The following is a 72,089-nucleotide window of genomic DNA, read 5'->3' on the forward strand; positions in this document are numbered from 1 at the left end:
GGCGGTGTCCTGCGACGCTTTGTGCAACTATACAATACGTCTGAGACATTTCTGTGTTGCACATGTTCTCTCGTTGAAGAAAAATTGCTAAAAGATTGCACGTTAGTGAGTGTATCAACAAAGAATCCCTTACGCCAGCAGCTAACTAGAACATGGAAATTCACTGCTGTTTTACGTCATCTACGTGTACACCAGGGGTCTCAAACTCAGCTTATAGCCGGCGGGCCGCAGTCGCGAAATTTAGCTTCAAGGGCCGGGACAGTGAAGATGTCGGAGATAGTTTAAACAAAATGACGTTGCCATTTGAAAGGAAGCCTCTCCCATATCTCATATACAGGTAATTTTAGGAGCTAGCTCGCCAGGTTCTTAAGCTGGGGCAATGTCCCGCGTCATAAGCGTAACCTTAGTTCCATAGGCGATCGCTACAGGCGCAGCTCTCGCGAAGGAGAAGTCTTCTTCCTCTTCTTCTTCGAGCGCCTTGATGATGATATTAACATAGGCAAAACCAGATTTCCTCGATTTCCTCGACCACACGTTCGGCCACAACTGCAAGGTCTGCGACCGCTTGTGGTTCGACAACAACCTGACCACAATCGCTACTATAAAAACGTGTGACGTCTTTATATGACAGTAGAGTAATTGTATGGAGCATTCATGGTTCACCCGATTATCTCCGAGCCAGCTCCTCAATCATCATTCACTTCGTGGATATGGCGTGATTTTTTTCTGAAGGGGATTTGGAGTCAGGATTCGAGAAACGTCGATGCCGATGTATATAACGAGTGAAATCTGGACGCGGATTGAAATATAGAGTTTTTGTTCCATGGTTATGTTTCAGCACATGGTGACCACATATTCCTCACGAAAGAAATGCTTGAGACCACTCATGTCTGTGTAGCTCACGAACATACTTATTTAGAAAATAAAAACAAATGGGATGGAGACGGTCATATGTGCCGGCCGGGCCCCTAGCGAACGGTCTCAAACCCCGTATACGCCATGCGCCCCCCCCCCCCCCCCATCTAAAAAAAAAGGTCTACCAGCGTTGTTGCTGCTGTACACCTGTCCGGATATACGGTATTGTGCAAACAAGGTAAAAGTCCACACCGGTTTTTGCGCCGTCGTACGAAGGCTTCTTATTGACGTTATTGTGATTATATGGCAACCCGCTAGCTGGTCGGCAAGTTGAGTAGCGACTCCCATCAATTGCAAAAATGACAAGCAAGAACCGCTATCAGCGAAGTGTATAAAGAGTTGTCCTGTGAAGAAGCTAAAACAAGACCCAATAAGTTGTTTTGGAAGGCAACTAATGTACTTCGAGCAAGAAGGACAAGAGAGAGAGCGAGAGGTTTATTTATAGAAAGGCAGAGAGGTCGGCCTGAGCGATAGTATGCTCTAGCCTCCTACTCTACACCGGGGGTGGGGAAAGGGGAGAAAAAAGAATGATGGATGACGATGGTAAGTAAGGGAGGTGAGCATGTACAGTCCCGTCAAGGTGGTGCAGTGCTATAGCCGCGCATCCAGTCCAGTGGCTTGTAGGAAAGCTGCGACCGCTCTTATGACCACAGTTGTGCTGTTGGCGTCAGGCCAAGGACCCAGTTTGATATACTAACAGACATTTCATTCATGTGAAACAAAATAGGTCACAGTTAAGAAATTTTCAACAAGACATTTTTGTGTATAGGAGTTTGCTGCTACATTATATGGATCTATAATAACAAATTTGAGAATGTATCGAAGTATCTTAAAGGGGCCCTGCAACATTTTTTGAGCAGGGTCAAAAAGCGCTGCCAATCGGTAGTCGAGGCGCCCGAGAACACGCGAGCCAAATATTATAGCGAAGCACGCGGCCTGGAATTTACAATAAATTCTCAAAGTCAGCTGAAAATCGCTCCCTCTTCTCTCGACAAATGATGTATTAGTCCGCAATATATGACGCGATTGTCGGCAGTTCCACCATTGGCTGATGTTATAATCACGATGACAACCTCATTATTACCTTCGTTGTTAATTTTGAGTTCAATCAGTAGATAATATGTATGTTTATATTGTGTTATGCCGTTAAAACACCGAACGAACATTAATAGTAGCACTTCCGGTCTCACCGACAGCTCATCTGCTCGTAGTTGCGTGGTTGCGTTTTCTTCACCATGCGCAGTGCCGAAATCGTGAATATTTCTGTGCTTTTGACCATCTCCGGTTGCTGTTGAGAGTGGCAGCCGTTCGAGTGTTGACTCGTCAGCTGGAAACTGCGTCGTCGGCACGTTCTCACGACCGACCGAGGTAGGGGTGCAGCAATTCTCCGATAACAATGCTGGCGCCGGCTAGTTTAGGATACCTGTGTTCGCTGTATGGCGAGAGTCCCGTTCGCTGTCTGTTCAGTATGTCATCGAGCCGTACCTCGGCGTATCCTCCCCGTAGTCTCACGTTCCCGAGAAACCGCGACACAGCAACCAAGCAGACTCGCATTTTCACGGTAGCTGCAGACAGCCGGGGGATGGGTCCGCGCCGGCCCGATGCCCCACGATCCTTTCTTCTAGTCTTTAGTTCTTTCTTGTCAGCCCGCACTCGCTGTGCGCCCGCATTCGAAGAGCAAACAGCATCAAAGTACCGCCACTGGGAGAAGGGTGCACGCAGCTTTGCCGTGTTGAATAAGATTCAAGCGCGAGCAGTGCGACGAGGCGGTGTATCGGAGTGTGGGTCGAAACCCATCTCAGCTGTCATTCTTTCCAAACGCGCACGCAGGTTTGCGTCCATGGTTGGCAGAGCGATGTAAATACTACGGCAGTTCGAGGTGAACACCCAACATTACCAAACCGACTCGCAGTTTTCAAGCACGCGCGATACGTGGTGCGATCGGCTCCGCTCGACGACGACCACGCAAGCCGACCGGAAGTGGCGCCACAGACCACGTGGTTGCGCCCAGACGCCATAGATAAAAAAATGAAGAAAAAAAATGCCGCCGGCGCTGACGTAACTCTTCGGCGCCTCCTCGCAGCTCCGCGCTCCTTCCCTCCACGCCCCGCGCAGCTTTCCGCGCGCTGCCGGCGTTGAGCAGAGGGAGAAAGCTGCGGAACGTGATTTCTATAATTTGGTAACACCACTTAGACTTGACGGATTCGAAAAATTTTTGCGGCATATGACTCGTGAAGAGTCATACGTCAATAATGAGACTATTCCAATATAACTCAGAAAGGTGTTGCAGGGCCCCTTTAAAATACATTTGCCAAGTATCGTATCGGATACAATTATTGTGGCAGTATCTTGTATCTGTATCTCCAATACTTCTTGCCTGAGTATCTTGTATCCGTATTGCGATACAATTTCAAAGTATCTTTGCCCAGCCCTGTTACACAACAAAGATTACACACCCGCAAACAAGCATTGTCTAGATAGGCAGCTTCCCTTCCGCTCAAAAGAATAGACGGGGCGGTGACGCAATTAGCACCTTCATTTGCTGTCAAGTTCGCCTCAACAATTTGCGTTTTTGTTGCACCCTTTTTACACCCTTTTAATTTGCCTTGTGTCCTTATCGATGTTTCATGCATGACGGCTCAATCCTTAAGCAGTGGTCCACATCCGCAATCGTCACAATGCACTGCCACATGATAACCTCGATAGTAGTATTTTGATTACAGTTCAGTTTCTGCTTATGTTCGCTTAATCTGTCATTAAGACATCTGCCGGTCTGCCCTATGTTAGCTTTGCCGCACAAGAATGGAAAGCGACACACAACACCTTGCGCGCAGGGCACAAAAGGAGACTGGTGCTTTTTCACGCATTCTAGGCAACGAGGCTTTCGAAGTGGGTCACTAGCCTGGCAAATGCTTGAGAACTTATATAGAGCTAATACTATCGCGCTTTCTTCCACCTTGCTAGCAACTTTATTCAAACCATATGAAATCTCATGCATTTACGGCACATCTGCCTTCTTTCTACGTACCTGAATGGGCTCGCACGAGCCACCCGGTCCCCTTAGCTTTCTACTGCAATTTCCGCCAGTGACACCAGCACGTGGACAGGGTTTACGTGCTGGTGACCCGCAGCCGCTCTTTTTTCTGGAAAAGCTCACAGGCGATGAGGGCAAGACTTGCGCATCCCGTTCAAGAAGCAGAGGTTAGCGATTGCTCGCTTAACCAATTTAGAATGCGACGAAGTATGCGGGAGATTCATATTTTTCTTTTCTCGAGGATGATATTCCCAACAGTAACGATTGGCGATCAAAATTGCTTTGATATCCAAAATATGCCGGTACCCCCCACAGATTGCGGCAATTGATTGCGTACGAAGCAGTCGGTGAGTGCCAGATTTTTTCGCTTTGAGTCAAGCGTTATGAAGTGGATCGACGTCTTAAATTTGGTAGTTGGGGGCATGTTCTGCCAGCAGACCATGTTCTGCCTAACTTATCGTATGTGGTGACTGGTATTTTCAGCAGTTGTCCACTGGCTTGCGCAGTTATATGTGTGATGGCTTTTAGACGCTTGTCCAGGTAGCCAAAAGAAGAGGTCGCTAAAGGCCGGGTCTAGGGAAGATCCAATGCAAATCCCTGCTTTCTGAAGTTAATGAGCCCGTCACATTCAGAATGGGTTTAACTTCAGGGAAAAAAACATGCCTGATCCTTCCGTCATAGGAATCGGTAAAACACGAAAGTAAAACGCGTTCACAGAAGTAGTGCTTATTGTGCAGTGATATATGAAAACTTGTACAATGTCTATTCGTGTTTGGCAGCTATAGCACTGCTTGACGTGGACGTTGACGCCTAATGGCATGTCTGTTGACGCCCATTGTTGACGCCTAATGGCATGTCTCCATCACGACGACTAACGCCCATGATTATGATTAAACCCTTGTGGTAACTGAAGTTCTGAACATATATTTGGACACAGCGAATTGTGAATCCCGAGTAAAGATGACATCAACAAGCTCATATTCAACACTGGTACCCGATATGCACTTCTTCAAAACGTCGTCACTTAAGGAAAGAAACGGCACGGCGTGCGCTTTCTAGTAATGGGAACCGACGTTTGTGCTCATGCATACACTACCGCACTGCGCTTCAGCAACACGGGAGGCCGAGGTTTGTAGCTTGAGCCGCAAACGCGTGCGTCCCGCTAGCCTCTGTCTCGCTCCACCAAGGCACGACATTCGCCCGTCGAAATCGTGTCCTTTCTGCAACTCGTATTGCAGCAGTTTTGTTAGTCGGCGGCGGAGAAATCCCGTTGGTGCATGTGGAAGCTGCACTACTCCGATGAGCCGGCGCACGCTAACACGAAGCGAAAGGCAAAGAACGTAACTGCGTCAAGGGTGCCTCGGCGACGCCAGCGCGGCCAGTGTACCTCGCTGATATCGAGACGCTTTAACCATGACCTCCGATATCGTGCGCAATCTCGGGGTAAACGCTAGTAAGTGTCTTCTTTTCACCTCTCACAGACGGCGGCACCACCCCGCTCCGCCCTGCCTATACCTACACCACCAACAGGGAGTACCGTGCGAGAGAGAATGTGTGAAAGATGTAAAGCACGTTCGTGAAGTGATAAGCACTGCCAAGGTAGCTTAGTCGGTTGAGCGTCTGGCGCTTACCGTCGCGGCCGCAAGGTCGTGGGTTCGATTCCCAGCGGGGGGATGTTTTTCTTTTGGTTTTCTCTTTCTCACCTGTTGGCGTCCATTTTATCAACGTCATATCCGTAACGGATGTACTTGGTGGACCCCGGCATAAAACACTTTCGAGTTAAAAGCCGGAAGCCCAAAGAACGCATCCGCCGTGGGTCTAATGGTTATGGTGCTTGACTGCTGACCCGGAGGTTACGGGATCGAATCGCGGCTGTGGCGGCCGCATTTCGATGGAGGCAATATGCTAGAGGCCCGTATGCTTAGATTTAAGTGCACGTTAAAGAACAGCAGGTACACCAAGAAAACACCAACAATTATTTTATATCTACGAACGCACTGGCTGAAATGCCTGTCTGAGTTTGAAATGCGATTACACCATAGATGCAGTCTTCAATACGTCGCATGGCAGCATCTTAAGGCAACGAATAATACAAACCTATGAAGGATTCTTGAACCACATTTCCAAGCCATCATCGAATGCCCTCAGCAGCGGTGTTTATCGCCCCACGAATGGACTGCCTTGAAAATTCCTAGAATCCGTCAAGAACGGGCGGGTTTATAGGGATTTGCCGCTAGCTTTAGGGGCTTATTCTCTTCTCTCGTCTTGACGAGCGTAGCGCGCTAGAAGCTAAGCAGGGAGCAATGGCAAGGGGGGAAAAAGTTACGTCAGCGCGCGTCATTACCTTGAGAGCGCGTTATGAAACGCGATCTCTCTCTCCCGATTTTTGTGCGCGAGTGTGGCTCATGGTGTAATGTCGGCAGGCTATGGAGCGTGGAGCCGGCACGCAGCGGCACCCCGTGGCAAGAAACGCATCTGATCAAACACTGCTTTTGATTGATGTCGGCTATTGGTCAATAGCATAATACTGTTAGACGTCCAACAGCGGGCGCCGGCGACTCCGAAGCGAGTGAGGTCGGGCCTCTGTATGGAAAGAGGGCGCCTGAGAAAATGGCAACTTCGCGCTCCGCTTGTAAGCTCTCCTTACAGCGCGTCACTGCAAGACTTGGTTGAAATGTTCACAGCAGTGTCTGCTATCCGCAGGGTCTGTTTTCTCATCTAGCCCGAGAGGTAGTTCATGACCCCTTTAATATTCATAGAGTAGGCTGACAATCCTTTGTCTTGATTTGTACTTAGACACTCTATTAGTTCGTTTGAACAATGGACTTGGAAAATGTCGTCAGTAGGGAACAAACTAAGGTTATCGTGCAGAAAACATGCAAGACCATTATGCAAAGTACCTTTTTCGGACACAATTACTCTGAGTGGCCATCCTGATTTGTGAGTCTTCGCAGAAAACATGTTAAATGTCCTCGGCAGTTCTCGGCAGTTGCCGCATGAGAGCGGCAACTGCCGAAACAACACGAGCGCAAATTCAGAACTGGTATATTAGAAACAAGAACGACACTTAAATACATCATCGTCGTAAGAACACTTGTACGAACTCAGTACCAACTCGCCCAGCTGTCAGTTCTTTTAATTACCACTACACCTGACCTAGCATCGTCCATAACTCATTTACCGGAAATCAGCGCCCCATCTATACTGTATATTCCACTTCACTTTAAGGGTACTAGTTTTCATCGAGGGAAAAACTAGAGTTATCCAACAGTATAGCAAGGCAGACTTTGCTGGAATGAATAAGGAATGACTGGCATTTGTATATTTTTTTTTTGCTAGTTTTGTGCAGCGATGCGTTGAACAGAACTGTTTAGAGTATAAAAATTAAAGCCAGTTTCACGTCTGTGAAATCTGAGTGAACCGCGGTGCTAAATTAAAGTCACTTTAGCGGAGCAGTGAAGCAAGCGCCACCACCTGGCGAAAGCAGATTTTCTTTCTTTCTTCATCTTTCGTCATCATCATCTTCTTTCTTGCATCTTTCTACATCCTTTCCTTCTTCTTTTCGCTTTCTTTCATGTTTCTTTCTTTGTCTCATTCTACACCTTTTTCTGCTTATTCTTCTATAATCTTTCTGCCCCTTCGTATTTCCTGCACATTTCTTTGTCTCTTTCTATATCGACATCCTCTTTTACTTCCCCTTCAGATTCACATCACTCCTCCTCACCTGCACTTCTCTTTCCCACCCCTTGCTACACTTTATTGCGCAAGGCTATGCCATGGTATACCCTCTCCCCCACCCCTTTCCCTCCTCCTCACACTCACATCACTCCTCGCCCGCATTTTCCTTTCCCACCACCTTGCTGTACTGTACTATACTGTACTATACTATACACGGCTATGCCATGCTTCACTCTATTCCCTCCTCCTCACCCTCCTTCGCTATGCTGCGCACGATGCTGCGCCCGTTTGAGCTCGGCTTTAACAGCCCCGCCGTAAAGAAAGTAGTACTTCGTCAGGCACGCACGCACCAAGCTTCGCTTGCCCCTCTTTTCCCGATAGGGCAAGGGCTTCTCAATTGTTGTACTTCGGTGCTGGTGCGAAGTGCTGGGTTGCAGTCAAATAGTTTTTAGTCCAATAAAATTTGTTGCTGGGCTAGTTGGCGCATAGTTAAAATATAGGACGGTGGCGCAAAACGGGACGAGGCGCTTGTATACGTCTCTTCTTCTTGTATTCGTCCTTGTCCCGTTTTGCGCTACCGTCTTATGTTTTAAATATTTTTTAGTTCCTGTAGGGAGAGAGAGAGGAAATAAGGGAAAGAAGTGAAGGTCCTCCAGACGAGCGCCAGGTTTGCTACCCCACCCCTGCTGCCTGTGTTTTTACCGCACTACGTTTAAAAGTAGAAACATTTTTTTTTTCATTATTAGTAAGTTCGCATGTCTTATGTGAATCAATATGCACAATCCCCAAAGAGGGTCTTTATGAACTTAAAAACGCCCAGTGGAACATACGTAAACAGTCTACACATGACTTCGTTTGCTTCTTGGTTTGCCTGTTCGTTTGCTTCCTTCATAAAGCTGTGTGATTTGTGTTCGTGTTAGGAGGGGAAGGAGTGTTGTCAAAAATGAATAAAAACGGATCGCTGACGATGAATGAAATCTTTATTTAGCACTCTACTATTTACTGCTTGAGCATCACTACTTCCTGCGGCATTTGCATTTGGTCGAATATAATCAAATCAAAATAATAGGCGCGAAGCTTTTGTGCGAAACACGAAGGCAAGACAAGCTTTACCTTTTGTTATCTGTCGCGCTTGTCCGTAAAAAAATTGCGCTCTTTCTTTAAAAGCCCACTAAAAGCTCTTCGACGGGCTTCGATCGACGTTTTGCTTGATAGTGTCAATGGCAACGTTGTGTAGGAAATCCGTTGCCCTGTACCCGAGTACGAAGTCCAAGTGACGCAGGGTCCTTTGTGGAACCACCCGATGCAGGATCACTCTTGGTCCAAGTCTAGCAACCAGGTCTCCGACGACACGTGGATTGGCAAGTTGGTCGCCCTCTGACGAGAAGATTGCCCATCGAGCTGTGATGCATTCCAATGGATAGGCCGGAGGTTTGGTCTGCGCATGTGCATGCAAAACAAACAAGCTGTGAAATTGAGAAGAGCTATAAAGTGGGCTAGTTGGTGTTGATTCATCTTCAAAGGTGCGCTTAGTGAACACAAACGACACAAACGAAAAAGTACAGGACATAAGGCAACGAGCGCAAACTAACAACTGGTTTACACCCCCCCCCCCTGCTCATTATCGCCCTGCCCCGTTTTCCTTCTTATGAGCATCTGCGCATGCTCGTTTGACACACCCCTTTCTTGGGGCTACGTTTTTTCAGACAATAAACCAGTTGGTAGTTTGCGCTCGTTGCCTTATGTCCTGTACTTTTTCGTTTGTGTCGTTTGTGTTCACTAAGCGCACCTTTGAAGATGAAGCTGTGAAAACATACGAGCGTGAGTGCTTGAGTATACCGACAGTCAAACTGGTGCATCTAGAGCAACCTCTGTAGAACGACTACTGAGTACACCAAAGTGCTGCATACAAAAGTGATTTAAAGGCTTCTGATATATTGAAATCTCCCGGATGTGCACATTTAGTACGCAAGATTCGCTAAAATTTCCCGGATGTGCACATTTAGTACGCAAGATTCGCAAGATTTGCTAAATACATGTTTTGGGTATAAATGTCACCCGTGAATATTAATAGGTTTCTGAACCCGAGTCCATGCTCTCCCAATTATGATGCAAGACTATATGTCTGTGCAATAGAAACGGTAACTCGGGTCACAACGCCAAAAGCAAAAAAAAAAAAACTATAACAGATGTCCAGGTAGCCACAAGGTCCCGACCAAAGTTATGGGCCTAGGCGCTATATATTTGCCTAGTACCAACAGCTGGTGCTAATATCCATCGGTTGTGTTGTATACTTGTAATACAATTCCGTAGCGCCTTTGATGCTGGCGGTGTTGCTGTTTCTGAAAATGTCTCCTACCAACACACAAGACAAGAACAGTAAACTGAAAATGTGGACTTGCTGCAAAGCGCATTTGATCACGAAATACGATAAGTGTAGCAATAGTTTGGGTTATCTATTCTAGGTTTTGCCTGAATGAACACATAAGCGCTATTCTAGGAAGTCCATAATAGCATCTCTGTAGAGGAAAGGATTAAAACGAACATTGCATTCACGAAGTGTCTCTATCCTGTCGGCATATTTCACACAGATTTTATAGATAACAATGCGTATCTATGAATGTCTGGCTGCCACTGCTCTGTGACCACAATTACATCACGCGAGTTATCTGTAGTCTAACTTTCAAGGCTTCCTTTTATTTCATGACCTATCTGGTGGCATAAAATAGTCTAACCTTCGAAAATTTGTAACTACGAGTTTATTCAGACGGTCAATCTTTAATTCAATCAACAATCCTGACTCTCGTAGAGGATGTGCTACAGTAGCAGAAAGAGCTGGACAGGCGCACGCAGCGTCGCAGTAAACACAGGCTAGGCAGCTCCAGCTCGTGCTTCGCGCAGGGCTGATGATGTGGCTGCAGCGCTCGGCATTCTCCGTCACTACACCTTCCGCTTCTTAACTACTCGCTCTGACACTCTGCTGTTTGTTCAACCTGATAATTTACTAAAGTCTTGCGCTGGCATTGCATTTCATTATATCGAATAGCGTACACTGCCTGTATGTGTAAAAGTCCTAATTCGGTTTTATTTATTTAAGTAAGCAATTACTCTTCTGCATAGGTCGGCAAAAAGAAAAAATTGGAGCTCACTCAGATTCACTCAAGAAATATATTTTGCTCTGAGGGTTCGCTCGGACTCAGACTGACCAAACTTCTTCTCAGCTGGGCTCTCTAGGACTCCAACTCACTAAACCTTTTCTCAACCGGACTCACTCGGATTCAAACTCACCAACATATTAATCTCCCCAACATAAACGAAAATGTTTGAGGCCCGTGTACTTAGATTTAGGTGCAGGTTAAAGAACCCCAGGTGGTCAAAATTTCCGGAGCCCTCCACTACGGCGTCTCTCAAAATCAAATCGTGGCTTTAGGACGTTAAACCTCAGATATTATTATTATTATTATTATTATTATTATTATTATTATTATTATTATTATTATTATTATTATTATTATTATTATTATTATTATTATTATTATTAAGAGGAATAAAAGTGGGCGAAGAGAACTTGCCGCCGGTAGGGACATGACCTGCAACCTTCGGATAACGCGTCCGATGCTCTACTTTTTGAGCTACCGTCCACTTTATTGGGTATTTATTCTGAAAGACTGGGCGTGCAAACACGGACACAAGAAGGAAGTCAAAATACCACAAGCGCCGACTAACAACTGCAAAGGCGCACAAGGGCGGAAGAGAAAGAAGGTACGAAAACTTATCGGAGGCATGCCCAGGCAATAGGTGAACCTATCACTCCGGCACGCGTGGAGGTATATGTGAAAGATAACTGTTAAGACATTTGATTTCTTCTTTATCTAAGTTAAGCGACCGTTGGCTCACGCATGCGCTCCCACTATTATCGACATGCCATGCCTCAATCATTAGACGCGTTTCTTCATTCCCGTGCCAGTACACAACTGCGCACTCATCGAATTTTGGCGTCCACTTGCACTGTCGACAATGTAAAGATAGATTGGCAGGTGAGCCTCCGGTTAGCGATATATTACGTTCCAATAATCTCTAGTTAACACAGCGGCCCGTCTGTCCTAGGTAGAAGCGGTCGCAGCTAAAAGGAACCTTATGCACCATACCTGTACGGCAATCAGTGAATTGATTGGTGTATTTTACAAAACAACTGTCAGTCCCAGGGGCGTACCAACTCGTTCGCGAGTGGGGGGGCTGGCGTCGCTCACTCTGTCCGCCACATATATATATATATCATGTGATCAGCGCTATGAATATAAGAATATATATATATATATATATATATATATATATATATATATATATATATATATATATATATATATATATATATATATATTCTTTATATTCATAGCGCTGATCACATGATTTGCTTTTCAAAACTGTTTGTTTTAAATCAAGGAACAACCTGCACAAACAGATCGTACACAGCAGTGTTTAATAGCATTTTGGAAATATTACCGAGAAGTTTACAAAGTACATCCAAATTTAACCTGATCATCTGAGCACTGCATCAGCAAACTTCCCAGTCTTAGTTTGACGTTGTAGATACGATGAGTATGAAGAACCTTCTATGGATTCTAGTACCTTAAATTCTCGCCTATTAAACAAAACATGTGGCTGACAAAGCAATGTACTTTGCAGAAGTCTTCAGGATAAGCCGAGTGCCAATTTCTTTACTGTTAGAGCCCTCTAATATAAAGTCTTTCTTAAGAAGAAGACCAAGCTCAGTCGATTAATACTTCAGCAAACCACATTGAGCTGATTGTGCATAGTTATGAGATTATAAGTGACTACGAATTTACGTACTAGGTGGCTTTCCTTGCCCTCCTACTTTTCCCAGCTTGGGTGGGGGGTGGACGGAAAAGCAGTGACGTGGCCCTTTACTCCTCCCCTCCGGTTCCTCCAAGAAAATAGCCTACGTAAACTGTGTAAGCTCGAATTTTCCTTGAAAAAAACGTTGGCGATTATAACGTTAAGCTACCCCGCATTGTTTCTTTACGTATAGTTCGTTAGCTGTTAATGAATGGTCGAGATTTTCTGGGTCATGCTCACAGCACCTGCTCGTAAAACAGCGCAACAAATGACGCGTAAGTGATCCACCGCGTAAATAGTACGTAAAAAATAATAATAATCAACTATTTTCACTACGGCGTATTGTTTGTCATTGGTTCTTCGCTATTCGTCAAAAATATTCAATGTGCCATAAAATCGCATTCTTGTTAGGCGACGTCACAAGTGTGCGAAAACTCGCGGCGTTAAAATGAAGTGTGCACAACAAGCAGCACATTACTGTGCTGAACAATAACTTATTTTTTTCGGAATAGCAAGACAGTGTCTCTTTCTGAACGTAATTTAAGAAGGCTGCCCGCCAATCACATTGGCAGCGGCTGCTTATAGCAGCGGGCGAGATGGATTCCTATGTGTATGATAGGTACTTTCAGTTGTAGTATAACAATGTTGAGCTGTTTTTGCGTGTACAACTCTCTGTGAGCTCATCATTGATGACAAAGAGGTAGAGAGAGAGAAATAAACATTATTAGGAACAGACACAATCCTTTGCAGGTAGGTAGCCTTCTTAGTCCAGGAATCCGTGGACGCTGATCATCTCCCTGGTGAGGTAGATCAAGTAACGGGCAAACTTGAAAGCTGAACTTCTCAATGGGCTCGAGTCCACTGCCTTGTTACAAGCCGCCACGATCGCTGCAGGCTACCATATGATAAGTCAAGTGAAGCAGGCTGATCGGAGACTAAATTGGGAATCTATTTTAGCTGTCCTGGCTAGGCACAACTAAAATACTGGACACTTCTGCACACTCATCAACTGACAGCAGCTTGGATAGGGAGCAGCGGCGATGCTATTCTTTTTGAAAGAAACTGAATTTCCTGAAAAAGGAGAGTGTTCGATCGGGCTGTAAAACGTTTACTGGTTCCCGCCCATATTTGCGTCGCGGATTACTTAAATTTGAGGCCAGGCAGGACAAAATAAAATCATGACAGATTGCTGTAATGTTATAGAGCCCCTGCTGAGCGACAGCCTCCACTGCAATGCTCGAGCGCAAGACGCACAAGCGTGGAACAGGCAGCCCGCACCGCAGAGAGCCTACAGTGCGTGGTCATGACACACGGACGACAGTCGACACAGCACAATCGTAGGCCAAATTTTATTACAAAATTACGTTATTGCTGCGTTCAAGTAAAAGTTTACCTGACTTGTTAGTTTCCCAGTCTGCAGCCGACAATAACCACTGTCGAAAGTGGGGGGGCTAGCGCCCCCCTTGCCCCCCCCGGTAGATACGCCTATGGTCAGTCCGCCTCTTGTCTATTACTCGCTCATCCTTTCTCTGCACAGCTGCACATAATCTTCCTAGTTTTGGAATGAATAATTATCAACTGTAACTCAACTCTTTGTAATTCTAAGCTTTATTGAGAACGTTCTTTGTATTGTGCTCGGAGTTTACAGAATTGTAATGTATGTGCTATTACTGTGTTACAGAGTTCAGAATTGTGTTTTTTTTCTCATCTTTGCATTACTATTGAGTAGCTCGTTGTTGTCGTCATCAACAAAAGTTACCTTCAGTCACTTGTGTTTTCATTCAAATTCCCCAAACACGTCAAACTGGATGCAGTACATGGCTGGCGGGAAATAAGTACTTACCTTTTCGACCGTGTTTAGATTGTGGTCGTCGCTGCAAAGGTTCGTCCTAACGCAAGTGTTAGAAAAATACGCATGCAGCACTTTCAAACTGAATCATTTAGAATGCACTTCATATGGTAAACGACAAAATAAGAACAGTACTCAGTGACCGTCTCAAGCAATAAGCGAAAACGCTAGCCGGATCACTTACCTGACCGTACCGCTTGCGGTTCTCCTTGGCGCCGTGGTCATACATGACAAAGTCTTTGGCACGGTATATCTGTAAAAGATCGAGCGACGCGGTGATCTTTCGGTAAATACAAAATGCCAGAAAAATTTCGGAAGATTACGCCTGGCATTTATCTCGTTTCCGTTACTTCCGAAGAATTGACGTTTGGGTGAGTTCGTGCTGGTTAAACACCTTGATGGGGCACCGCAAACGACGAAGACACAAGGTAGGAAATAACAGGAGAACGCTGGTCATTTAATGTGTAAACTATCTTAGTCTATTAGCTCCGGAAATTTGTCCACCGGCCTGTTTCTAACGTAACACGATTCCTATATGAATACACAGGACTCCATAAGAAGTACATGGGAATCATATAGTGGCATATAGGGAATAATGACTCTAGCCAACGACTTGCCAAGTGTGTCAGAGCTCGAAGAACTGTCGTACCCTTGACCTCCGAACCATACAGGAACCAGTAGCAACGAAGCCTGTAATATGGAACCCTCTACCCAACCCAGAGCCTTTTGAAGTGTGTATCGAGCGCTCAGTCTCCGAAGTAACAGGGACTGGAACCACGAAGCTTCCAAGCATTTAGGGAATAAAAGACGACGGAGATGAGCACGTGGCACAATGCTCCCGCATGCTTACGGAGCCCCAGTGGTGTTTCTTCCGCATGTCTTGCTAGTTGAAATAAAATAGCCCGATGTGATGGAAGTGTAATGCAGAACATGAATTTTTATACAGCCGAAATTGGCACCTTGACCACATAGCCTACGATCAATGGTGGTGGTTCTCTCCTTTCCGTCCTGCCTCGCCGTTGCGTAATTGTTTTGCTGCCCATGGTTATGCAGAAAATAAGCAGTTATATATAGAAATCACTCAGGCGCTTAGCCTCATGGAGTCTCTAATATGTGCGCTGCATCTCCCTTTGTCAAAACCTTCCGTACCAACGCCTTAAAGGTAACATCGCAGACGTTTGCTCCTGTACGTATACTTCTGTGGTTCATCTGAACCACCGACGTCGATCTTCGCGCGTGCATGCGTGCGTACGAGCATGTGTGCGTGTGCGCGTGCACGCACTTACCTCGCTACGCAATTTGAGCCGACGCCCAGAAATACTAGCCAATTTCTCTAGTGCTGCAGACGAATCTCGGTTACAATTCGCAATTCTATAATTTTATTACAAAATGTATTAATTTGCTTGCGTCTCAACAGTCAAGACCAAGCTCTGCTTATAACGCACATGTTTGTCGGAAGATCGCCCATCAATTTTGTACAAGCCACCTGGAATTACTTAACTGGGATCAATATCCAGTTTTCCTAACGTACGCGAAATATTAATGGTGAGTACTAGCGTCTAAATATTGTTGGTAAATCGCTGATACTTCCTTTTCTTCTAGACAGCTAATATTTCTTGCTCGCATAGCCTCCTATACGTTATGACCTCATCCCACAAGGGCCTTTATAGATATTTTTAATAAATAACGATCACCTATTTACTGTTGCCTTTATTTAGTTCCGACAGATCATTATATTACCTGCCGCACTGCTACGAAGCGTGAGCGCGTCGCTGCTTGCACAGTGCAGGTAGAGTCACTGTATATGCTACCTTTAGGTAGCAGAGTTACGCATAGGTCCGGCTAGCAACCACAGCCATGCGATAAAGTCGCACTTCGTTTTTGCAAGCGACATGCCTACCATGACGCCGATTAACCTGTCTGGCGTGTTGAAGACCCGCGATAAACATTGGCTGTCGATGGTTGGTGTTAATTCAGTTTGCTGCAGCGGCGGCGTCTAGAAATAAAAAAAAATTGGCCCAAGCGGCAACTTCTCCGCAATGCATGGTTGCTAGCGGCGTTGGAAGACAGATGCGCAACTCTGCTACCTAAAGGTAGCATATACAGTAGCTCTCAGGGCAGGTTTGGCAACCATCGAAGTGCTGCGCAAACGCGTTACGGGTCCTCTGAACATGGTGAAGCGTTGTTGTATTGTTTTTGTTTTCTTGATACATCTATGATACAATAAGGTCTACCGGAAAAGCAGCTGCTGCCAACAGCGTAATGCGTGTTTAAAAACGAGAGGGCTCTCCACAAGTTCCGTGTTTTGTAACAGCTTTTTGAGCCCCTGACTTGCGCTGTTCGAACGCAGGTGTTATGTTGCTGGGGTGGACTGCCTTGAGCAATGCTCAGGCAATCGTGCGATGACAAATGGCGCGAAACGACAGAATGAAGGTTTGACTCGTGTGCTCGCCTTTTGTTGTTTTCCTCGTTCCCCGCGAATGTTTCAAAACACGGCCAATGTAATAAGACGTGCTGCACTGAGTTGGTTACACAAGTAAGCCTGCGCTAGCTTCTTAGTTCAGGCAGGAGAAGGAGTAGAGGACACTCCTAGCATCAAATCTCGAATACTCGCTTAAATCAATCTAATATTATATGAAACGCAGCAAGTCGCGTGGATTCGTCATTTCTGAAATGTTTTGTAGAAGACAAGAGATTATACAAGGAAGTGAATATAGAAGCACTCGGACAACTTAAAAAAAAAAAAAACTCAACAAAAGCTTCAAGCCCCAGAATTGACTTTCACAGCTCACTGAACATACGTTCACTGAATCTGAGTGAAAACTTGGCAATGGCGAGAGAGGAAACTTTCAGATTACAGAAAGCGGAAAAACGCAAGGTTACCGCAATACCCACTGGCTTGGTGGTCCACTTTAAGACGACTTACCTGATAGTAATGATTCATATTCTGAAGTGTTGATCCCACGGGCACGTGGCCGACGTACACAGGCAGTCGTGTCTGATGAAAATAACGATAAATATCAGTCAATTTAGCAGGCACAAATTTGCCATCTGCGCGGTTGAATGAAACGTGAACAAAAGAATACGTTTCTTATTTCACGCCGACCCTTGGTTTTAGCAGTGACGGCTGTCGCGATGTAAGAGTTCGAAAGAGCGGCGTGTTTTAGAAAGCAACTGCCCCATGTTTTACGACTATCAGTCATGCGTTACTTCTATTCTGGCCTGCTCTTCTGCTGCAAGCAACATGACATAGGTCTACACTACCGGCGTCTAGTCGTCGTACAACCTAAGTAATGCTGTTGATTGAATTGTGGTATGTTGTCTAAGATAAGGTGTTTTTTTTAATTCGATAGTTTGTCCTACGCCATAATACGCTTTACACAAAATTGTGCAAATGTGTTTCCTTCATAAACTCCAGAAGGGACCCATGAAGCGGACCATCAATCCACTGCTGTACGTCAGGCGGCCGTGCTGAAGTCCCGCATGCCGCAGCTGGCGTCGATGAGCCGCCTGTAGACCGGACATGTCCGTGAATATGGTTCAGGTCAGTTTCCCGCACTAGCGCAGGACCAAGTGGGAAGTTCGAAGCTGTTTTGTCGTATCCCCCCTTCTCGCGGACTGAAGGCGTCAAGGTCACAGCGATATCTCCTCTTGCCTTGTCGAGTGAGTCCGCACGGGAAGTGACGACCACGCGGAGGTGTGAGAGCTCGTGTGGAGGACCGAAGATTTTCTTTGTGAGTGTCCACGGTGTCATAAGAACAGACCCCTGTGGCAAGCCACGTTGCGTGTTGAATTGACCGTAGCTCTCGAGGAAATGAGCTGACCAATGCAAGGACACAGCCAGGCAAGCGAATTCATTGAAGAATATCCAGGATTGCTTCGTGGCTGACATTGTGATCGGCTAGATGTATGTCTATTGCAGTCAATGTTCGCACACAGTGTGTGTGACCACCGATGAGTATCGCAGAGCAGAGGTATTCTAGGCCATCATCGGTTGCATGTTGAGGCCGAAGTCCGATCTGGGCGGGGGGATACCATAGCGAGTGTTCTAGCCACCATGTAAGGCGTGCAGCCACCATTCGATCCAGGAGTTATAGTAAGCGCGATTTGTCGCAGGTTCCCGAGAATGCCAGGTGGTTTGTCCTGTTCTGGGATGGCTGCAAGAACAGCATGTTTCCATGACGCTGGAAATTTTCTCGATATCCAAACAACATTATTGGTATCGAGAAGACACACAAGTGTCGTTCCTTCCATGTTTTTCTGGACTTCATATGGTGTCCCATGAACGCCTGGAGCTATCAGAGGTTTGCCTTGTCGATTGCCGCCAACAGTTCGGCCACAGTAAATGATGACTCCATGCCTTCCAGATCTCCATTGCTTGGGGCTGCTCCCGCCTTGTTCGGAATGAAGAATGGGCGTGGAAAAGTGCTGGGCGCACTGTCGAAGTTTGGATACCAGGATCGTGCGACCTCTTGTGCAAATAGAGCAGAATATTTCCCAGACGCCAGGCACGCACTGAATACCGAATCGGGTACTCGTGCACATCGCTTCTTTTTTATCCCATGATTTTGGGCACTCTACTAAAGACAAATTTAATGCAGTAACCACGGTTTTTAGATTCACATTTTAAGTTTAGCTCGCAGATGTAGCAAATTTCGTCCAGCTATTCTTAGTACTTGCTTTACGTTAGGTCTTCACGTTTCATGTGTTTGGACTAGAGATGAGGCAAGTGTCGCCATTATTAAAGCTCCCTTTCAAGCGGCACAGAAAACGCAGGTTCCTGGTCTGACAGCAGCGAATGGGACATGTAATTATCCATGAAGACAAACAATACACAATGGCAGTGCTTCATAAATAGGGAGTTTTCCAATAGGGGCCCTAAATCGCTTTGCGTGTGCTGCCTTTGGGTCAAGCAAGATAAGAGTTTTCGAATAGGGTACTACGCTCAGCATTTGCGTCTTGCGCTTGCAGCTTCACGACGGTCAGAAAGGAAAAAATACGATGAGTAATAATTAAAAACCTTCAGAGCAAATCACCTTTGGTAAACGTATTCTTAAAAATTTTAATTTGCAAGGTGCAGTGGCAATGAATTCGCTGGTAAACTCCATCGATTCTGTGAGCCGACATCCTTGGCGTTATCAGCCGAGAGGATCAAACTTCTAGCCACCTTGGCTTCGATAAGGCTGAGAGCTCTTAAGTCGACAACTGCTCTTAAAAACACGGACTATTTTTCGGCGAATATTTGTTGTATGCGTGAGATATGAGAAAGCGATAGTCTATGCCAGTACATTTTAATTCATAATGTCATCCATTGCTCAGAAATCAGGTCAGTCTGGTCTTGGCTGATGAGAGCCGTGGCTTCAGTGGGTGCCGCTATGTTTTTTTGACGGAAAGCTTCTAAGGCAGGCTTAGCGCTCTCGCTAAATTCGAGAAACAGTGTCACCAACGAAAATCCCAAACTTTGGGTATCGCGCATGCACAGTGGCCTCGACGCTATTTCCATGGGGCCCCTATTCGTAAACTCCCTGATGTCACTGGCCCCGAATATGTACAGATCGCGGGCCTTACAGAACACATGGAAGGTATAATAACGTGTAAACTATAAATTGTAAAAAAATGTATTACGCTTCCAAGAATACTGCAAAAAGATGACACAGTGACTTGCACACAATACTACTAAACAATAGATTTTGAGGCAACTAACTACTCGGTGCACATTTATGCAAAGAAATGCTTGCAGATTGTGAATGCGAATAGTTTTTCAAATATAGAGGTCTGGAATTTCACGGATGATTGTCATATGCGCATGTGATATCAAGCTCAGTTACTACCGTACCACAGATCTATGAGCAGGCGTAATGGAGTGGTCCTGATGTGGATAACTAGACGTGGGAGAGCAAAGACGAATGTGGCTTCTTTCGAAAATCGCTACGAATGCACATATATCACCATAAATGTCCCGCTTACCGCGTTCAACTGATACGGGCTGGCATATAGAGTTGTCAAGAAGCCCAAAGCGCATGCTTTGCCGTTGAAAATCTTGCAAAGTTCCGCGAGAAGCTCCGAAAGGCCATCAGACGTTCCCACGTAGCCAGCCTTCGAGAAGGGGTACACAAATGCCTGTGAGAAATACAAGAGTGGTTGTGATTGTATCAAGATGACAGCAATGTGTGAAGAGACGCACGTGCAAGGACATGGTGCTTCAAGAAGTAGGTCCGAAAGCTAAGGGAAATGCGATATTTGCTCGCTGCCATCATAATTACTTATTCTGTACCGGCAGTGATCTTAAGATGAATAGAGATGTCAATTAAGACAGTAATGAAAAAAAAACATTAAATAAAATTTCGATTAGGGGAGACAGGCGGTCAGGTCAAACGGAAGAATTGGAGCCCTTCCTGCGAAGAGCCCGTTGCCGCTTTGAGATTTTCAAGAAACGGCCACTGGTAATTTTTGCAGAGTGATCAAATCCAACCAATTTCGCCGGTGAAACCGAAACCGGAACGCGGAAGAGCGCAACTGCCATACTCTTCCGAGACGTCCAGAACGAGCTAGCATCGTTATATGAACCATCGGGCTACTTCGTTTCGTGGGTGTGCGGGCTGCGTTTGCGGTCGAATGCAGAACTACCACTGCAATCGTTGTCGAAACAATGACGTCATTCTGGTAGTCGGCTAGCTATGCTTATCGCCGCTTCGGTTTCGGTTTTGCCGTGAGCTTGGTCGAAAATCATCTCTTCGCAGAAATTACCTGCTGCCGCTTTTGGGAAATGTTAAGCGGCAATGGGTTCTGCACACCAGGGACTACAATTCTCCCATATGATCCGGTTGCGTGCCTACTGTAATTAAGAACTTACTTATTTTAATTTATGTTCATAGTGCAATAGCGCAAAAAACACAGGGACACAGGTTTTTGCTGTCGGACGGAGTCACTGCGCATGACCAATTCTTTGTTTGTATGTATATATGTGTGTTTCTGAAAAAATAAACGTCAGTTGAAAGTTAGCGCCTGTATCGTCTCTCTTGCCTGTGTCCCTGTGTTTTTTGCGTTATTGCACTATGAATTCATACCAACCAGCTCGGCTTTCCGTACTACTGCAATTAATTTATGTGTTATAATTATTGGCCCCTGCTATCTTAAGGTGTCTGTAGCCACAAAAAATCTAATCGGCATATATATATATATATATATATATATAATATATATATATATATATATATATATATATATATATATATATATATATATATATATATATGGCCGAATGCAGAAATCACAACTACGCTAAATTTCACAGGAACGTGAAGCATGCCGTAGTATCTTTCACTTTTAGAACACTTGTAATCAAAATGAGGCAATTCCTGATTATAATGTGAACTTTAAAAAGCAGTCTTTAATAAAAATTGAGTCAAATCCTGCACCTGTTTAAGTCAAACTGAGCCGGATACATGAAGACAGCAGTGCGTCAACAATCGCGACCAAAACAACCAACGTGGCCGCATCCAATCTGTTTCATTTATGTCATAACTGCTTTCCCATCATCGTGCTTTCCTTCCTTAATCAGTCTTTTTGGGAGCGAGTTGGCACTTACTGGAAGACATGATGTAGTAGGACAAAACTAGAAATACAAAGATTAAGACGCCGATTTTCCGGCTTCTTTCGGCCTTTTAGTGTTTCTTTTCGAGTTTAGCGCTACAGTATCACGCCCTTCCTTCGACGGTATACTTGAAATAGAAGACAACTATAGTGAGGATATTGGACACCGATCTATATTCCTTGAAGAAGAAGAAGTGATCCGAAACGGCGTGGCATATAAGGAGCTAAGAAGACGAAGAGCTGAGGCATTTTTTGAAGGCCTTCTACATATGCCAGGAACAAGAAAACGCTACCGACAGTCTAGAATGGTGCGCTTTTTGCCTGGAAGGACCACTCGTTCTGCAAGTCTAGTCATCCCCATTACGCCCATGCAACAAAGGAAGGCACTGACGGAAGCCCAAGGATGGCGTTAATTTTGTCGCAAAATATTGCTATGTCGTTCATTCACTGCGATGTAGACTTCTTTTGCCAGCTAATCCAAGCCCACATGAAGTGTTCCAATTCATAAGAGTGAAGTACAAATTTTGCTCCTCAATATCGACGATATTGGGCTACATATATCTTTAGCAACTACGTTTTCTTTCTCTCTCTCTCTCTCTCTCTCACACACACACACACACACACACACACACACACACACACACACACACACACACACACACACACACACACACACACACACACACACACACACACACACACACACACACACACACACACACACACACACGCACGCACGCACGCACGCACGCACGCACGCACACACACACACACACACACACACACACACACAGAGTAGGGTTCAATTGTTGAACAGCCTAAGAGCTAATAGGATATAAATGGTAATTCTCAGCTTTGTTTGCCCAAGAGTTTCGATGGGTGGGCACACACAAAAATAACTGAAGTCTATGCTGCTGTGTTAAATTACAGGATATCGGAAATTTTATCAATGGGTCAAGAAAGTTGCGCAACGCTTTTGTTCACATGTAGGCACCAATATAAAAGGTGTATAAGCTATCAGTAAGCCTGATAATTTTCCGATAGGACTTTCTCTTTTGCTTTCGCATCAGCTGATCATTTGTACGACTGCAACCTCTACTTCCTGAAAGAAATGTTGTCGTTGGATGTGCATACGTGAAATAGGGAAGGCACATTGACGACAGCACTTGACGCTGTTTTTATTTATTTATTTCACCTCATTATGAATAAAAACATGTGCATTGGTTCTCTAAGATTGTTTAAGAAAGTCATATCCTTTTCGCCACTGCTCGTTCTAGCTCAGATTGCGTATGCAAGAACAGATTGGACGATTCTGTGGCTCCGTTAACACACAAAGTAATTCATTTTTATCGCTAACAAATTCAGAAGACCCTAGCCTACGCCGTCAAAATGTAGGAAATTAGGCGTGTTATTGCAGGAACATCGAGCGGTGGCGTGGCCAGCTGTGCTTTATGCTTGGGCATTTTCAAGCTTACCAAGCAGCTTTTTGCGGCAGCAAGTGTGGCTTTTGGCACTGTCAAAAGGCACGCAGATACAAGAAATAATTATACAAGAAAAATCACTCATCTCTTCACTGTCCCTCTAACGGTGAGACATCTTTAGCACGGTGACTAATTGATATTCGATGCAGGTTCAGCCCGTGCGGTGATCATGCTTCACACGTAAAAGTACTCACGGTAATTAATGGAGTAAAGGGCATTACGAGGGACATCGGAGGCCCCATGCGGGAAGTGTTGCCTCCAGGACCGTAGGCAACGACAAGGTCGACCTGCAATGGCGACAAATAGTGCTCACTATTTCGAAGTATTCTATGGGAAGTAAACGGGACCTTTCAATACGTACTCACGAAACGGAATAGACGCTGGTGTTCACCTTTAGACAGGTGCACGTTTTTGTAATATAACGAGGCGCAATTAAAATTAAGGCTAATACAATGTTTAAGATGACATATGGGGGCACTATAACGAACCACACGAGAACGGTGTGGTGCAGTGGTGGCGAAGGAGGATGACTTCGTCTAATCAACAGGAGATTTGGAAGGTTCAAAGAGATTTAGGCTATAGAATCAATGTTTACTCCTGGTTTTCTACTTTTGCAAATTTCTGTATTTTTTTATTCAATTTCTCCGCTTCATTACTTATATTCTTTTCTATTATTCTATTCTTAACATTTTTTGTTTCGTTTTTACTTCTTTCGTCTTCAATAAACAAAATTTAACGAGTAATTTAAGAATTCTTTTTTAAAACTACCCGGTTCTTAGCCAATCCCCCAGTGTGGGAGTGTGCCACAGTTTCAAGGATTTACTCTGCTCCACTCTACATGGAGCTTCGCACAAGCATCATGTCTCCTGCGTTACACTAGTCGACAGGATCCACCGTGTCCTTCATTATGACGGCATCCAAGAAAGTCATCAACACCCCAAAGTACTCGGGAGCACCCGAGGACGTCCCTTTTGACACGTGGCTCTGGCTCTTCGATGTGAAGACTGCGGCCGCTGCATGGACGGAGCGAGACAAGCTGTGCCACTTTTCCGATTACCTTGAAGGTGAGGCTTTCCGATGGTTCCTCAACGAGGTGCTCGACACCTACGCATCTTGGGAGAGCTTGTCTGAATGCATGAAGCAACGCTTTACAAGCACAGTCGCGGATCCTTTCCGTCAATTCATTCATTGTCGGCTGGGACCAGGCTAGAGACTGAAGGACTACTATAACGAAAGAAAACATGCGTCGCGGACGCTTTGCCGACCTAAAGGACGCAGTCCTTATATCAGGGCTCATCGAAGGCCTTCTCGCCGATATGGAAATGGCTCTTGCTGGGATTAACCAGTCTGCACGAGCGGCATGGCTTTCAGCTGTACTTCGTGTAGAGTCAACCACGCAGAGAGTTAAGTTGCAGCGCGTTCTCCCAGGTCGAGACACGCAGGTCAACGCAGCAAGCGGCAGCGCCCATCAGCGTCCACGTTATACTTCGGTACGAACACCCGCGTCTGGATGCAGACACTGCGCAATCGATGGCTTACCCCCGACAGATGCACTGGCACAATGAATGCCCACGACGCGCAAGCATTTCCGACCTCTCTACCAACCAGGGAAACAAGGAGGGCGACCCAAAGCTCATGTAATTCAGTTCGATGCACTCATTAACGGGGCCCTGTCAGCGTTGCTCTTGACACTGCAGCTACGATTACCTGATCAGCGAAGGAGTGCTGGCGGCTCTCCACCTGCAAATAATGAGAAATTCCTGCATCTCTGTTCAAGAAGTCACATCATCTACCAAAACTTTGCGTCGCGTCGATTTAAATATACATGTAGGAAAAATCTCAAGGGAAATTCAAGCAAATGTTCTACAAGGCATGAAGAGCAACCTACTCCTTGGCTTGGACAGTACCTGTCCCTTTAACCTGTCTCTCGACCATGACTCTACGCCAATCTACGCCAAGAGAATGACATTCTTTATCCTCGTGCACAAAACCATGCCACGACTAACATGGATGCCTCTTTACAGGGACTTGAAGTTTGTCATTTGCTGCACCTAAATGAAACCCAACAGTTGGCATTAAAGCAGCTTATCCATAAGTACGACATCATTTTTTTTCCGAATCACAGACAGACAGTGGGTGCATCACTAGCAAAACGCATCGGATTCCTTTCACCAACAATGTTCCCATCCGCAGGGGTCCGAATCGATGCTCAGAGTTGCAACGGACAGACTGATCAACGACCTTCTCACGCAAGGCGTCATACGACTGTCTACGTCACCAAGCACTGCACCCGCACTTCTGGCAGAGAAAAAAAAGAGGAAGGACGCCCGCACTTCTGCATCGATTACCGCAAGCTAAACGCTGTGTCTGTCCCCTACTGTCAGTCTATCCCTCGCATCGACGACGTTCTTGATTCTCTCGGGAAATTGACGTATTTCTCGACGTGAAACATAACGCCGGGTTACTTGCACGTTAAGATGTATCCCGAAGACATTCCAAAAAACGGCATTTGTCACACGTACCGGTCATTACGAGTGGCTAGTCATGCCTTTTGGGCTCCGAAATACCCCAGCCGCTTTCGGATGGGCTGTCAATTACGAATTACTTTGAAGACATTTCTGCCTATTCTGACACGTACCCAGACGATCTGAAGGATCTAGATGCCGTTTTAAAAGCTTTTAAAAGCGAATGCGTTACTCTGAAATTGAAGAAATGCCAATTCGCCCAAACCTCCATTGAGTAGCTTGGATAGAGGGTTTCAAATGGCACGGTCACTCCGAAACGAAGCCACGTGGACGCAATCCTACGATTTCCGACACCATCACGTCCTAAAGAGTTACAACATTTTCTCGTTACTATTAACGTCTAGTGTCGGGACATCGCCCGCTTCAGTGATATTGCTCACCCACTGACACGCCTGCTCATAAATGACGCCTCGTGGAACTGGGTTTCGGACTTTGAGCCGGCTTTCACTCAGCCCAAGAAATGCGGAACAAAAAGAGCCCATCTTTAACATTTACGATGCCGCCAAACCTTGTGGTGTGCTATACTGCGGTGCGTCCAGCAAAGGTATCGGCGCCGTCTTGAAGCAGGCTGATGATGAAGGTGGAAAGCATCCAACTGCATGCCAATATTGACGGAAGTTACTAAAACATGAAGTCAATTACGCTATCACAGAACTTCAACGCTTAGCAATTATTGGCGCCATCGATAAATGGCACTGTTATCTACACGGAAAAGGTTTCACTGTGATCACGAACAACGCGGTGTTGGAGTGGCTTAAGAACATCGAAAACCACCGAGGCCGTCGCTTCCGATTGTCCTTGAAGCTCTTCATGTAGGACGTGAACATCAAGCACCAAAAAGGCATTGACAACACCGAAGCCGATGTTCTATACAAACTTTGTTCTATACAAACACCTTGGCGCCCGAACCGCGGCAAACTGAATGCAATAATGGAAGGACAGTACAAGATCACACGCAAGATCTCTGCTGTTAACCGCGAGATCGACCGCAGCGTGGCTCCACTCGGTCGCCAAACTGACATCCTTCTTGTGGTCAGATTAAGACGCAATCATCCACCCCTGCACCTACGACTTTCTGGAGGAGAGGGCGAAGTATTTGACGAACCACAGGTGAACGGTGAGGTGTAGCAGTGGTGAAGGAGGAAGACGACGTGTCTAATAAACATGGGTCTTCGTGCACCCTTCATGTCTCCTGCGTTGGGTATATATATATATATATATATATATATATATATATATATATATATATATATATATATATATATATATATATATATATATATATATATATATATATATATATATATATATAGCCTTTGTCCAGCTAAGTCGGACCACGATTTAAAAGAGAACCACACCCTTTAGGGAAGTTGTCCCTGCTGTGTATTAGTGGTAATCGTCTGTACATAAAACCTGTATTTTTATGTCTAAGTACTAATTAATAATTAACTTTAATTAGCCAAGTTTTTATTCTTACTCGAATCGATAAAATATTATCTTTAAGTTGTAGGCGACCTGGATGGATTGATGGATAAAACTTTATTTAAAGCAATCTAAGTAAATGTGATCGGGCCCCTAAACGTCCGGGAGCCCTCTGGCCGTCATGTCTAGGCAGGCCCGGTCCACCAGCCACAGCTGGTCATCCGAGCCAGTGGCCCGAAGAGCGGCCTCCCACGAGGAAAGGGAAGGATTGGGAATAGGGTCTACCGCGAGAGGTTGGGACAGCTCCCCAAGCAGTGGAAAAGATCCGCCCGGGGCGCCCCGCAGTTGGTGCCATGTGGTTGTTGGAGAGACGGTAATCGCCCGAGAATCAAGCATTTATTTTGTGGTGAAATCTGCCTGGTTGTTTCTTTTCCGAGAAAGAATAAAAGGCCGCGAAACACGCCAAATATGAAAAAGACGCTCTCTCGAGCGCCGCTACTCGGGCGCTCCCAAGCATTCTTTGATTGATACACGGCTGCGTCGATACACGGTGCATCGCCGAATGGTAGATGTCTTCACCATCGATGATGGACGCGTCAGGACAATGGGACGGGCGTTGTGCCCTCGTGTTGTTGCGCTGTTTTCAAGATGAATACCAACCAACTTGCCCAAATACCTGTTCTCCTAAACGAATTGATGAAGGCTAAATGCTAGAGGTCCGTGTATACTGCTCGATATCAGTGAGCGTTAAAAAAAATCACAGCATATCCACGGGGTGAACGATGATGAGTGGGGCGAAGCTACGGAGGGAATCATCTGTAAACGGTGAAACTCTTCCGTGAAATGCGCCCAGTACATAATATAAAGAGTGTGAAACATCGTGTATATATTAAACATCAAACTTTTATTGTACTGTTGGTTTACGTGGTCCCTTCATTATCACTTGTGATCGGTGAAATGCAAGGAAGAAGTCCGCTCCCGAGCGAAAGAGCGCCAAGAGCGACCGCATTCCCCGCTCGCCCTGTGCGAATTAAAGGCAAGGCTAGAGGGAAGACAGGACGCGCGTTCCACGACGCGAGGTCGGTAGCATGCCCAACGAAAGCCAACGGAACGCGATCGTGCAAGTGCTCCGGCTTCGCATCGCCTCATGGTTCCATTTAGCGTCCCAAAACCAAATATATTGCTCAAGGTGTGCCTTGCGTTTTTCGTAGAAATAATTTCTTTATCATGTACATTAAGACGAAAAGTTGAAAGCTCACTAGAGTGTATCGCCCGCAAAGTATGTCTTTTAGTGTGATTTAACTCTCGTACGGCAGGGTCCTCGCGCCGTTGCCGGTCCACCTCGCCCGTTGACGATCGGGCGAGGTGGCTACATACAACTACTACTACTACACTTTAAGAAAAACATCTGGCGTTCTTTCGTTCTGCTTTTACAAAACATCTGGCGTCTTTGGTTGGTTTATTTCATCAATCAACGGCGTTTTGAACAAATTTTTTATTGTTTAATCACGCACAGGAGAAATCTCACCAGGCACTACCTTGGAGGTAAACAATGGCTGCTAATGGGAATGAGAGACAGAAGAAGTCGGCTTTTAGCTAACACTTACACTTCTACTTCTACTAACGTTTCCTACTGGAACATGCCAATGGCTGCTAATGGGGAATGAGAGACAGAAGAATTCGGCTTTTAGTTAACGCGCACGCTGCGAATTTTTTATTGTTCAACAACGCACAGGAGAAATCTCCCACCGGCACCACCTTGGAGGTCAAAGCGTAAGACTTGTTACGGACTACTACGACGATGACGACTACGAGGGACGAACGGGTGCCGCCTTAAGGAGCTTCACCCCTAAAAACCCCAGATGCTAGAAATTATCCGGAGCCCTCCACTACGGCCTCTCTAATAGCCTGAGCCGCTCTGGCACGTTAAAGCCCGCAAGGCTTATATATATATATATATATATATATATATATATATATATATATATATATATATATATATATATATATATATATATATGTGTGTGTGTGTGTGTGTACTAAACAGAAACAGTAGGCAGAATTTTTTTTCGGAGGGGGGGGGGCACCACCTTGATCTGAAGTGGGGGCCGGGCAGGCCCCCACTTCAGATCAAGGTGGTGCCCATGGCAAAAGTGCCCATGGCAGATCATGGCAAAAAAATCACAGCATATCCACGTGGTGAATGATGATGAGTGGGGCGAAGCGAACTCGCGCTGCAGCACGGCGATGGCATTGGCGCGAGCGTGGTCCTTCTTGATGGAAGATATTGTGACTAGATTGTTTGAGAAGCACAATCTGTTGCACACACCGCAACTATGGCCGAAACTGTTATCAAGGAAGTCCCGCTGGAAGCGCGCATCGGCGCCTTCGGGCAGAGCCCGCCTGATGCGTTTTGCAGCCACTTCACGTGCTCGCACAGCCTCAGTCTCTGCCTGCCGGTACGCGCGCTTTCTCGCCGCTTCACGGTCCTTCACATTTTGAAGATCCGATTCGCGCCGCAGCCGTGCAGCTTGTCGAGCAGCTTCGGCCTCGCGGGCTCGAAGGGCGGGGTCTTCTCGCCGCAGCCGTGCAGCTTGTCGAGAAAATTTGGCTTCGCGGGCTCGAACGGCGGAATCTGCTTCGCGGCGTCGACGTGCAGCTTCGGCCTCGCGGGCTGTCACCTCAGGATTCTGTCTGCGAGCGCGCGCTGCCGCCGCCTTCCGTGCCTTCCGTTCCGCAGCCTTGTCTTCCATCTGGCGACTCCGAGCTAAAGAAAAAGCGTGCCAAGAGGGAGCCTTATGGCGCGTTACTTCTGAAATGTTGTCTTCGGGTGTCGTTGAAAACACGAGACGTAGTAAAAAAGAACGCCACACAGGAGAACACGCACGAGAGTGTCACTCGTCAACGTCGTGTATGTGTCCTCTTCTCGTCCCGTGTTTAGCGCTGTTTTTATTCGTCGTCAACGTCGTCTTCTTCTTCTACTGCATACCAGAACGCGTGCAGTAACGAAGAAAGAATGCCACAACTACAGCGCTACAAACAAACGGAGGATGGACAGACCCACGGCATAAGGAGCTTCACCCTAAAAATATTTCGGGGGGGGGGGGGGGGGGGGCACGGGGCCGGTGTGCACTCCCCCCCCTGGCTAGGCCACTGATACTAAACAAGAATAAAGTTGAAAAGATGGAGGCTTGAAGAGATAAAAAGAAAATCCCCGAACAGGGTGTGTCGCTAGAGCCAACGTTTCGACAAGGGGTGTTGCCTTCTTCAAGGCAGCATCTGCCCACCTTAGCGCGTGTACCTGTATGCTTCGTGCACTCTCACCCAACCACAGAAGTGGAGGAGACAACCCGTGTTCAAGGATTTTTCATGTGACGCATGCGCTGGCGCGCACGTGTAACTGAAACCTGGATCAACAATGCAACTTTGCTGGCAGTTTGATGGCGCATATACGGAAATCCGAGCCGCTCGTCAGCATTTGTATTTGCGGTAAAGCAATAAATGAAAAGATAATGAATATTCGTTAGTTGGATAGCGAATATTTAACGCAATTTCGAACACGGATATCTCCAGCGCAAAGCCTTTGAAAGGCATTTTCTCATGTACTCGGGAATGCCGTCGCAAGAATTTTTAAGGTGTTAACTGAAACACCCGGTGCACATGTGAACCCGGAGTTTCGCTTTTCATAGTTTGCACGTGTTCACCTTGTCGTTATACTCTGGCCGCATGGAGAGCAGCGCCAGCATGTCCATCGCCCCCTGAGAGTAGGTGATCACGGTCAGCTTGGGCGCACCGGTAGCGTTGAGCACGTGGTCGATGCCCGCCGCCACGTCGTAACGGCCGATCTCCTCGAAGCTGCGTAGTGAAAGCGGGAGCACCGTCTTGTATAAGCTTTGTATTATCGATTCCTGGGCGCCGCCATCTCGCGCTTTTACGATAATCGTTTCTCCATTTTATACACGTAGTGATGACTAATTGAGAATATCAATTTAACGCCAAGTGTATATCCGCACATCTGTTTTCAAGGGTACGAGCCTGCACAAGTACCGCCCTTTCAGCTCCTACAGATATAAAAAGGAGCAATTTTAACAACTCAAGATGGCGTCACCTCAACGCGTCCACAGTATATTTTAGAGCAACAATCGAGTTTCGGCAGTGAAGGTGCATCGAGAAGAAAGGGAGTAGCGTAAAGAATTACAATGAAGTGTTCTTGATTTTCTTTTTGTTGTAAAAGGCTTTTACTCATAACGCTCTGACGCATGACACCGCTAGGTGCACATCATTCAGGCCACGCCTGAATGCGGAGGAACCTGCGTGAGTGTTTGCGAATGGTCCGATCAGATTGTACGCACGGTGCGTGGAACGGAGTTACTTCTAGAACTAACACGAGAACCAGCGATAACGATGGAATGTTCGATCACGCTTGCATAAAAGCCGACGTGTTTCACAGACGATCAGATTATCGACGACCGACGACTGTCGTCGTCGCTATTTTGCACTGTGAGTGTAACTTGTTTTGCTAAGCACAGCTCTCAATCAAGCACCGTATACCACAGCCTTCAATAAATCTTCCTATTGGGCGAGTTGGTGTTGCATCACACGCGACATTTCTTAGCGCAAAAGTAGAAAGTATAGGAATTCTGAGAAGAGAAGAACCAATGTACAGGGCGATCGCTAAACATCAACTGATTTTATTTCGAAAAAAAACAAAAAAAACACACAGAAAGTAGACCCCTTAAGCGCATGCGTGCCGCCGCTGCGTGTCTAATCAAGCATCAAGTAAAAAAAATGTTGTACTTTCTATTGAATAAATAGATACACGTGTCGCTAAAAAACTGCGGCTCCTTGTTCTCAATATGATAAGCTTCCAGCAACTCTATTCCCAAAGTATCAGCACTTCTACCGAGAATCTTAATCTCGCGAAGCCGCGGTGCACATGTACAGGCTCGTCCACTCTTAGGGTGAACACAGCACAGCAGGGCCGCGCTCCGCGGAGCGACAGCGCATCCGGCGCGGCCACGCATCGAAGCGAAACGGCGCAGGCGCACAGTGTGCTTCGGGTCGTCTGCTACCGTGCTGGAGCGCGCCGCTCTCTCTTTGCTGTGAAATGCAACAAGAGCGGCGCGTCCCTGTGCGCGTGCGCCTCTTGGTTAGATGCGTCATCGTGACGGATGTAACGGCGCAGCGCGGAGCGCAGCCACGCTGTGCCGTGTTCACCATAAGAGTGGTCGAGCCTGTACAAGCAGCGCAATGAACGGGTAAATGCGCAGTACCTTTATTTTTCAGAGACGAGCGACCAGCAGGCTTAGCCTGACGGTCCTGACGTGAGAGTCGCCCGCTGCGCGCTGACGCATGCCTTGCAGGACCTCAATAAAGTTTTGCAACCATCGAACCAACCAACTCATGTTCCCGTGCACGGTCGTTAATACATCTCCCAGTTTGACCTATGTAGGTCTTCCCATACGATAGTGGTACGGCATACACAACGCAGATTGCACACTTTTAGCATTGTTTGGCATGTTTCTTCTGGCAACAATGCTTTTTTTTTCTTTGGCATACGCGTGCGCACAGGCCGACCAGCTTTCGAGCGGCGGAGAGCACGACTGGCATGCCGTGTTTGCTGGCAACCTTCTTAAGGTTGTGGGACAACCTGTGAATGTAAGGTAGCACTTCAGGTCCCCGCCTCACTCGTGCGTCGCTGGTACTTTGCAGCTTCATGCCTGTCATCTTCTTCAAAAAGTCTTGAGAGATTGCACCAAGGACCGTGCATGGGTAAGCGACTGCACGTAGCCTCTCTAATTGCACTCCAAGGCTGGCCTGCATAGTGTTCATGCACGACTTCACCAGAGGCGACTACGAATGTTTCTTGTCAAAGACGGGATCCTATACCACCGTAGCCTCGATCCTTTAGGCTCTGACATATATACCACTCGACGTATCAACACGTCTATGTTCGTGTTTCCTCCGCCAACTTCGCGACACTCCCTTGGCGGGCCACTTGGGTGTTTCGCGCACATACGACTGCCTTGACCTTCCAGCTGGATGTCTCTAGCCAACCAGCGTTGCAGCTGAACGTTTTTTTTTAGATTTCGTGTCGATCTGCTTGCCCGTTCCCACTCTCCAGTTCCGGAAATAAATATCTTGCTTTCGCTATCGATTACGCTACGCGACACGCTATCACACGAACACTTCAGACGAGTTGCGCTACTGACCTCTAGAAGTTTCTGCTGTACGACATAAGCTTAGTACAGAAAGCGCCCCGCCAGTTACTCACAACCATGGCAGCACCTCCCTCTCAGCTGTCGTTGAAGACACATTACGCACTCGCTCTACCAAACACAAGTTCACAACTTTGTACATCCACAGACGAACGGACTCAGGCAGCGCATCAACTGAACCATAACCGACGTGCTCTAAAAATACGTTGTGGCTGACCACTAGGACTGGGATATTCATTTGCCATATGTGTCCTTCGCCTACAGTTCACCACGTCAAGACACCGCTGCCTATTCACCATTCCTTATCGCAGCCGAGAATCCGCGTTACCGTTGAACGCTTTGCTGCCTCTCGGCCACTGAATATGCCGGCGAAGCCATCGCACGCGCCGACAACGCGCGCCAACTCGCCCACAACCGTCTACAGAACAAAGCCGCTACGGTGGTCTAGTGTTATGGTGCTATACTGTGGGCCTGAAGGTCGCGGGATCGAATCCCGGCGCCGACGGGAGCATTTCGATGGAGGCGAAATGCTATAGACGCCCGTGTGCTTAGATTTTATTTATTTATTTATTTGAACACACTGCCAATCCCAAGAAGGGATTATTGCAGGGAGGGCAACAATATGCAATACAGAAATACAATCAAACAGCGAAATGATACAGGCACACTAATTTTTGAAATTGTGGGATAGTAACACAATGCTATTAAAAAAAACAGAGTCAACAGTACACCATTGAAAACCAAGAATACATAAAATGCAGGGGGTGCAATGAATGATAATAGGTTACAGATGTTTTTAAATGCACGTGGTATACAATTTTTACAAAAGAGTAAATGATTTAAAAGAAAGTACGATACTAAGGATTAGTAGTACTTGCTACACAATGCAATAAGGCCAAAGAGTCATATTTGCGGCGCGATTACGTGGTACTCATAAGACTGCAAAAAAGTTTCTAACGTGAGACTAAGGACAATATGAGAGGGTAGGTTGTTCCATTCTGTAGTTGCGAGTGGAAAGAATGAAAACCTGAAGCATTTGGTACTAAAACGGTAGTTTTGTAAGGTTTGAGGATGTTTATGCCGGGTCTGTCTTGTTCCAGATTTGGACAGGTACCGGGAGCTATCTATAGAGAGCATGTTATGCATAAGCTGGTAAATTACTTTCATACGAGCTAGTTTGGCCCGATTTTGTAGAGTGAGTAGTCCGGCTTTGTTGGTTAGTTGCGATGGCGAGATGGTTTGGTTATACGCGTTGTAAATAAATCTGATTGCCTTTCTCTGTACTCTCTCTAACATTTTTATTAGTTTATTGGTATATGGAAACCAGGAGACATTAGCATATTCTAGGATAGGTCTAACAAATGTGGTATACGCGAGAAGTTTAGTTTCAGGTATAGCATGACGGAGGCGCCTTCGAAGGAAGCAAAGTCTTTTTAAGGCTTTTGATGTTATAGCATTAACATGAGAGTTCCACCTGATGTTATCTGATATTACCAGGCCGAGATACTTATAATCATTGACCGTTGTTAATGGTGTGTTGTCCACTGAGTACGGATATACCGAAGTGTTCTGTTTTCTAGTAATACGCATGACGGCTGATTTGCTAACATTAAGAGTCATTTGTCAGTTATAACACCAGTCTGTTATTGATTCCAGCGCATGAGTTAATGTTTCGTGATCCTGAGGTGAATTAATTTCTTGATAGATTATACAATCGTCAGCGAATAGTCTTATGTTAGTATTGACAATACCAGGTAGATCGTTAATGAATATTAGAAATAACATAGGGGCAAGGACACTACCTTGCGGAACACCAGAGGTAACCTTCGTAACTTCCGAAAACTCGTGGTTCACTTCGACGAACTGAGTCCTATTACAGAGATGGTTATTAACCCATTCTGTGATTGGTCCGTCGCCTATTGTAAATTGAAGCTTTCTAATCAATTTTGCATGGAATACTCTGTCGAATGCTTTAGAGAATGCTTTTGGTGGTCGATGCTTAAGGATAGGTCATGTATGAGTTCTAATAATTGCGTAACTGTAGAAGGTCCTCGGCGGAATCCATGTTGAGAAGGTGATAATACATTGTTTTGTTCGAGGTATAGGGTTATGTGTTTGAGGATGATATGTTCGAGAATTTTACATACAGTGCTAGTTAGTGAGATGAGTCGGTAGTTACAGGCATCAGCTTTGTTACAAGATTTATATACAGGAATTACCTTTTTTCCAGTCAATGGGGAGGGGACAAGTTGATAAAGATTTATTGAAGGTGAGACACAGGTACTTGGCTATCCATTCTGTATATCGTGTTAGAAAAAGACTACAGCGTAAAAAGCTGTGGAAATAAAGTACTCGTAACATCATGAAGACATCTCAAACGATGAAAGAACGCATTTTTCTAGACTGACGAAAGAGATATTAAGGTCAGGCTCAATGCCGCCCTGCGGATATCCTCGAAGCACTGTGCGAGGAGTTCTGTCAGTCTTTTGTAGACAAATGCACTGATTCGTCAGCGAAGTTTTCTGAAATCCAGCGGCATGTACAGAGAGTGACTTCTACAGACCTTGGAGTCGGTAAGATAGCCTCATCTATCACGTTGTCAAACGCACTCTACAGGGACATTGAAGGCAAATAACATATTATGTCACTGTAAAAGGTCAATGCTTAAGAGCGTCGAAAAAGTCAAGCTTTTTTCACAGCAGTGCTATAGTAACCAAGAAATAGAGGTAAATGTAGGACGCGATTTGCGCCACCAGTAGGACATGCTGGAACAAGCTCCATGACCTAGAAGGTCCTTAGTACAATCAAGGAAAGAAGTGTTAACTTTAAGGGCTCGTTTTTCTTTGTTATACACAATATTAATGAGCACTAACAGACAATAATGTCAAGGAAGTATAGGGGATGTTATTAGTAGTAAATATAAGGTAAATGTGAAGAAAGAAAAGTGGACGAAAAGATAACTTGCCGCGGGCAGGGACCGAACCTGCGACCTTGGTCCCTGCCCGCGGCAAGTTATCTTTTCGTCCACTTTTCTTTCTTCACATTTACCTTACATTCACTACTAATATCCCCTATACTTCCTTGGCATTATTGTCTGTTAGTGCTCATTAGTACTTGGTACAATCAATCACACGAGTACTCAAACTAAGCTTGAAAGAACATTTCAGTGCATTACAAGACGGAACAAAATGCACCTTATGCACTTCAATTTGATTCATTAAAAAAAGGAGAACTTCTTGACATTACCCTGGTCCAAAAATTTGTTTTCGCCAGGCTGTGCTCCTCTACGCCGCCGCATCGGCTGTCAGGCAGTGAAGGGCGGGCACGGTGAACGATACGTCACAAGCCTATTCTCGGAGGCGGGCGGTTGGAATTGAGCTAACAATATGCAGACCACTAAAACGCGATTTTCTTTGAAACTAAGCATTTTCTTGGCACATAAAAACACTACAAGGATTCTGAAATGCTATTTCGACTATCCACATCGACTTATTATTTACATTATTATTATTTACATTCCTCTAATGTCGAGGAATGCGGCAAAACTAATGGTATGTGTGAGTTTGTTAAAGTTTGACACAGTTAGCAAGACTGATGAATAATGCAGGACCGTGCAAATTGGAGATCATTGGGAGAATGATTCATTCTACAGTGCACATAAAAAGAGGCTGTAAATGATGATGTACTACACAGTGTTATGAGCGTTGCATCAACGTATACATAGCAGCCGTTCTGGTCGTTGCGCCAGTAACATTTCATTATTACCTTATCGTTGCAGCCGTACTGCTCATGACATACCATACTACACCCGAAATAAGGGCAAACTAACGTTGCCATTAGGAGAGGTTATAAAAACCCATCTGTTAGTCTGCTGCGACAGTATAGTGCTAGTGTTATTCTGGTATGAATAATACGCTTGAATTCTACACCCCTTACCTGAATTTCCAGTACTCTGGGTCGTTCTTGGAGAGATCAGTGTGATTCGCGTACCGTTCAGTTTCCCTCGTATGTAAAAACCACGCGTCAAAGCCCGCGTCGGCGTACAGGAAGCCTGCAAGTTTCCATTTGTTCATTCATTCATACATTGGTTAAAATTTTACTAAAATTCTTGAATACTTCATGCACCTCAGAAATTACCCGACAAATATTCGCTACGAAAATGAACAAATGTGCATAAAATTGCAATGAAAGGCTCCGTTTTATTCGCGTTTTTGTTGCTTCTTTTTAAACGCTGTGAACACCATAATTCGAAGTTTCTAATCTTGAGAAAACTCCGCTAAAGGTACTTTTGGGGAGTTTGATTAGCGTAATATGCAGCCTCGTACTTCATATTGCCGCGCGCGCTTCTTTTGCTACTTTTATGTAAATGGTCCTTTACCACGTAAAACTACTGCCTTGCACAAATGGGGCCCGAATGGGTCTGGGAACCTTCCAGGTTATTTCAGAATCTTCTGATAGACTTGAGCGCGCAAACACGAAATGTTGAGTTAATTCTAGGACTGACGCGGCCACCGGCGACAAGGTTCGAATGTTCGATACCGCAAGTATAAATACCGACGCGCCTTACCGCAGATCAGATTACCGACGGCCCACGCACTGTTCGCCGCTATCAGTGCACAGCGTATATTGCTTGTATTTTCACCTTTCGTTTCCCGGGCACAGGTTCACCCAAATAAAAGATTTCGTCTTAAACCCGCTGACTGCTGCCTTCTTCAACGTCAAGACCACGTGACAATATCCTGGTTCAGTGACGCTGCCATCTTCTGCTTGAATGTCGAATATGTAGCCACTATAAATTATTTGAGAAAATTATAAATAGTCTATCGGCTGCGGGGTTTGGTATGCTATGGGGACCACTGGTTTGTCTTGGTAAGTACAGCTGAACAGGAATATATCCAAACGTGGTTATGAATATAGCCAAACAGGTCATGAAGATAGCGAGACAGATCACGTGATATACCTAAACTCACCCATTAAGAACTTGAAACTACAGAGAAAAGTAGTTCTATGCGGATATTTATCCTCTGCCGAGAAAAGCAAGAAAAGAAGAGATTTATTTATTGACAATAGATATGCACGGATATGGGTAGTAACCTTTTTTGCTGCGTCACGGGCAGTTCTGTCGCGTAGTTAAGAATAGCCTCTTCAATCTGCTAGACGGCGTACACTGACTCCGGTTCCTTTCCCACTATGACGTTGCAAAACGGACAGCTCGAGCTCGATGCATCCCACTTCTAGAATTGTTATTCGTACGGATATCTTATATGATAGCAATTAAATGAACACCTCCCTCCCCCACCAAAAGAAACAAAAAATAAAACTGCATTATGTTCTCTACAATGTTCAACGTTAGATATGATTTCGTACATGCCGGTCTAGCCTGCCAAATGGTCGACAGCGGTCACGACAGGGACGTAGGCACACATTTTTTTCGGGGGGAAGGGCACCTTCTTGATCTGAAGTGAGGGTCGAGCACGCAAATGTGGTCGAGTGTCATTTTGTGCTCTGTACGCTATGGCAAAAAAAAAAAATTCTAGGGGAGGGGGGGGCGGGAGCGGTGTGCCACCCCCTGGCAACGCCACTGGGTCACGAATACTCAAGATACGGCAAGCAACGTATCGCACAAAAGTGTTGACTCCGGTGGAATGCTATCGAAGCGGCGTATCTTGTCGTTGTGCTTACCCTGCTAATTTTAGTACCTACCAGGCGCTTGCGATGGGTAGTTCAGTAGCCATATGTCTGAGGTGGTGGTGCACGCTGGAAGAAATAACACGGGATAGCCGCGGGTCCCATTGCTTTCCTTTGCTCCAGTTGCAGTGTGCTCGCGTCCCCTTTGCACCCTGTCCAGCTCCAGTAAGTAGCCGTCCTCTGTGGTTACATGGCTGATTTCGCAGGGGTAGTCGAAGGACGTGGCCAGTTCGCACTGCGATACGAATGAGGGGAGACAAGAAAGAGAAGAAAGACAGCGATGGGTGAGCTTTCTAGTATCCGCAGTGATAATAAAAATTAAAATCTGATTTTATTAGCGGAGCTGTTCTAGGTTTGCCTGACGACAGATGAGTGTCGCGTTGTCACGCTGCGGTTCCCAGATACAACCATAGATCGCATGACTGCCTCGGTCGCAAACGAAGCGGCAGCCGCACAGCGAAACGGGTAAGGGAGGCTCGTGCGTGAATAGGCCCGAAAGCCGCCCATCGATAGCGGGTTCCCAAATACACCCATAGATGACGTAACTGCCTCAATGGCGGACGAAGCGGTCGCCGCACTAACACCCACGCAAAATCACAACACATGACAGAAAATCCCAGAAAATCACAAGGGAAACGCAAGAGAACCGAAGGTCCTCTGTTTCTGCAGATTTTACACTGGGTGGAACTGGGTTAGGTTTTTATAGAACAATCTGCGCAATACACAACATTCTTGCACGAGCGCCCTGGGCACGTATATTCAACATTTCAGGAGTGCCCGTCAAAGCTATCTCATTTTTTTTTTGTTTTGCGCGTGCCAAATTTAATATAAAGATAACGAAATTTGTTTCGTTGTACTGATCATTCTTGGACAGCGTTCCAAAATATGACAAAAATAAACAAAAAGAATGACGTAGTTGATCCATCATCAGTACATTTTTTTTCGCTGCGATCCCGGAAAGGTAGAAATCTGATTATTCCTTCTGAAATCGGCCCAGTACCGTGGAAGTTATGGGTGGCGTCAGCCATTAATGTCTCCTCTCTTGCGGAATTAATCGGTCCCCTGAGAATAAATATATAGCGCACGATGGTAAGGCATCCGGTCCAGTCTGGAGCCCACCGGCAGCTTTCGTTAGTTGTTGGTCGGCACGAACTCAAGCCAACACTGCCATATATGATCTGGTGAGGCGGCTCACAGAGTCCGCGACTATCTAAATAAAATCACCAAATATTTCGGGGTTCTTCACGACAAAAAATATTCCCATGGAAATAAACTGACCAAGCAGTTAGAGGCAACAGTTCCTTACAAGAGTCATCCTGGCCTGGCGCGCCAGGTCTTCTTCTGCGTTGCAGTACGTACAAGCCGAAGCGAAGACTACAAAGGACGCTGCGAAAACGTAGGCGACGCGGCGAGTAGCAGCCATGGTTACTGCTGTTCACAGCTTACATGACCCAATTTATTGTTCCTTGGAGCTGCATCGCGTGATCGTGCGCATTTCACAAGTATGGGTAACACGCATGTGGTTGCACTTGGTATTTCGCGCTCTTTCGGAAACCTTCAGCAAAATTACCTGTGCACGTCACCTATATATACACTTCCTGACAGCTATAAAGTTGCTTCAACGTGCTGTTTTATGTTTCCTGCTATACAAGTCGTCCATTCTCTTCGTATTTTCCCTAGGATTGCGGCATGCTCGCTCAAAGCCTCTCACAAACCGATGTGTGACACCATTCATTGTTGCAGCATTGTGTTCACGTGCGCTCTGTTTGCGAAGTGAAATGCATTCGGCGCTGACGCAAGGTGTGTTACGTTTCTAACGCATTTGCGACTCAGTTATTTTGCGTTTTCGACAGCGCAACATGTGCACGTGGCGCCATATATACTTCCGTCTGAAACACCTGGCTAAACCTCGTTTGGGTCATCCCCTATCCGAAGATTGCTTAGACCCATTTATCACCAGCATTAACTGGATATCACCGGCTCGTAACACAATAACCTAATTGTGATTGATTTGGGCCAAGTTTACCTCTTGCTTTTCATTGCACCGTTGCAACATGTATCATATAAGCTGGACCCATTCCCTCCTCATATTGTTATTTCGCACTGTAGTGTAGCCGTTGCGAACGTCCCGAAAGTGCTGCATATTCCGAAGTCACTCCGGCTGCCGAATGACCACCTTCCCGTAGTTTTGTTGGCAGATCGTTTTAAAACGAAGAACTCGAATTATCACTACACGAACGCAAGCTAACTATCTGGTACGTTTATGTGCGCACCTGTGTAAGTCAATGTGGCGCCTGTGCACGAAAAGAGAAGTTGGATATGCCCATACGTTGAAACCTACCCGAGTGCCTTTGGTTAAAATGACAGGTTGCCGCAACGTGCAATCGACACAAGAGGACAGTAAAGTCAAGGCATGCAAGAAAGAAGTATGCACGCTTGAGCATATGCTCTGGGAGTGTGGGTCGCTTGGCCCTGGCATTTCCCGGGAACGGTTTACAGGGATGATAAAGTCTGACGACCATATTCCCCAAGTCCTGGCTGTCCAGTACGCCCATGACAGGGCTGGGAGGCTTGACCTCCCAGTCCCGACGTGGGATTAGCCAGGCAGGTGGCAACACCCGGTACAGGACGTATAGATAAAGTTATTTCCCTCCATCCATCCGTAACAAATACTTTCATTTAGTAGGTAAAACTACTAGATCGCTTATCTTGTGCGTGTAGGCACCCCATTACTTTACTTTGAATTTCTGGTTACCGAAGACGCAGACCTGGAAAACTGTGTTGCCAGCATGTGGTGATGGAGAACGTACAGCGGCAACGGAGATAAAGGTTACGCGCAAGGCAGATAAGTTAACTGGAAGATAAATATCCAGCTTGCTAGCCTGCATTAGGGAAAGGGTAAGGAGACACCGAAAGGCAAGAAGGAAAAGAATGAAATAGAGAGGTAAAAAGAACAAAAATAAAATTGCAATACAAGAAGAAACACATACACACTCAAACACGGGGATGTCATAGTCGATCAACGAGGCCGATTGATATTAGAAACTACAGTAGCTCATTCGTCGCTTTCTGATTAGAAGCTTCAACGTTCCGGCATTCCAAGATTGATCGCCCGGAAAGCGGCGGGTCATCGAGGAGGGTTAGTGCAGCTCAGAGGGACTCTCCGGGAGCTGTGGTAAGGACAATGACACAAGATGAGCGCAGTGCGTTCCTCACTATTGCAGCGGTTACAGGCAGCACTGTGTGCAATTTCGCTTTGGTAAGCATACGTGTTCGTGCTACATGTTATCCAAGCCATAGGCAGCAGAGGATTGTTTGGATCGCGATAGTCCAGATAACACTTGAAGGTGAAGTGCTAGGTCAAAGATGTGAAGGCGGGTATGCAAAAATCGGGCGCATTCCACATAGAATGTGCGACATCTGTGACAGGTTCGTTTAATAAAGCAACTAGAATGAGTTGTGCAATACTATTCTCGAATAAGAGACGGAGGTGAGCGTTTGATTTTCAGACACACGAAACTATATTTTCACACACACAAAAAAAAAATAAACGAAAGGGTAACACTAGAATGAACAAAAGGTAAACTAACAAGCGTCAGCCTGACCACAACTACATAGAGTTCTCCTTAAATAAGGGAATCTTATCATAAGCCTAAAATCGTGCAAGTCCACCTGCTAACGTCGTCAGGAGAGTCCTGATGTGGAAACAGAGCGGTACGGCTCACCAACAAATTTGGACACACGAACAGTCAAGTAGGAGGACGCGGTGGTAAAGTCTCCAAGCTCGGGCCCTCAGCCCGACGACTCACTTCCGCTCCCGGTGGATGCCGTCATCGGCGGCGCCGTCTCCCGCCCGAGAACCACAACCACGCCAAGCCGGGGCCTCAGCAAAAGCCACGCCGGTAGAATGGTCGTCAGGTCCACGTGAAGGCCTGCGCCGGCTAGGTGGACGCCTTCAGAGCCCGGGTACAAGCGCCCGACAAGCTCGCATTCCGCACCCCAGCCACGTTGGTTGGTTGGTTGGACCTTGTCAACCTGGCGCAACCCACTGTGGGGGAACAGCCATGAAACGGTTGGTTGGTTGGTTGGTTGGACCTTGTCAGCCTGGCGCAACCCACTTACTCGAACCGCCAGCACAGCTCTTCTTCTTTCTCCTTTTCGGCGCAGTGGCTCTCGGCGATTCCTTATTTTTCGTTTTTTTTTCATGCTTCGATGTTCGGCGCGCTCGCGCAAGTAGCACGTTGTACGTCGTCCTCGTCGTTTTTGCTGCTTCAACCATCGGACGCACCACACTCGCGCACTTCACTGATAAGAGTCCCCCTTTTGAAAGAGTTTGTTTTTCGGAGAAAAATAAACTGCATTTCAGTGCGCGACAAATCACTAAGTGTCGTCCATACACAGAACATCCCTAACAAACAAAGAAAAAGAAAACACGGACGTGAGCTTGTCTTTAGGGAACTATTACAAGCTCACGGCTGGCTTATATACTCCGCCCAACATTTTAAGAGTCTGTAATGTGTTTGACCCGAAATGAATATTCTTGCAATGCAAGGCTCCCCCGTAATATCCTGCTGTTCAGGTGCTTAGTTCTTAAGGGATACTGCAGTGGCTGGTGATTGGTTTGTACGACGAATTTGTTCCATAGAGAAAGGCATGATATTTCTCGATCGCCCAAACCAACGCCAGGCATTTCCGCTCGACTGAGGAGTATCGCTTTTCGCGAGGTTGAATTTGGCGACTGGCATACGACACCGGGTGGAGGATACTATCACATTCCTGCCTGGGCCAATACCACAGCTGTCTTGAACCTTGAAGCTAGGTAACGGCTTCTCAGACTCCTCTTCCTCCACGACGACAAAAGAGGACGTTTGGGGAAGCTCTTCTTGGCGGCGCTCTTCATATTTCTTCAGAATATTGATATTAAAGAGTTTTCTGCAGTGTCCTAGGTTCAGCCAATAGTCATAGTCGCTTTTCTTCCCTGTTACGGTAAACGGCCCTTTCCAGTTCATTAGTAACTTGTTATCGCTTGTTGGAAGCAGGATCAGAGCCTGATCGCCAGCTTTCAGTTCTCGTTGCTTGCTGCGGCGGTCGTAATACCTCCTCTGAGACTTCTGAGATATTCGACCAGGGCATTTAGCGTTTGTGAATCTTCGCGAGCTCTTGGGGCCTGTTACTCCAGCCATAAGCGAACTTGGCCGGTTATCTTCGGCCGCAGAATGAACCTCTCGTTTGCTGGATTCATCTCGAGAATGAAGTTGCCAGCAGTCGTCCGGGTCATTGGCATCACGTGACCCAGGTATATTACCTACTATGACATCGTATAGTGGCGATGAAATACACTTGACAATGGCCGTCCCGGAAAAGTAGGGAGATCTGATGTGCACCGCAGCCTCAGGGACTACAATGGTGCTCCCATCAACCAGCCACAAAGTAGCCGTAGTGCCAGTGAACGCTTTATCTGGTACTAATGATAGGCGTACAACCAAAATGTTACTGCCGGTGTCCCTTAGGACCCGTACCATTTGTCCATTGACTTCGCCTGGCAACACTGGCATGTGACAAGTATTACCCAGCGGTTGCGTGTTCACCGTGCCAATGACATCGTCATCTTGTTTTGACTCATTGCCATCGTCCGTGGGTTGTTGTGGAATAGTCTCGTCGTTAGGTAACAGGAAACAAGAGGTAGCTGACCTTGATGTGTTGTTCCTTTTCACACAATCTTTAAAGTCATGTCCCGACTTACGGCAGTATGTGCAATATAATTGCTTCGGCTTAGTACGACAGTCAGAAGCCTTGTGCCCCGTACGGCCACAAACAAAACATTGCACCTTTGCACTTGGGCTCGAGGAACTCCCTTCAGCCTTGACACTTGTGTCTTCACACTTATCCCGAACTGTTAACGAGTTCTTCAATCGCTTTGCCTCCATGAAAATATCAGCCGCATCTGCCATGGCTTCCAGAGTCTTGCAGTTCTTCTCCCGTAAGAAGAGCGCCAGCTGACTGTTGCAGTAGACCATGAATTGCTCGGCCACAATCAAGTCACGGACAGAATCGAAGTCCCTCCCTGTATGGGACATTTCTATCCATCAGTCAAAAAAACTTTGGAGCCTTGTGGCATACTGCCTTCCAGTTTCGCCGTCTTCAGGCTTGGTCTGCCGGAACTTCTCCCGGTAGCCTTCAGCCGTGAAGCGAAAACGCTGGAGCAAGCCAACTTGACCTTGTCATACGATAGAGAATCGTCAGGCGCCAATCGCCCAAATACTTTCAGAGCCTCTCCGCTTAGGCACAAGCTAAGAGCGGTTGCCCACTTTTCTCGTGGCCAGTCTTGACCGATGGACACCCCCTCAAATCTCTTCAGGTAGGCATCGGGATCGTCTCCGTCCTCGTTAAAAACTGGTATAAAATTATGCGGGTTCACAACCGCAGACGCGCTCCGTTGGATACCAGAGTCAGCCACGGTAGGCTCCCCGACACCGGTCTCAGCTACTCTCAGGCGCAGTTGCAGCGTCCGTTCTTCAATTTCCAAGCGTCGCTGGGTTGCCTCTCCGCTTTGGCCCTCCTTTTCTGCGGCTTGAAGGCGCAGCTGTAAATTGCGGCCTTCCAGCTCGAGCTGTTCTTTCTTCGCGTCTCTCTCCGCCGCTCGTTTCTCGCGCGTTCGCGCTTCTCGCTCGTCGAACCATGCTTGCACCTCCGCTCCTTCCAACCCCATGCGTTCTGCCAGCGCCATCAACTCTCGCGTGCTCACTTTCTTTTTTTTTTTACCGTTACGAAAACGGAGAACTGGGTGTGAAACGCTCACATCCTGGGGAGAAATTCGGCCTTGTTGGTAAGACATTAGGAAAATTTTGCAGCGCAAAATAACACAGGGACGAGAAGCGCACGTGTTGTGTCCTCCCTTCTCGTCCCTGTGTTATTTTGCGCTGCAAAATTTTCCTAATGGCTCACATCCTGTCGCGCGGACGCCAATTTGTGACAGGTTCGTTTAATAAAGCAACTAGAATGAGTTGTGCAATAATATTCTCGAATAAGAGACGGAGGTGAGCGTTTGATTTTCAGACAAACGAAAATATATTTTCACACACACAAAAAAAATAAACGAAAGGGTAACACTAGAATGAACAAAAGGTAAACTAACAAGCGTCAGCCTGACCACAACTACATAGACTTCTCCTTAAACAAGGGAATCTTATCATAAGCGTAAAATCGTGCAAGTCCACACGCTAACGTCGTCAGGAGAGTCCTGATGTGGAAACAGAGCGGTACGGCTCACCAACGGGTTGGACACACCAACAGTAAAGTAGGAGGACGCGGTGGTGGAAGTCTCCAAGCTCGGGCCCTCAGCCCGCCGACTCACTTCCGCTCCCGGTGGATGCCGTCATCGGCGGTGCTGTCTCCCGCCCGAGAACCACAGCCACGCCAAGCCAGGGCCTCAGCAAAAGCCACGCCGGTAGAATGGTCGTCAGGTCCACGTGAAGGCCTGCGCCGGCTAGGTGGACGCCTTCAGAGCCCGGGTACAAGCGCCCGACAAGCTCGCATTCCGCACCCTAGCCACGTTTGCTTGCTTGCTTGATCCTCTTCCACTGGATCTTACCCACAAAGGGGGATTGGCCATGAAACCGGCGATAAACATTACATGGAAATTTAGAATGTAGACAAAAGTAATTGAGCCACGTTACTCGAACCGCCAGCACAGCTCTTCTTCTTTCTCCTTTACGGCGCAGTGGCTCTCGGCGATTCCTCATTTTTCGGTTTTTTTTCCATGCTTTCCAAGCGAGGCGAGGTAGTGGGCAGGGGCACAAGCGAGGTGTCTAATGTGCACTGTAAGTACCTCCAGAGTGATGTGTATCGTGACCGCATGGTCCATTGCAATGACAATCGCCTCCGCTGTTGACGTGCAGCATGGAAATCCGAGACAAACTGAGTGCCTGGCCCTTATCATTTTCTATTGTGCACGTGATAACCTTACAATTATTTTTTAGTACACCGGTGAACTGCACCGCACTTACCAGAGAAACAACATCCTGTACAGTCGCAACATCGCGTGCACTAACGTATCCCACGTTTTCCCTCCAACAAAAAGACGTGAGATGGCTGAGGCGCCTCTTCAGACCCATCACATGGGAACTCCAGCAGAGGTCTCGATCGGTGATGACCCTGAAGAATCGGCACGTCCGGGCGTAACCAGCACAACGCCTATTAATGAATATAGCTACACTCTTATTCAAGTCCCGTATAACGTCCGGCACATAAGCGGTCCATTTTTATTCCACCACAAGGTACTCCATATAAGCGGCCCTTCAATCGCCATTAAGCGTGACAAATTCTGCGGTGACGGGCTGGGCCCGCTATATGCGGCCGCGAGCGGACGCAACGCTTATATGGAGCCCGCAGTTTATTGACGCGAAAATTTCTCGAGCGGACGCAACGCTTATACAGGGCCCGCTGTTTTATGCGGGAAATTGAGATCGGCGCCGCGGCGAGAAGCGAAAGAGCGCCGAGCGAGCGTGCTCAAGGCTCGAAGTCCACGTTGACGTCGTGTAGTGTTTCCTGTGTTGGCGCCGGATGCGGCCGGTGAACTCTAGATACAGCATACAGCCAATACAGCCAGCGCCTCCCTGACCTTGGCAATCATATCTGATTTCGTGCGAAGCACGTGCGTTGGAAACGCAGCGGCCGTGCCGAGTTACGTCAGTCGCCTCATGCTGCCTCGTTCGCCTCGCACCGTTTTTGTTTAAAGTATACAAGTTCGTATTGTAGACGTGCCTTAATTTCTGTTTACTCGTGAATACGCAAAATTGTCACGCAAACAACGCCCGCGACGTCTACAAACACAACGTGCGAAGGAAGTTTTCACCTTTGATCGCGTTCTCTCCCTGCTCACGCTGCTGACTTATCCCCCCTACAGTTCTCTCTCCCATGCGCGTCGAGCGGTGTCCGTCTCTTCTGCGCCCGCTCCTTGCGTGGTCTCTCTGTTTTCGTTGAGAATTCGGTCCCGCGATCGTCTTGGCGTGCTTCAACGTTTCGGCAGTGCCGATCAGGCCGTGCTGCGTGGGATGTACACCTCGACCGACGTCAAAGGCATTCAGAGAAGAGCGTGCAGTTATGATGGCACGTGTGAGTGCGATGTGAGTGTGAGTGCATCAGATTGGATTGCTCGCGTACAGCCACCAGCCAGGGGAACCAGGCGTGCCAGATCAAGTTGCCTGGTGCTCCTACTGCGGGCACTGCCCCGTGAACCATGCACGACTGGGTGAGTTTATTTCGATGCTCCCAATGTTGTTGCTGTGCTGTTAGAAACAAAGCACCGCTCCTAACGAGTCCCTATAGATCTGTGTAAGGCGCATCGGTAGAGCCTCTTGCTCGGACCTTTTCTTCGAAATGCATGAAGGTCGCAAATTGTCAGAAAGCGAAACACTGTTGCTCACTATTATGTGGTTCGCGAATGAAGAACGATATCAAGCAGCATCTGCAATTGTGCACCTGAAGCGGATCTATCTCTCATATATTGCCCAAAAACGGAATCAGTATTGTACTTGCATGACTATCGTAAAACGTTCGTAAACAATGTAACTATTTATCTGCGTTAAGGTACTGCAACAGATAAAACTTAGATATTTGTTTCTGATAAATTACAATTAAGTCTATAGCTAACTCATTCCATTGAAGAATTTTCTTTCGCACGACAATTTTGTCACAATTATGCAGCAATTTTCGGCGCAGCATATGAAATAAAAAAAAAGCTATTCTATGTCTGACCAGACAACAAATACATATGTTTGTCAAGACCACGTTTAAAGGAGATATTCAGGGTAATTTTATGCCTAATTATGCTGTATGCAAACACAAAATACTTTTGAATACAAGAATGTTTTTCTGCAAAAGAGCTTTAATTTCAATGAAAGAAAGACAATATTCAATAAGCAGGTGGTTGCACCACTCTCAGACGTGTGCATTGACAGCCGAAATGACCTGCAAAGTTGTGATATTAGTCTATATACAACAGCACCATTCACTGCATGCATCTGGGTACACAAAGTGGGCCCTTTGAGTCTGCTAAAGTACTCTGACATTGACTTTGAATGTAATTTTTATCATTCACTCAACGAAAAGATTATATGTTAAATTTCAGTATTAGAGCATCCATGTAGATTGAAGTTTGTTTCCTTGGTGCTGCAAAGAATATTGATATTAGCCTATGTGTATCCACCTTACATGCGTAGCCACCTTACATGATGACTGGGAACTGCTGTGTATCCTAGTGTGGACATGGCCTTTAGTTTTTTCAATGTGGACTCTGTCGCTACGTCCACCTTGTTTGTAGCAGAGTTGCTTTGCTGCCATTGAATAGGGTCCAATCAATTCCTTTGTTTAAAATAGTTTAAGATAGTTCAAGTACATCTGTATGCACAAAGGCATACACACATAAGCAATCATGTAAGTCAATGTAGGCAATTCATTCGGGCCTTTTTGATTGTCCTGTGGTTCTTCCATTGCCTAACAGAAACAGAAACCAGGTATTTCCAGGTTTGCGCTGTGAGCGTGACACTACAGCACTCAAGTTTAGTGCAAAAGGACATGCCCAACACACATGCCATCTGTCACCACCTATGATATGTCATCACTGAGAGGTGGCTTCAGCCTACTATTGAAGCAAGCCAAGGTTCTGCTTTCCATAACTTGTGGTCTCGGTACACTCATTTGGCTGCTGTTTTTGCCCATTTTCATGGAACAGATATATGATATGAACATCGCGTGCGAAACACAAAGAAACGCTTGCTTATACACTTGTGAGATCTGACATTGTACTTGTGGCTGCTTTGAATGCATTAGCAAAATTTCAAGCAGTGGCACCTATAGCTGACTATCGGGGTTGCTGAAACTGCTTTATTTACTGTGGCATAAACCACGCCCATAAAAATCTAAATTTATGCACGGTTTTGCATATAAAGCTGGTAATATTTTAGTGTTGGCATTCATCCATCCACTACCTCTGAATTGTTAGCTTTTTGTATAAAGATGTGCTGTGCAGAACATAAAACATATATTAGTTTTTATTACTTTTTTTCCAGTATCTTGCAGATGTCCATGGGTTGCCAGGGCCCATGATTGTTTGGAGCTCGGCAACAAAGCTTATTTTTTGTGCTGAGGACGAGCGTGTTACCCTGAAAGATAATTGCACGCTTAAGAAGGCACTTTTCTGGTGTTTGACCGTACATAACATAAAGGATGTTACCTACCCGTCTGCTTTTGCCCGAACATTGGGACTAATTCAAAGTTTACTCCACAAGGAAGAGAGTTTTCCACGTTGCTGGGCAAGCAGTAATCTGCTAAAGATTCTCGACAAGCTCAAGGACAACGCCTAACTTATGTTCTTTTTTGTGCAGTTTTATTTTGTTTGTGTGTTTTTTGTTACATTGTTAGGCTGGGTAGATAAGGCTGCTGGCTAGCTGAATTTTCACAAACTTCAGAGATATTTAAGTTCGTTTTATGTCCATGCACTTTTCAATGCTCTTTCTTTTGAGAATACCTGAGTAGCAGGTACACTAGCATTGGAATCTGTGGCAGACATCATGTGCAATAATAACTGTATGTGTGTGTGTGTGTGTGTGTATGTGTGCGTGTGTTCATATATACATATTCATTGTTCATTTTGTAGTTTTCCTCGAAGTATAACATACACAGTCATCATATTATTCCTGATGCATGTGCTATGAAAAGTCCTATTTATTAGGGCATTATATTAGCATATCACTTGTCGTTCATGCACAGCTGATACCTATGCTTTGAAATTTTATTAGGCACTACCTACAGAAAAGCTGCGTCCTCAAACTTCAGGCCTACTAATATAGAGGGTATCTAGTTTAGTCATACATTTGTGATAAATCATAGTACCTACGTGCACTACACAGCTCATGATATAGAACAGAATTTTTTTCACTGTGTATTCTACTCATATATTGCAAATTAAATGCCAGAAACAGGCAGGAAGCACACCTCAAGCCCTTCGTCTGTTTCCAAGGCTACATATATGACATCTATCAAGGCCCACTTACTTTCAATACTTCTTTGTTACTCTAGTCAATTCTGTGTTATCTTATTGTGTTTAAGTAAAGTTATTATAATTGAAGGCATTTAGGTAGCTCCTGCCATTTATGTGGTGCAATTTTCTATGTATGTATTGACCTGCACTCTGCAATAAAGTAGAGTTTTTTCTATGTATAGGCGTGCTGAAACTCAAGCTAGGTCACTATCAATTCCAGTCAGATGAGAAGGCCTGAAAACCCTAAAGCATAGAAAAACAACAATCGTTCTGTTCAATTATTTGATCACCTCTTTCGCAGTCGTTTTTTTACCTTGTTTTTGTAAAAGTGTAAGATTCACTTATTAGTTTACAAACGCTCTATTGGTGTATACATTGTTGCTCAGTTTTGTTTGTAATTGGAAATAAAATATGTCAATTTACAAAAGTGTGCACTGTGTGTTCAGGCTTACTGACTGTGCAAATAGAGGTAAGTCATGCTGTTTGGAAAAAAGACTAGTTAAGTTATGCAAAATATTTATAGCTGTTACTGTCTAGAGAAGGACACAGGTGACTTGTGAGATCACAGGGCCAGTGATAAGATGCATGATTAAAGCATTGCAGAATGCATCAATCAATGCATGCAGATGATGGTACCGAGAGTCGCATAGCAATGGTGGTCATTACTGATGGAGAAACTGGTTAGGAATTTCAACTGAAGAGTTTTGAATGCATAAATTATATTTCAGAATGATACATCAATTACAATGCTGCATTACTGAACTTGTAAGGCTGTTCATAAAGAAAATTTTTACTGATAACCGATAGGTCACTGACTGCTTTTGGGACACAACTGCAAGGAAAGTGCACACGTTCAAGGCCAAATTGAATTGCTAGAAAATAACAAGTGGACTGCCCCCTTATTTGTTTTGAAAGGATAAGTTCATGAGATTCAGTTAGCTTAATCTAATCCAGTAACAGCTTTGAAAACTACTTCAGAGAAACTACTGCCGAGATCTTTTAGGGGGCCATTATGTTCACAGGTGCTGAAGTGGAATACGGGGAGGTTGAGAATTGAGCAATAAGGAATATGGCATATATTTTAGGGAGATTTTATTATTACATTGATTATTTAGTTGACACAATGCCCTATTAGTCCAACAATAGAGCATATAGGTGAAGAACCCTTACGATGCATCCTATTGTATATGTATTGAGGCGTGTGCTCTGCAGGCGAGAAAGACAATGGGGACATCAGTGAATATCAACATCTAGTGGGTCTTCGGGATTTTGCCGAAGACATCATGTTTGTAATTCATGGTGAATCGGCAGTGCAAACACACACGGACATAGGAAAGAAGGCACACAACAGAGTGCTGTGTTTCGTGTACCTTTCCTCTGTCCGTGTGTGGTTGTGCTGCTGGTTCATCATGAAGGACAACCAACTAGCCCAAGTTTCTGTCTTATTAGACATGTTTGTGTCTGCCATTTTTTGTGTCAACAAGCTGTCCTACTCTTGTAGAACTTATGTTTGCGTTGTACCGTGACAATGTTCTCTATATTTTCTCTCATGGCTGTTCTGCTGAGTGTGCAGCTGCGCAGCAACATAACATGTTCCTTCATTCACTTAATGCACTAATACTGGCATGGGTACTCGAAGAAATGGCACAAAATGCAACAACAATTAGCGTTGCCAGATGAAACACCTAAATCCCTCAGTCCTACAGTAATGGTTGAAGGAAAGGGCTTGGGGCAAAGAATGGAAATAAGGGACCCATGCATACATAATTAAGTGCCAGGCTGGCACAGTGATGGATTTGGACACAATGCCTAACTTACTGCAAAGATATGTCTCAACACTGCAAGGCAAAGGCCATGTTTTGAAATGATGCCAGAAAAAGAACAAATATATTTCAGGTCTCAACATTTAGTGAAGGACAAGTCTAGTACTATATGCGAATACGCTTCATGTGGCACGATGTCTGACAGATGGTGTGTCGTGGTAACTGCCATGGAAGTGGGCTGCATGTAAAGGATCATATCGAAGAATTGATCGCTGGGCAATTTGGTAATTCATGACTACAAAGAACTGCGCGAAATAAACTGGCACAAGGAAGACGCTTGTCCGTGCATCTCCTTGTGCCAGTTTATTTCGCGCAGTTCTTCGTAAAAAAGAATAATATCTGCACATTTAGACGTGTATGTCTGCATGCTTATGTGAGCGCTATATGAGCTGCTAATTCTGAAAAAAAAGCTGCAACACTTGCGTTTGAACTACTACAGAATGTTATTGTGTATTGCTAGTGTTGGTACTGGCAATAAATCTTGAATTCTCAAGCACAGTTTGTATTAGCTGCTGTACCAGCCAAAGTTAAGGATGTTGCATGACAGCTTATATTTAAATAAAGGTGCACGTAAAGCTACATGGTATGGAACAGGGGCGTAGCCAAGGGGGGGGGTGTTGGGGGCGTTCAACTCATCCCCCCCCGAAAATTTTCAATTTTGCTTGTATATATATATACACACAGACATGCAAACGCATGCACAAACATGCATAAAGCATGGATGACTCCCCCACCCTGAAAAAAATTTCTGGCTACGCCCCTGGTATCGAACATGAGGGAGGTTGACTGGGACACTTAAAGCTCAACATTTATGGGTGTGCTATTAGTGTGAAAGCGTGCTTTTTATCTGCAGCTGTTATTTGCAATTATGACACCTACTGAGTATAAGAATTGTTCCTCTATATCTACTATTTAGTATTATACGTTTGCATGTCGCGTCCCATGATCCGAATCGAGCAGGATGCTACTGACTGCACATTTTGAAGATAGGTGAACATTTATTCCTAGAAGTCAAGATTACTGCCCGAGTTCAGCCACTTCTAGCTTTTTGCTAGTTTATACGTTAAAGCGTTGTTAAGCTCAAAGCATACTCGACTGGATGACGTGGAGTGAAGTAATACTGGCCCTTGTCGCTCCGATCACATCTCGTAGCCAAGGAAAGAATCACTTTCACTCGTCGACAATGGGTGGAATACGAAAACAACCTTCAACCTGCTATGTTTCCCAACACAGGGCCTCCACCAGATCGCTCTTAGGCGCTGATATGCGGTCAACTGAGACATGTTGTAGAGCTTAACGTTCATGAACCTTTAAGGTGCAAAACAAGTGCATATTTAATTTGGAGTTGTTATTTAGCTTTAACAGCGCCTATTAAATATTAGAATGCTTCAAGTTAATCTTTGCATTATTCAATATAAATGTTCACATGATCCTTCTGAATCCTTCAGGCCACTTCTGACTTTTGAAGAAATAGCATGGTTTTATCCTTGAAAGCTGGATAATATTGTGACTTCATTCGATTTCAAGCATTGCTAGCTTCTTTTGATGCGACGCTTGGCAGGAAACATATGTTCTAACGGGTGATGCAAGCGATTTCATGCGTGCTCTTTCCGCGCCAGTCATGCACTACGTTTCATCGTTTGTGGAAGCCAAGGGGAGCATCACTTCCAACTGTCAACAGCGAACGAACCACGAGAACGAACAACCTCAGACCCGCCGTCCTCCCCAGCATGACGATTCCACGGCATCGCTCGTCGGCGCCGTCAGCCTCGAGCTCGGGAGACTGCATTCTTTTTCTGCGAAGGCTCGTTGTTCTTTCGACTCAACAACAACGTTTCTTCATCGTCTATGCTATACTCGGGAGAGAAATGAGCGCGCCCGTTCTGAAAGCTGGTCCGTCGCCTCGTACGCGCTGCACTACACCAAACCCATTTGTTGCGCGAATAAGCGATTATTTGTTTTAATCCTATTCTCTGAGATGAACATCCACATAATACTGTCCGCATAAACGCACCGACATCAACGCGATGCTCGCGAAGGACGTGGGAGACTGTACTTCGCCAAGTAGAGATGAGATCAGCTGACTTCCACCGCCTGTACTGCGTCAAACATCGCAGAAAACTTTTCTTTGGCGGCTGGTTGCACAACAGGGCACGTCTTGCTGCTGTATGATGCCGGCAAATAGAAATGCACTCGGAAACGCATCGTTCATTGTTCACCCCTGTCTCCGTGCGGGATGCGTAATTATAGCGTTGTAGCCGATCGCAAAATCGTCTAAGATAACGTGAAGTGCATATATAAAGCCGCGGAAGTCCACCCAGATCGTGTGGTGCGGTGGCGTAGTGGTTACAGTGCCTGCTTGTCACGCGGTTGGCCTGGGTTCAAATCCCCGTGGTGGAGTGTGTGTGTTGCTATGGTTTGTGACTCTCTGTGCAGTGTTCTTGTGATGTGTAAATGCATATTCATGAGTTGGAGGGCTGAAAAGAACAAAAGAAAGAAAAGGAGGGACACTGCACGATCAACTACAATGTAGAAGAATTTCTTTTTTTTTCTACAAATTTGCGAAAAGTACCGCATATATTTCGACCGCATATTGAGCCGTATATAAGCCGGACAGATTTGACCTGAAATACCGCTTAACCAAATCGACGGTATGCGTTACTTTAAGCGGTCACTTTTAAACGGCCTTCTGGCAACGAGATGGCCTCGCATATGGAAGAGCCGCATAAACTTAGGCCGCGTAAGAAAGAGCCGCTTAGCCAGAGGCCGTATAAAGAAGGGCCGCATGAAAGAGCCGTATATGTAGGCCGCTTAGAGAGCCATTTATAAGCGTCGAAAATTTGACCTACTTTCCGCCTTATATGCGTTGTTTTAAGCGGTCGTTTGCTAAGAGTGTATAGGGCTCCGCGTTGTAGGAGTTGATTTAATTTTTTTGGAATTCGGAGGGCGTTTCTCGGAGTTCATTTTTTTTTTGGCGCAAATTCGGCGTTTATCGGAGTTTATTTTTCATAAATCACAATTTATCCCAAATTCGGAGTTTAATTTTGCTTTATTCTCAAGGCTCCAATATCTTAGATGAAATGATATCTGAACACGAAAATATGAAAACACACCAAACGTATTTTAGTTGTCTGGAAGGTTTGAACGCACAAACGCATATACACACGAGCACAAATACTTAAAAAGGCGTCGCCCACGTTTGTGAGCATTGCAACCTTAAAGCTTGTAGTAATAGACGGAAGAACATTTTACGAGGCCCGTATTGTCGATTTCGTCTGGACCCGCCACAGTGGCGTAGTGGTTACAGTGGTTGACTGCTGACCCGAAAGTCGCGGGATCGAATCCCGGCCGCGGCGGCCGCATTTTGATCGAAACGAAATGCTATAGACGCCAGTGTGCTTATATTTAGGCTCGCGTCAGATAAACCTATCACCTCGTAATCATATCCTGGTTTTGGCATGTAAAATCCTCGATATTATTACGAGTTACAAAGCTTAAAGTTATTTTTATCCTTGTTCCAAGAGAGATACTAATGCTCAGAAGCGTTAGTTACTGGGGAGCGGAGGCATGGTAATGATTGCCCTCATCGAATTGGTCCACAAGGATAACGGGGGCTGAGCCCCTTCCTACCTAGCAGGGTTGCCAATGGTGGCTACTTTCCGCCAAATTGGCGAATTTGAGAGGCCCGTGGCGACCTAAAATTATGAATGGCGACATGGTGAATTTTTGGCGATTTTCGGCGAAGGTCTCCACTGAGTTATGCATCCTAAGCTCAGTGTCTTCCCAACGAATGAGCGGCAACATTCTCTGTATTTTCCTTGGTTTTGAGACCCACGAGTAGAATGTGCACATTACGCGTCATTCGGAAGTCCATCCTGTAATTCGTGTGTATCTCCAATTCATCTAGATCAAGGAGGTTTTTTTTAAACCTCCTTGATCTAGATGCAGGAGGTACTTGAACGTCCCACAGCGACATTCTAGCAAAATGTAAGTCAGCGAACTGCCTTACAAACCACGAGGGGGTAATCTTTGACTATAATTTTATGGTTTAGGTGCTTTAAACTTCTCTAAAGTTTCGTTTCTGAAGGGGCTAGACGACGGGTTGGCAGAGCGTTCCGACCATTTGTTCGGCCAAAGCTGCAACTGTTCTGAATAGCTTGGCGACTTATTCACTGTTGCAATGCACCCAAGTCAGCTCGTAAAGACAGTTTTGGAATAGCGAAGAGAGGCGGATACGCGGCTATTTGTCAAATAGAAAAAAAATATTTATTGAAGCATTTTCCACTGCTCTCAGTGAGCGTGTGCAATGAAAACAATTGCTATATCACATTTTACATTGTCTACCTGTTTATTATTATAACGCGTCGGATTGACGCGTGTAGATATAAGTTACTATAAGAAAAGGTCGGTGGCGTCTGGTATCATATCAGTTCGCACTGAAAAGGTGTAAGACTCACTAATGATCGTTTCCTGTAAGACTTTTGTCGTGTTACTTTAAATAAACCTTTTAACCCTTTTAATTCATATAAGGTTACGTAAAGCTGCCTACAAACAACGCTTTGAGAGTTTTCGCTCAAAGTTTACCACACTTGTACCTTTGAAACGAGCGGACAGGGATGGAAGGATATCATGAGCGTTTCATTCATTCACCCTTGCGCCACCACGCACATCTTGCGGCTAGTCGGAGAAGCAGCACCATGGACTCCCATGGTGAAGCGGGCGATACGACTGGCATTGAGAAACGTCAATATAATTTAAGGGTATTGGATGACACTGTGTTCTACGGTGCCATACGTGAGTGGAAATTTTTATTACTAGGTATGCCGCCCATATCCAGAATGGCGACTTTTGGCGACTTTTTGCTCGTCGTTTGGCGACATTTACTCGAAAGTCAGTGGCAACCCTGCTACCGAGGACCTTGAAAGGACTGACAACCTGCCAGAAAGTGTGATAGTTGTGGAAATGGAAATAACGTGGCTGATAGCGACGCAATCGAACATTCATTTCGCTATTTTTTATAGGATTTGTACTTTTCAAATAGCGTTTGAAAGTCACAAAAACTGGTGCGTCGCGTGGCCTCGTGGATAAGTCTTCGTACTGCACGAAGTAGTCGTTCGGACTGCTGTACGTAGTCTGCTGGTGCTGAGGCGCACCATTTTCGAGCCTAAAATTACATTCCGTATATTACAAGGCTTTCAAGCTTTGTTTCACGCTTATTGCGATGTCAAATGAGCTCACGCTGAGAAAAAGCGGCGCTGCCTTCGCGGCAACGGCAGGGGAACCGGAAACCTGCGTCAGGCAGCTGCGCAGGTGCGACGCACTGCAGTGCATGAGCACGGTCGCAGAAGCACATGCTTGATATACACACAACGTTACTTCCTCATAGAGATGACCTCACTCATTTGCTGTCGCATTCACCTATACGACAATTTGCAGCGTATATCGGGTGAGCGACTTCAACGACGCTTCAGATCCAAAATCGCGATAAAGGGAGCTTCATCGCGTTTCCTGCGTTACCGTTGCACGATTAGACACTGTGACCTCAAAGCCTTCCGTTGCACATAAGAAAACAGGTAGTGTAAATCGTCAGTTTCGCCGCAAGGGCGAAGCAATGAATGCGATAGCAACAGATCGGAATGTTATACGAAGTAAGCCAGCAGCTTACTCCTTCATGATCCTACCCGGCGTGACTCACCGAAGCGCTGGCGTAAGGAAACGCGGCCTACACGTAATTTCGATAATTCACAGACTGCAGCATATTGTAAAACGAAGAAAGCAGCTGCGCCGGACGGGAAATCGAACTCGCGCCACCCGCGTGGCAGGCGAGTATTCTACCACTTGTAACCATACGTAACCACAACCGACGTTGACTGTCGGAGGATCCGGATGCGTTCCTGAAAAAGGGCCTCACTGGCCGACGAACGTCCAGTTGCATCGAGGTCACCATGCTGGCTCGCACTCGCTGTCTCAGGTACGACGGACAGTGAGAAATAAATGCGGAACGACAAAAGTGACGCACAAGTGTAAACTTACCTGCACGCTTCAAATAATTACATACATCGCCACATAATCATGTAGGGAATATTAAAAGGTGACATAACACACATCAAACACGTGCATTGGAATGGACGTAAAGAAAAATGCGGCAAGTTTAGTGCAATAAGACTGTTCGTGTTCTGCAGCGCATTTTAGAGCATAGTAATGCAGTGCCTACATGGCAAATGAAAAAAGCGCGAAAAACCCCAGAACGAGCGCTGCCGTTCTGGGGTTTGCCACAAATAGTCGAATCGATAGGTCTTCGCTGAGTCCCTTCTACAACGTAATGAAACGCACTCGGCTACACAGCGAATTTTGAAATGTTTGCACAATTTATCTCAGTTCATGAACTGATTGAGCAGTATGAAAATGCCCTGAGAAGCACCACATTTCACACGCGCCTAACCACTTTCAGAAAAATTCTTGGTTCAAATTACGTGAGACAATCAGTATAGCTGCAACAAAAGAATCTTCCAGGAAGTCTACCTGTTTTTATCCTGAAGAAAAAAAAAAGAAATCTGGCAGCTCTAAAAAAAGGTAAATAGAGTGCAGGCATTGACTTTCAGAATAATGCAGACAGGTTCGTATGCCATCCCGGCTTCGTTACATAAAATCTGTCCCGACACTTATCCCAGTAGCTCTTACAGGCACTGCAACGAATTCGCTCGCCTAGACCACGTGCTCTGGCGTTGCCCCTCGTTACGAGGCACTGACCAAATCAACGAAGACAAGTGGATATACGCAATCAAAAGCCCCGATGCCGGGGCTCAACTATGGGCTGGCCAGCTGGCCCACGATGCGGCGGTCGGGCTTGGCCAGATTGCCCCAAAGTGGGAGTGCCCCACTGCTCACTGAGTCGTGCACATCAGGACGTTCAATAAACTTTTGCATCCATCCATCCATCCATCAGCACGTTGAACCTTATCGAAGATCGATCCAATTTTAACCAATGTCATCTAAAACATTAGCTTTATTAAAGGACTTCTAGACCAGAAAGTACATATTTTTTGAGGGATGATATTAAGGCACATAGCGTTTGCTGAGTAGCCTACGGAATGTCAGTAGCAATAGCACAGATGTGGCTGCATATACAAGGTGCCCAGCTATAACGCAGCACAATTAAAAAAAACAGGAACGTCGTTAGGCGAAGTAAACATAGTGCGTATTGTTCCCTGTATACTGTAATAGCCCCTACTAATTTTTTTCGAGGTTTAGTTAATTAGTCCTACTTATCTTTCTAACTCGACAAATACTCACCTAATCATTACAATGTCAATGAGGCATATGTACATGCTCAAATGACATTTAACCGCGCTTTTTTCAACAACGTACTAATTGCGTGCTCTATTTTATTGGTTAATAAAGAAAGCCCGCCAAATCTGAAAAGTGACACGTGACTGGGCTGCAGCGCGCATCAGTAAGCAGCGCCCTCAAACACGCTCACTGTTAGCAGGTGAAGGAAAATGTATGGATAATGTATGTATGAAAAATGTATAGATGTATGGATAATACACTCCCCGGCAGAAGAAACGCACCGCTTTCGTCTTGAGTCAGCCATAATCTGAAGAGCGCACGGCCTCGTTATCGATAAGAACCGTTGGCCGGGAGATACGGATAATGATAGTGGCGTAAAATCGAGTGCAACGAATCCCTGCTAAACTGCGACGCATGTTGTTGGCGCTCGTCTTGTAGCCTTGACAAAGTGCGTAACGCTGTCTCTGGCAACCGACAAAAGGAAAAGCGGTTGCGTGGAGTAAGCTTATTTGAAGGCGCTGCTTTCTTTTGCGTGTGGGAGCGTAGTCACGCGTTAGTTTTCATATTTCGCGGGCTTTCTTCATCAGCCGGAAAAAACGAGCACGTAATTAGTCCGTTGTTGAAAATAGCGCAGTAAGATGTAATTTGAGCATGCCTACATATTATGAATTATGAAAAGGAATCATTGACATTTTCATAATTAGCTGAGTACTTGCCGAGTTAGAAACATAATTATGGGTAATTAATCGACCTCATTAACAAAACATAATAGTAGCGCATACTGCAGTGTACTGGGAACACTATGTACTAGGTTTGCTTCGCGTAAAGCCGTTCCCCCTTTTTTTAAATCGTGCTACGTGATAGCTGAGACGTCCTGTATAATATATTGTGACGGAGACGAGATGACGGTTTAATGGGTATTTACAACAGTGAATCGGCACCCAAACAAGATGGCTGAGAAACCCCCACGCGCAAGCACTTCACGCCCACTCGTCGTCTTCATCTTCGGAGGGCACCACGCTAGCTCATGTCCATAACGCACCGTAACAATGCAGCTACTATCTTGTGGGCGAGATAATTGGCAATGCGGCATCTGCGTGTTCGGATAAATACGTGAAAATCTTCCTAGAAAGCCTAGTTTTCAAATCTACTGCAACGCTGATACTTTTAATTATCTACATTTCTTTGTTGACTGCGCAGGGCGTGTACGTCCCGCGCTGCCCAACCTTCATTGTTACAACCTTAAATTTTTCGAATTCGGGGGTGCACACCAGAATTCGAAAAAAATAAAGTAGAAGGAAGGTACACCAGCATCTACAGTCATCTGATAGGGCAGTGTACTTGTTTATCTGTCTGCGCATACAACCCTCTTATCGCGAAAGCATTCTGGACAGGATTCATAAATCGCCTTTGTCTTGTTGAACTTTCTGCGTACTCCCGACTTGCATTCTGAGTAAACTTGTGAACTCAACTGTGCTGCATAAGCACGAACATGCGTAGCACAAGATTAAGGTTGCGATCCGCGCAGTGCTAAAAGATATACACTGCTTGAGATTGTATAGTATAGCATGAAAAATAAAGACACAATTCTAGCGTTTTCTTTTTCTGCAGTTCTCCTAGTGCCAATGGCCTAGTCAGGCGTGTATAACCACGCCTTTTGCTTCGGCACCATCACAATTAATGTCTCCTATGTATTGTCGAAACTGTAAATAAACTTCAAACTTCCAACATTGAGATGGCATCAGGAACACCAAACCAAATGGTCAAAATTAATCCGTAGTCCCCAAGCAGCAGTGTATGCCTCATGAGCTGAGCATGTCGTGTTTTTGAGAGGTGGAACAGTGGAAATGATTTTCTTTCCATCGATGTATGTGGTATTCCGTCAACTGCTACAATACGTGGTTTAAACACGTGTGTTGGTTAGGTATAGTTGTTTATATAAACTATTCAGCGTCGAAAGCTCAGTTTGGCTCAGTGATTGTTTTCTTACGTGCTATCAACTTCCTAGCGACAAACCGCACTCAGTGCTTCTCGTAGTATCTTTAACACTGATGTGCTCGGGCAAGCTGAAAGTACTTTCCCTTGAGTTGTGTGAAGGCCGGACAATTTAGTTATATGGTTATTGGCTATGTAAATTAGGTCGATTGCTTGGGCACTGAATATACCACGTAATCGACGTGTCCTAATTTACGTTATTTTACCCATTTTGATAAAAGAGAAGTCATAGACCGATCAAAAGTACTGCACCCAACTGTTAGTAGGTTCTAACTTTTTACTTATAAATGCTACACACAACGTCAAAATTGCCATGTATAGTGTTGGTGTATTCTGATAAAAGAAGCGTAAGATGGAAATTTGAAGTTCGCACTTTAGGCCAACTGGAATCTCGTATTCATGGCGTGCGCTGTTATTTTGTGCGCATTAATAATCTTTGAATCACATAGCATTTGCATGCCATTCCTAAAATGGTAGCCCCTATTTTCTCTGTCTCCTGCGTTTTGAAAAATTGAAGTAATTTTTTGCGGTCTTGTGCATCGTTTGCGCAGCCCTTAAATAATGCACCTAGATCTGAATTGAGACCTTCGTTGTACGAGTCATTCTTGGAAGCAGTATATGAAGAGAAATATAAAATTTATCAACAACCAATAGGCAGAGCTATCGGTATAGTACTTGCTTCGCTTGCGCCATTTTATATAATACTTTGCATTGCTGAAGTCACGCTCATCAATTCACTTAGAACAGCCAGTGCCAGTAAAATGGCTTATCAAAAGTTCAATTTTAAAGTAAAAAAAAAAACTTGCGTCGGCCGGGAATCGAACCCGGGCCACCCGCGTGGCAGGCGAGTATTCTACCACTGAACCACCGACGCCGACGGAGAAGGCAACGGATAACCTCGGTCACTGCCCATCGGCCGGCTAAATGTAGGTCACTGGACAGGCAAGTGCTTGCTCGCGAAAGGACTGGCCGGCTGCGATACTGCAAAAGCAAAGGCTTCCAGGTGGTGCCGCGAGACAAGCTGCATAATATATGATTCTAACAGTAATACAACCGTCTTTGTTCCAGAAACCTGGCCGTCCGTACAAGGCGATTTCTATTCTACATTGCCGCCTACAGTAAATGCGTGCGACGTTTCGTGTAGCGCAGGGCTGGGCAAAGATACTTTGAAATTGTATCGCGATACGATACAAGATACTCAGGCAAGAAGTATTTGAGATACAGATAGAAGATACCACAACGCTGATTGTATCCGATACGATACATTCCAATTGTATATTAAGATACTTCGATACGTTCGGAAATTATAGTTATTATATATCTGTAGATACGGTAATGTAGCATTTAACGCCGGTGCACAAAAATGTTCGTTTGAGAATTTATTAACTGCGACCAATTTTGTTTCATTCGAATGCAAGGTCTGTTAGTACTTCAAAAGTTTTGTATTTTTTGCTCAGAGTATATCATTATTCCGGCAGGCCGGTAGCCAGCCTAGGGCCCGGGTCCCTCCCCCCAACCCACAGAAATTTCGGTGAAGTAGGTGTTTTTACCAAAAATAAATAATGAACATGTGTTTTTCTCAAATAGTCAAGGTTTTCAACAAATGCCCCCCCGCCCCCCGAAAAAAATTCCTTGCTACGGGCCTGCATTCCGGAACAACTTACTGGGGTTGCTTTAGCTGCTTAGCATGACAGCTCTTTATACACTTCGCTGATAGTGGTTTTTGTTTGTAGCTTTTGTAATTGGGTGGAGTCGCTGCTCTGCTTGCCGACCAACTAGTGGGTTGCCTTCTAATCGCAAGAATTTCAATAAGAAGCGTCCGCACGCAGGTGCAAATACCGCTGTGCAATTCTACCTTGCCCGCTAACGTATCACGGTTTTTGCAATACCCGATCACCGGACAGGTAACATCAGCAACAACGCTAGTACTTTCGATGGAGGCGAACATGTTTGAGGCCCGTGTACTTAGATTTAGGTGCGCGTTAAAGAAACCCAGGTGGTCAAAATTTCCAGAGCCCTCCACTACGGCGTCTCTCATAATCATATTGTGGTTTTGGGACGTCAAACTCCAGATATTATTAATAACGCTAGTAGAGACATTCTTTGCGACTCATCATGTTTACGTAGAGGACACAAAACTGCAATGACTTTTATATTCTACATATCTTCTGGCGTAAAGCTTTCGTTAGCGACGTACTCAGCAATGTGCGATCGTTTAACGACTTTTCTTCTATGAGAGGACATCTGCAGCCAAGAAAACCTGTTACATGTCAGACGCATTCTGTAGTTGCCCAGAGCGCCGCAGGACACCGCCGCTATTCACGGTATATTGCCATTTTGAGCTCCAATTACTTGGTGATTAGTGAAGACTAAAAAAGAAAAACAAATGTAACTACGTAAAATATAAAAGCGGTTCCGCATCAAACACAGTCAATAAGTATAGAAGCACGATACAGGAGGCTCCCCGAAGAACTAATAATAATTGTTGGGTTTGTGTCCCAGAACCATGATATGATTATGAGGGACGCCGAAGTAGACGGCTCCGGAAATTTCGACCACGTGGTGTTCTAAAGCTTAAGTATAGACCGTTTTCACGGAGAGGAGGAGCGTAGCCTCGAACCGGTGTATTTTCACCGCTTTCTCTCTCTCCACCTCGGCCGACCGCTGCCGCTGGTGTGTGCGGATTCCCGAGTTTTGCATTGCGTGGTGCGTGAGAGGTCAGCGTGTTTCCATTTTTCGACACGCTGAAGCAATTGTGCTGCCTCAAATCGAAATCTCGGACGAGAACAGGTCGACCAGCTACCACTGCGCTGTGTTTGGCTGCGGCGAAAAAAAAAAAAAACGTAAAAGTTTGGCAGCCGAGGCATGCGAAGTGCACAATGCTCTTATTAAATGACTTCGCTTCTCTTAGGTCGCACGCCTTCTTCTCCCGCAAATCATATATTATATGTGGTGTCTCTTATGGCCACTTTTTCAAGTCGTCACACCAGCTTGTGATTGTGCTTGGATGTTGGTACACTTTATCATCTGCACCAAAGACAATCGATGTCAAGGCTGACGATTAATACACAACATGTTTGGCCAAGAGCTGTTCTCTCATAACATCAACCTCTTTGATTTCTATGCTATACAGCACATGATTTACAATGTCTGCGGCTAGAAAATGTTCCATCTTAGTGCTTGCAATTTCGATATTATCGAATTAGCACCTTCCAATTTACATGACAGAAAGGGCCGCATGACATGTGTGCTTTGGCGCAGGTACGCGTCTCTAGCGTTTCATCGAGTGTACGTTCTTTCTCGACTTGTCGATTTTCTGACGATAACTGGGGTAGCGTTATGACAACCGCACCTTTTTTTTTTTTTGCGCGGTAACCTGGGTGCCGTGAACAATCGGCCCACGTTCGTTAAAACCAGGTCGTTACCTGGACACGTGTGCTCGTCGTAATGCTTCTCAAATACTCGCCAGAAAACAAACTGACAATAATGTTACCAAAAATGGGCGCCCTTTCGGCGTATCGCTATAGTGGCAGCGGCTCGCACCGAAGCGAACTTACGCCATGCCATGCTTTAAGATGTGCAACAGGCTTATTTTCATTTTATCATCGTGTTGTTTCTACGCCGAATTTTGAGCTCACCCGTCGTACATCTGTTTCTTATCCTGTGCAACGATCAGAGGCCACAAGCTTTTTAACTACGACGGCGACACGAATCAACACAGGCATCAGTCTTTGTGCTCCTGTCTTTCCATGAACATTGTATTGCAACGTGCCAAGCGGAACCAAATGGTCTGCTAAGGGTTAGAGTTACGTTTAACTTGAATAATCACGGCACGGAAAACCGAGAGTCATCTTGAACACTAATGCGTGCACCTAGCGCGCAGCCTGACAATGCCCTACGCGTTCGCTCGTCTCCATTTACGTTTCTCCGATTACTTCGAGGGTTGTCCTAAATGTTAACGCTCTCTTATAGTGCATATTCCAAGAACCGCACAACACCAGATATAACAAAATATACAAAGCAACTACCAATTTACAGATGCTGACTACGAACTGCATTGGCATTCTACTCATCGTCGGCGCTGCTGCGGAAACGTCTAGTGGACCGCCGCTGCTTGCTGTTTCAGCCATTTTGAAGCTGACAGCTTACAGATTACTCACTAGCGCCTTTACACTAGCGAAGCGTTGCTCTGTTTTGCCCGTTTACCGCGAAGAACAAGATACACCGCCGCGGAACCGCACACACCGGAAGGGCGGCGAAACATCGCAGACGCTAGACGGCGCTGCGGCGGTGGAGAGCTTTGACAATGGCAGCCTCCTTGTGAAATTGCAGTATAGGCACACGGGCATCGAAACGCGGCCGCCACGACCTACGGGTCAACATTAACGCACCATAACCACAACCGCGGCGGGTAACCCCTAATAGCTATGACAATCAGGCATTTAAGTTGAGACCACAGAAAATTCAGTACCGATGTAAAATAGCGTAAACCGTCTCATTGGCACGCTCATCAGAAAAACGGAGCATTTTGTATGACAATGTTTCTCCAATCCCCTTGCTAACACCTTTGAGATGGCTCCTAATAATTTACGTTGTTATCATGAAAACTCGATTTCGCTATTTTACTAAGCAGTAAGCTGAATTTTTGTTACTGTATACTACAAGCACGCGCAGATTATTACATATTTGTTGTCAACGTCGCCTTGACATAACAGTAAACTTAAGTGGAATGTAAGTATTTAAACAGTAGCAGGAATGATGCAGACAGCTAACAGTAAGAATAACCCAGAGCTTACCTTGCCAGCACGTTAAAGAAATATTGCCGCAAGCAGACCCGAAAAAACCAATCAGACACATAGGTAATGTATGGGATGGAAAATGACAGTTTAGAAAGAACTTGGGCTAACAATCAAATTAATATTTTGAGAACTCATTGAATAAAATAAAAAGAGACGTGCGCCAAGGTAGCTTTTGTTAAGTGAATGCTTGTTCTGTTAGATCCAGAATCGGTACCGGTGGTGCTATAGCTGTTAGAATTTTGTCTGCATATAAGCCAATCTCATTGCATCTAAGTCGAACTTGCAGTGACGAGTTCCTTGAAATCGCCGATGTGTGGAATCCACGAGACGCAAAGAAACCCATTTTCTTGCATTCTTCAGACATCGTAACGAAGCGCACCGCAAGAGAAACTTCGATAACGACAATACAGTGGCATCAGAATTTGCGCAAAAGACACCGCACGCATTGGAGTACGTGGTACACGACAGTGGCGAAGAGCCAAGTGTCATAGCGATGACAAAAGTAAAAAGAAAAAAGAAACCGCAAAAATAAAGGTTGTCTGAGCGCAGAAGTTCGCGTGTTTGTCTGTCGAGACGACGCGAGCGCCACCACGTGACTCTGTTCCCTCAATAGGGACGCTCAGAGTTCATCGTCCACCCTCGCTGGAAAGCTCTGGCGGAAAGATAAAATAATGTCACTGTCTTCAGTTTCAATCTGGTGGCTTAGTGGGAGTAGTATCAGCTTGAGAAGCGGAGTTCAACGTTTACTGTTTCACACCGTGGGGTTGCGATCGCAGTATCTTCTATCCTAAGATACACGATACATTCTTCAATGTATCAGAAATACAGATACTGATACACGTCTTGCCAGACGTATCGCGATACAGATATACAAGATACCCAAAGAGTATCTAAGATAGTATCTAAGATACATGTATCTTCGACACTGCCCAGCACTGTACAGTAGCGTCATACCCTGCCAACAACACGGTCACTATTCTATGCCGGTACCTTTAAATCGCCAGCGTAAAACCTACACGTCTATCTCTGAAGTAGGGTATCAGTACTTCCTACTAGTGAAATGGAGGACGCGCTGACCGGAAAAGGGGGTTTGGGAAGGCGGGTTACTGGCACAGCACAAAGGTATGGGAAACTAGTTACAATAATTTTTGTAACCATCGGTGAGAATTTTTTCTTTTTGCAACGTTTTGCCATCTATGTCGAGGGACATAAAGTAATTGATTGATACGACTTGAAATTCACACACACACACACACACACACACACACACACACACACACACACACACACACACACACACACACACACACACACACACACACACACACACACACACACACACACACACACACACACACACACACACGCACACGCACACACACACACACACACCTTCGTCGCCTCTGCAAGCCTTTCACGCATTTCCTTGCCGCGTCTATACGAAGAAAAAAAAAAGATATTGTGTCCAGTATGATCGCACCACAACCGGTCAACGTGGCACAGCTGAACAATGCAGTGGAAAGACTACAGGGCATAGCGAAAAATAAACAGTACAGTGCACGTGCTTTCTACCAGGTTGCAACTAAAGTTTATGCAAAGAAAGAAAAAAAGATACAGGTCATCCTAAACGGGACACGCACGACATTGCAAATGACATGCAAAAGTGAAGCAACCACAGGCATTCTATGTGAACATAACAAAACAAAAAGAAAATTTAATTCTGGGCTATTACGTGCAAAAATCGTGGGGAGACGAATTAATTTTTAGCACGGGTTTATTTAACGTGCACCTACATCTAAGTACGCGAGCGTTCACATTCGCATTTCGCGTGCGCTCTCTCTTTACAGGGACGAGCAGACGATTTATAGCTCTGTACGTGCTCTGTACTCACCGGTGCTCTGTACTCACAGCCTGAGAGAGAGAGAGATACAGAACATTTATTAAAAAAAAAAGTGGTTCATTGCGTGTGGGGCCCTTCCAAGGTTCCACTGGCTATAGCGGCTCGGCGGGCCTGACTCAGGGTTGCCAGTTGGCTTCCCAGGGTCCGTTCAGCGAGTCGCGCCTCCCAGGACCACGTGTCGCTTCGTCCGGTGCAGCGGCCGCCTTTCTTTACGCCGGCGTTTTGTTGAGCTGCTCCAGGTCGGATGGTAAAGGAGAGCTGCCAGTTTTGCTTCTTATAATTAAGAATGAAAATTAAGAGATTGGTATTTGCACGGGGTGGTACAATAGTTCTTGTCATGAATAAGTGCACAACGGGAAAATTGAAGGTTGTGTATATGAAGAATATGGACTGACGTTACGAAGCAATAATATATCAGAAATGTGCAAAAACATCCCGAAGCTCTTGTTCAAATCACATGTTTACAAAAATCACGTTCCACCAGATGAAACAAGTGTAAATCAGTACGTAGAAGCGGCTTTAATAACGGGCATATCATCAGGTCTGCTAAAAAGAAGTCTAGGTGCTGCTTCAGGTGATGTTGAACACTTGCATGATCGAAGGGAGAATATCTGCCTATTTAACATAGTTCAGCGTTCCTTTAAGTGATATTTTTGTATAGCAAAACTGCGGATAAAAGGGGGAACAATGTCTTTAGAGCAATTTCAGAACGCTTATCTTATCTCGGCGAGTCTGATCCGACAGTTACGACGATTGCGCTCTCCTTTTTTTTTCGATGAAATTGTAGTGCGAGGCTAACGTGAACGTCAGGCTTCCTGCAAACCTCACTATCTTCACTGACAAAATTGAAAATACCCGAGATAAAGGATCCGAAACGGGCGGAGACTATGAGACACATATTTTCTCAAAAGCAGGCAAAACAAAAAGAATCAAATGATATCGAAGAGTCCGTTCCGAGATAAAATATGCTGGGTAAAAAAACAAATAAACGTTTGCGTCGGCCGGGAATCGAACCCGGGCCACCCGCGTGGCAGGCGAGTATTCTACCACTGAACCACCGACGCCGACGAGTAAAGGCTTCTTTTTTATTCAACAGACAGCGAGCCGTGCAGTCCAACGTCCAGCTGCTGCATTCGCTTCGTCAAGGTCGTTCTGAGGATGACTGTTTTCTGGCAGGAAAGCGCGCTTCTTCGTTAGGGAAGAACGCATGTGCGGCAAGACGGATTAGTCGGAAACAAAACAGTGCGCTTCTTGCGGTCAGTACACTTGAGGCACACCACAGAAAGGCAGCTATAAAAAACTAATCATTCCGCGCATAAGACCCGGAACAGACCCTCATAGCGTCAACCACACTTGCAAATCGTCGTTCATTCTTTATTAACAGGAAAAGTTTATGCGTTGCTTGCTTGAATCATGTGTTAGCCGCGCTCTCGAACTGTCTGTAAGTTGAAAGTTCTGGATCAGGGATAATAATCGCTTTTAAGGTGGCTACATTTTTAGTTAATGCGAATAACACAAAGCAACGAAAATAGAGCCGACGTTTACGGATGTAAACGTTGACTTGAGTGGCCCCAATGCCATGTTTTCAAGCTGGAATGTGTCCAGCTGGGTGGACCATCTCCATTTACGTTTATATTCATTCGATAACGATGATAGTCCAAGTGAAGGCGTGTTAAATTAGTTTCCTGAGCCTACATTTGACTGAACAGCGACGCGACCAAATTCCGTTAGTGGTGTGGAAACCTGGCAAGCGTCGCAACGCGTTGGCTTGAGCCAGCACGTTACGACTGAAGAAAACTGAACGAAGGAAATTATCGAGGAAACTATCAGCTTCGAGGAAAACGAGCCAAGCTTCTGAATGTGAGTGTTTGCACGCGGTATTTAGTCTTGAATGTGTGCTGTTCTCCCTGGTGATGCTTGCAGTTATGTTCGGGGGAAGATTTCACCAGTACGGATCAACGGTGACTAATCGCAGACGGCGCCCGACGGAAAAAGGGCGCTCGGAAGGGCCATTAGGCCGTTCGCCTCTACCCGCGCCTTTGTAGCCGAACCCCGCGACCTTTTGTCGACCGCTCCTTTCGCGGCGGTGTCACCCGTGCGGCGGAAGCGATCTCACGGAGGCTGACAACGTAAACAATGTGTCGCCGCCGCGACGGTCCTCACTGAATGAGCACCGACGTGGTTTTGCAGTAATCCGCCTTTTTCACGACGCCCCGGCGCATGCGCTCTCCCCTAGCGGAAACGTCGTGAAACGTCTCTCTATCTCGGAGGCTTTGCTTCTGGCAATACCGGTTGTCCCGGCCCCTACCAAACCCCCACCAAAACAGCAGAGGGCAGCACAGGAAAATGAAAGAGGCGGATTGCAACAGGCGGCGGCATCTTGTCGCAGACAAGGTTCGAGACGGCATAGTAAACTGGGCACGTTGGTGTGGTGCATTTCAGTGTACTTTGACTGTGTATGTGACTGATGGCGTTTTAGTTGGCTTGCCGCATAGTGAGGGCAGCGAAGCGTGGGAACGTGGAGGCGGAGACACGTCTCTGAGAGAAACAAAGTTCTCTGCTTCATTGGTGGAGTACCGAAAAGGGTTGGTCCCGTAAGGCGGTCTCAGACGAGACAGGGTGGATTTAAAGGAAGAAATAAGAGAGGAGAGGGGAGAGCTTGGTGCTCGACGGAGAGATTGCGGAGGGGACAGAGGTCGTGCTTGGCGCCGACTCTAATCCAGGGACGAAGGACTTAGAGATATTCTCTTAAGGGCTTGAACGCTTGGCGCGGGCCCAGCCCAGTGTTGTCGCGAGAGCTGTTCAGTGGCCGCCCCGGCCTTTGTTTTGTCATACAGTGTAAAAGTGTGTAAATAAACTCAAGTTTGCCAGGATCTGAACAACCGGGCCTGTCCAGTCCTTCAACGTGTCGCCACGATCATCCGAACCATTGGGATCACCTCCATCGACCCAAACTTAACTCTTGCCCTTGTGGCAAAGGCT

The 72,089-nt window shown here is 45.7% G+C and overlaps 1 protein-coding gene and 2 non-coding genes across 3 annotated transcripts; all 3 read right to left on the reverse strand.

The window, feature by feature from the left end:
- Positions 1–8,595: 8,595 nt before the first annotated feature.
- LOC119382079 (lipase lipl-1) lies at positions 8,596–40,683 on the reverse strand. Its single transcript, XM_049412998.1, has 9 exons — positions 40,567–40,683; positions 39,276–39,495; positions 37,509–37,623; positions 31,059–31,209; positions 23,602–23,694; positions 20,301–20,453; positions 17,260–17,331; positions 14,518–14,586; positions 8,596–9,065 (listed from the first exon to the last, which is right to left on the reverse strand). Exons 1-9 carry the CDS (start codon positions 40,681–40,683, stop codon positions 8,799–8,801), a joined length of 1,257 nt encoding a protein of 418 aa, XP_049268955.1. The 3' UTR covers positions 8,596–8,798.
- Positions 40,684–63,211: 22,528 nt separating this feature from the next.
- Positions 63,212–63,282, reverse strand: Trnag-gcc (transfer RNA glycine (anticodon GCC)). The gene has a single exon. It is a non-coding gene; the product is annotated as a tRNA-Gly (tRNA).
- Positions 63,283–70,100: 6,818 nt separating this feature from the next.
- Trnag-gcc (transfer RNA glycine (anticodon GCC)) lies at positions 70,101–70,171 on the reverse strand. The gene has a single exon. It is a non-coding gene; the product is annotated as a tRNA-Gly (tRNA).
- Between the last annotated feature and the right edge of the window lie 1,918 nt (positions 70,172–72,089).

This window comes from Rhipicephalus sanguineus, chromosome 2 (genome assembly GCF_013339695.2).
Source record: "Rhipicephalus sanguineus isolate Rsan-2018 chromosome 2, BIME_Rsan_1.4, whole genome shotgun sequence".
Taxonomy (NCBI): domain Eukaryota; kingdom Metazoa; phylum Arthropoda; class Arachnida; order Ixodida; family Ixodidae; genus Rhipicephalus; species Rhipicephalus sanguineus.

Bases quoted from the DNA above. Each gene is read 5' to 3' on its own strand.
- LOC119382079 (XM_049412998.1), bottom strand. From the start codon at position 40,683: ATGGCTGCTACTCGCCGCGTCGCCTACGTTTTCGCAGCGTCCTTTGTA. The intron at 37,624-39,275 runs GTAGGTACTAAA...GGAAACTTGCAG, and splicing joins CTACCCATCGCAAGCGCCTG to GCTTCCTGTACGCCGACGCG. The intron at 20,454-23,601 runs GTGAGTACTTTT...TATTTCTCACAG, and splicing joins CCTTTACTCCATTAATTACC to GCATTTGTGTACCCCTTCTC.